The sequence below is a fragment of the Somniosus microcephalus genome, chromosome 5 (assembly GCF_052327205.1).
Source record: "Somniosus microcephalus isolate GS21.2 chromosome 5, FLI_Smic_1.0, whole genome shotgun sequence".
Taxonomy (NCBI): Eukaryota; Metazoa; Chordata; class Chondrichthyes; order Squaliformes; family Somniosidae; genus Somniosus; species Somniosus microcephalus.
Window position 1 is genome coordinate 64511232 of NC_140991.1, and position 72089 is coordinate 64583320.

At 48.2% G+C, this 72089-nt stretch overlaps 1 long non-coding RNA gene across 1 annotated transcript; it reads left to right on the forward strand.

Annotated features, from left to right (window-relative positions):
• The first annotated feature begins 13236 nt into the window (after positions 1-13236).
• LOC147117075 (uncharacterized) lies at positions 13237-55926 on the forward strand. Its single transcript, XR_015078276.1, has 2 exons — positions 13237-13363; positions 55334-55926. It is a non-coding gene; the product is annotated as an uncharacterized LOC147117075 (long non-coding RNA).
• Positions 55927-72089: the final 16163 nt, after the last annotated feature.

Here is a 72089-nt window from a genome sequence, read left to right on the forward strand (position 1 = left end):
CGTGCGTGGTGCTGTTGCACGTAGTGCCGCGATATTCAATGGGAGCACCCCAAGAGGGAGGGGGAGCGCTTCCATTCAATTTCGGGCGCGGGGGCGCTAACTTTTTCGGCAAAGTTAGCACCCCTATTTTTCCCCCTTTGTTCCAGGAGGCAGTCACACCCTTTAAGATAAATACTTCAAATTTGGGCCGTGGTCAGGGACAGGAGGGTGTGACTACGAGTGAGGCAGGTATGGGGACCCAGAAGGTAGCATTGGAGGAGCCTCAGCCCTTGCACTTGTCCAACAGGTACAAGGTTCTTGCAGCCTGTGTGGACGAGAGCAGGGACTGCCGGGAGGATGAGAAAACTGACCACAGCACCGTGGTACAGAGGGCCATTCAAGTTGGGGGAGTAAAAAGGAATGTAGTAGTGGTAGGGGACAGTATAGTTAGGTGGATAGATACTATTCTCTGCAGCCGAGAGCGTGAGTCCCGAAGAATGTGTTGCCTGTGGTGCCAGGGTTAAGGACATCTCCTTGGGGGTGGAGAGGAACTTGAAGTTGGAAGGAGAGGATCCAGTTGTTGTGGTCCACAAAGTTACCAATGACATAGGTAAGACTAAGAAAGAGATTCTGTTGAGGGAGTATGAGCAGCTAGGGGCTTAATTAAAAAGCAGAACCACAAAGGTAATAATCTCTGGATTACTACCTGAGTCACGAGCAAATTGGCATAGGGTCAATAAGATGAGAGAGATGAACGCGTGGCTCAAGGATTGGTGTGGGAGAAATGGGTTTCGATTCATGGGGCACTGGCATCAGTACTGGGGAAAGAAGGAGCTGTTCCATTGGGATGGGCTTCACTTGAACCATGCTGGGACCAGTGTCCCGGAGAATCGAATAACTGGGGCTGCAGATAGGGCTTTAAACTAAATAGTGGCGGGGGGGAGGGTTCAGGTGAGGGGAAATTTAGAAAGTTAAAGAGAAAGGATAAGGCAATAGTGCAGTGTAGCGATAGGGGTAATGATAACCAGAGTGTGACAGGAAGGGACAGAGCGTACAAGCATAAGAGAGCACTAGCAAATAGGGTCAGAATAGGGAAAAATGCTAAAAAGACAAAATTAAAGGCTCTTTATCTGAATGCATGCAGCATTCATAACAAGATAGATGAATTGATGGCACAAATAGAAATAAATGGGTAAGTTCTGATAGGCATTACAGAGATGTGGTTGCAAGGTGACCAAGGCTGGGAACTGAATATTCAGGGGTATTTGACATTTCCGAAGGATAGGCAGAAAGGAAAAGTTGGTGGGGTAGCTTTGTTAATAAAGGATAAGATCAGTACAGTAGTGAAAAATGATCTTGGCTCAGAAGATCAAGATGTAGAATCAGTTTGGGTGGAGATAAGAAATAGTAAGGGAAATAAGTCGCTGGTGGGAGTAGTCTATAGGCCCCTTAACAGCAGCTACACTGTAGGACATGGTATAAATCAAGAAATAATGGGGGCTTGTAAGAAAAGTACTGCAATAATCGTGGGCGATTTAATCTTCATATAGATTGGGCAAATCAAATTGGCAAAGGTAACCTTGAGGATGAGTTCATAGAGTGTATTCTTAGAACAATACGTTGTGGAACCAACCAGGGAACAGGCTATTTTAGATCTGGTAATGTGTAATGAGACAGGATTAATTAATGATCCCATAGTAAAGGATCCTCTAGAGAAGAGTGATTACAGCATGATAGAATTTCACATTCAGTTTGAGGGTGAGAAACTTGGGTCTAAAACTAAATAAAGGGAATTACAAGGGTGTGAAGACAGAGTTGGCTAAAGTGGACTGGGCAATAGATTAAAAGGTAAGATGGTAGATAAGCAGTGGCAGACATTTAAGGAGATATTTCATAACTCTCAACAAAGATATATTCCAGTGAGAAAGAAAGATTCTACAAGAAGGATGAACTATCCATGGAAGTTAAGGATGGTATCAAATTGAAATAAAAGGCATACAATGTTTTGAAGATTAGTGGTAGACCAGAAGATTGGGAAATTTTTAGAAACCAGCAAAGGATGACTAAAAAAATAATAGAGGGAGAAAATGGATTGAGAGTAAACTAGCAAGAAATTTAAAAACACACAGTAACAGCTTCTACAAGTATATATAAAAAGGAAGAAAGTAGCTAAAGTAAACGTTGGTCCCTTAGAGGATGAGACTGGGGAATTAATAATAGGAAACAAGGAAATAGCAGAGACTTTGAACAAATATTTTGGGCTGGATTTTGATACTGGAGGCGTGTAGGAGGCGGGACTACAACTTTTGGGGTTGTAGTCCCACCTCCATCGAGTTGTAGCCAACCCACTCGATTTTCACTTGATTGACCTTGTTGAGCCCGCCCAGCGGGCTCAGCAGGCCAATTAAGGGCTGCCCGGCAACAGGTGATGTCACAGATTGACATTTCATCTGTCAAGAGCTTTTGACAGATGAAATATCAGCGTTTGACAGCTCTTTGAAGCTGTCAAACACTGACAATCTGTACACTAAGTTAATTCCTTCCTCTCAGGCTGATTTAGAGATCTTTCCAGAACAGAAAGCTGACTACTGCAACTTTTGACAGCTTGCGGCCATTCTGCTTTCTGTGCCAATGAGATGAGGGACTCCCGAGACCTGAAGGAAGGAAGGCTGTAAAGGTAAGTAAAGGTAATTAAACTTCTTTAAACACGTTACACACACCAAACACACTTACCTCTGCACTCATGCACCCATCCCTCACCTGAGCACCGGACATCTCGAACCCTCCAAGCCCTTCAGCCCGATGGTCTGCCTCGCTAACTTGGCGTGGTTTGGAGCCGTTGGGAATCCCACACTTCAGGAATAAAAATAGGGATTAGGCTAAAAACTGCCTGTTAACTCCTTTGAAACTGGCATGGAGGCGGGTTGGGGGCGGGATGGGTTTGTGCCCCCCGATTTCGCGATTTTAACCCCCCACATGCCTCCAATCCCGCCTCCACGGCCCAATGAAAATCCTGCCCTTTGTATCTGTCTTCATGGTAGAAGACACTAAAAGCATCCTGTTATGTCTTCTAGCGCTCATAGTGCTTTGTAAAGACGACTCTGGACTCGGTAGTTTGTAATTATAACTACTGTTTTATTTGTGTTGTAATGGCTGCCTGCCGCATGGTCCGGGGTGATATTTTCAAGTCCTGTGCGGCGCCTGCGCACTACTTTCCCAGCATCGTAGTGCTGCTACACTTGATTTGAGTGTTAGTACACTTGTAAAATGTAGTCCCTGATACGCTTATCAATTACTTCATAAAAGGTGATGAGTCGAAGAAGAGATGATGAGTCGAAAGAAGAGATGAATAAGGCTTTTATTAGCTAAGAAGAGACCATGCTTCTTCGTGAGTGACTGAACAAGTCTGAACGAAACCCACACAGTGGTGGGTGGAGTCAGCTGAGGCATGCCTCCATACACAGCGCCACCCAGAGGTGGCAATATACAATACAGTGGTTTACCACATTCACCCCTTGTTTAATGTGAAGTCCGGCGGGGTGAAGGGTACTACAAGTTAAGTCTATCAGGAGGCCTTGTCTGACGTCCTGATCGTCGTGGTGGCGGCGGTGGTGTTGCAGCATCCGACGTCGGGTCTGGTGTCTGGGTGGTTGGCGAAGATTCCTGGGGCTTTGGCATGCCGTCTGCAGGGGTTGGGTTGGGAGGGGTGGTGGGGGATAACAGTGGTAAGGGGGATAACGGTGGTAAGGGGGATAACGGTGGTAATTCAGGGGTACCCGAGGGTGCGAGATCTCGTATGGAGACCGTGTCCTCCCGCCCGTCTGGGTATGTCACCCAGGCATACTGGGGGTTGGCGTGTAGGAGGTGCACCCGCTCGACCAGGGGGTCCGTTTTATGCGTCCTCACGTGCCTCCGCAGTAGGACGGGCCCAGGAGAAGTCAACCATGCCGGTAGCGAGGTTCCCGATGTAGACTTCCGGGGGAAAACGAACATTTTCTCATGAGGGGTCGCATTAGTGGCAGTACAAAGCAGTGACCGAATGGAGTGAAGCGCTGCAGGGAGGACCTCCTGCCAGCAGGAGGTCGGAAGGCCCTTAGATTTTAGTGCTAAGAGGACTGCCTTCCAAACCGTCGCGTTCTCCCTTTCCACCTGGCCGTTCCCCCGGGGGTTGTAACTGGTGGTCCTGCTCGTGGCGATACCTCTTGTTAGCAGGTACTGCCGAAGTTCGTCGCTCATGAACGATGAGCCCCTGTCGCTATGTATATAGCTGGGGAACCCGAACAGAGCGAAGATGTCATTCAGACACTTGATGACCGTGGTACTGGTCATGTCTGGGCAAGGGATGGCAAAGGGGAAACGGGAGTACTCATCAACTATGTTGAGGAAGTACACATTGCGGTCAGCGGAGGGGAGGGGCCCTTTAAAATCGACGCTCAGGCGTTCGAAGGGGCGGGTGGCCTTGATCAGGCTTGCTCTGTCCGGCCTATAGAAGTGCGGTTTGCACTCGGCGCAGATTTGGCAGCTCTTGGTCATGGTCCTGACCTCCTCGATGGAGTAGGGCAGGTTACGGGATTTGATAAAATGGAAAAACCTGGTGACCCCCGGGTGGCAGAGGTCATTGTGGAGGGACTGCAGCCTATCACTCTGCGCGTTGGCGCATGTACCACGTGATAGGGCATCTGGGGGCTCATTGAGTTTCCCTGGCCGATACAAGATATCATAATTGTAGGTGGAGAGTTCGATTCTCCACCTCAAGATCTTGTCGTTCTTGATTTTACCCCTCTGCTTATTATTAAACATAAAAGCTACTGAACGCTGGTCAGTGAGCAGGGTAAATCGTTTCCCGGCCAGGTAATGCCTCCAGTGACGCACCGCTTCTACAATAGCCTGGGCCTCCTTTTCGACGGAGGAGTGTCTCGTCTCGGGGCCCTGGAGGGTCCTTGAGAAAAAGGCCACGGGTCTGCCCGCCTGGTTAAGGGTCGCGGCTAGGGCGAAGTCGGAGGCATCGCTCTCCACTTGGAAGGGGATGGACTCATCCACCGCGTGCATTGCGGCCTTCGCGATATCGTTCTTGATAAGAGTGAAGGCTGCACACGCCTCTGGTGTCAGGGGGAAGGAGGTGGCTTTGATGAGGGGCCTGGCTTTGTCTGCATAGAGGGGCACCCACTGGGCGTAGTAGGAGAAAAACCCCAGGCATCTCTTCAGTGCTTTTTGGCAGTGGGGAAGGGGTAGCTCCATTAGGGGGCGCATTCTGTCGGGGTCGGGCCCGATGACTCCGTTCTCCACCACGCAGCCGAGGATGGCCAGGCGCTTGGTGTGAAACATACATTTTTCCTTATTGTACGTTAGGTTCAGCCGTTGGGCCGTACGGAGGAAATTTGCTAGATTAACGTCGTGGTCCTGCTGGTCGTGGCCGCAGATGGTGACGTTATCCAAATAGGGGAAGGTTGCCCGCAGCGCGTTCTGGTCAACCATTCGGTCCATCTCCCTTTGGAAGACCGAAACCCCGTTGGTGACGCCGAAGGGGACCCTAAGGAAGTGGTAGAGGCGGCCGTTTGCCTCGAAGGCAGTATACTGGCGGTCCTCATGGCGGATGGGCAGCTGGTGGTACGCTGACTTAAGGTCGATGGTGGAGAATACTTTGTATTGCGCAATCTGATTGACCATATCAGATATGCGAGGGAGGGGGTACGCGTCCAGCTGGGTGTACCGGTTTATGGTTTGGCTGTAGTCGATTACCATGCGGCGTTTTGCAGTGGTTTTAACGACTACAACCTGGGCTCGCCAGGGGCTAGTGCTACCTTCGATAATGCCCTCCTTCAAGAGCCGCTCCACCTCAGAGCTGATAAAAGCTCTGTCCCCGGCACTGTACCGCCTGCTTTTGGTAGCGATGGGTTTACAGTCGCGGGTGAGGTTAGCGAACAGGGGAGGGGGGGGGACTTTTAATGTGGAAAGGCTGCAGGTGGTTTGCAGCGGGCGATTTAAAAGTTGTTGGTTGCAGACTGTGAGTGGGGGGAGGGGTCCACCGTATGCTAGTGTGACACTCTTAAGGTGGCACTGAAAATCCAACCCTAGCAGGACGGCAGCGCAAAGACGGGGCAGGACTAGCAGTTTAAATTTTTGATATTCAGTGCCCCCTACTGACAGGGTCACCACACAGTAGCCGCTGATGTCCATTGACTGGGACTTGGACGCCATAGAAATGCGATGGTGCGTTGGCAGAATCGTGAGGGAGTGGCTACGTACCGTGTTGGGGTGGACGAAACTCTCTGTGCTCCCGCTGTCGATCAGGCAACTGGTGGCGCGGCCGTTTACCGCGATATCCATCATGGAGCTGGATAGATGGTGAGGGTGGCCTTGATCCAGCGTCACGGAGGCCAGTATGTGGCTTAGTGAGTCACTATAGTCATCCGCCGAGACGGTGGTCGGTTCCGGTGACGAAATGGCGGTTGAGTGCGTTGGATACGATGGCGGCGGATGCCATGCGGCCGGGGGTACACAAAATGGCGGATAAGATGGCTGCTCCCACGGCCCGCACGCTGCGCTGCTGGCTGGCTTCCCCTTGCAGGCGTTAGCGTAATGGCCTTTCTTCCCGCAGCCCGAGCAGGTAGCTGTCTTAGCTGGGCAGTGCGCTCTGGGATGTTTTAACTGGCCACAGAAATAGCATTTTTGGGCCTGGTTACTGGGCATCGAAGCAGTTCTTACCGGAGGCTGCTGTCTCGGTTGGGTCGCTGCAGCGGTTGGTGCCGGGGGCGGCGGTCCCGTGTCCCACGGTTTCGATTGCCATGTCTCGGCGCCGTTACGGGGGTATGCCTCGAGGTTTCGGTGGGCCTCCTCTAACGAGAGCGCAAGGGCAATGGCCGTCTTCAGGTCGGGTTCCTTGCTTTCTAGCAGTCTCTGCCGGGTGTGGTCTGACTGGAGGCCCCTGACGAAGGCATCACAGGCGAGTCCCTGCGCGTGCTCCACAGCCGTTACCGCTTTACAATCGCAGTCTCTGCAGAGTGCCAGTAGCGCCCGTGCAAATGCCCCTACCGATTCTCCCGGTTGCTGCCTGCGGGATCCCAAGAGGTGTCGGGCGTAAATTGTGTTCACTGGGCGCGTATATTGCCCTTTTAGTAGCTCGAGGGCCGCCACGTACGTATTAGAGTCCCGGATTAGCATATATACTTGATGGCTCACCTGGGCGGTCAAAATTTTCAGTTTGTGATCCTCCTCTGTAACCTGTGAGATTGCGAGGAAGGATTCAAAGCAGCTCAGCCAGTGTTCAAACTTGGCTGATGCACCCACATCTTGAGGGTCGAGGTCCAGGCGTGGTGGTCTGAGGGCTCTCAGCAATGTCTGCTGTATCCGTTGCTGTTGTTGCTCCTCAGGTGTCGCCATTTAACTTTTAGCTAATAAAATTGATACGCTTATCAATTACTTCATAAAAGGTGATGAGTCGAAGAAGAGATGATGAGTCGAAAGAAGAGATGAATAAGGCTTTTATTAGCTAAGAAGAGACCATGCTTCTTCGTGAGTGACTGAACAAGTCTGAACGAAACCCACACAGTGGTGGGTGGAGTCAGCTGAGGCATGCCTCCATACACAGCGCCACCCAGAGGTGGCAATATACAATACAGTGGTTTACCACAGTCCCAACATAACTATGTAACATCCCTCTTTCCCAACTGTAATGAAATCTGTTTCTCTTGATCCTGTATTCGTTTTGCACTCATCTATATTACCCTCCCCCACTGTGTATAGTTTCACTTCCTCTTTCCCGACTAACCTGGGAGGTTCCAGGTCTTGGCTCTTGGCTCCACCCCTGACTTCTCTTACATAAAGATCCCAGGATCTGTATGACTCATTCCTGTGAACCAGTCGGCGTGTTGAGATGTTAGCCCTGATCTTAGTAATTAAAAGCCAACTTGTTTAAGTCTATAACTTCTAGTTTTGTGGTTATTGAAGGCCCATCAATTTTAATCACTAAAGAATACTAGGATGGATCGACTCCTAAAACCAGAGCGTCTGGACTTGGATCCACATTCTGCTGAAGCATCAAATCAATTTGGACACTGGCTCAAATGCTTCGAACTCTTCGCGGGGGCCTCATCCGGGACGCCACCTCTTACACGGAGGCCATCACTATCCTGAAGGCCCAATACTAGAGGCCGGTAAACGAAGTGTACACCAGACATCTGCTGGCTACATGCAGGCAGCGACCAGAGGAATCAATGGACGATTTCTTACAGGGCCTAAAGGACCTGGTCCAGGACTGTAACTGCAAGGCCGTGACGGCCAATGCATACTCTGACGAATTGGTCCGCGATTCCTTCATCACGGGCCTCAAATCGAATTATATCCGGCAGAGACTGCTGGAGAAGGAGGTCCTGGACTTAAAAAAGGCAGTGGCCACTGCGTGATCGCTGGACGTGGCCCAGAAAAACTCTGACTCTTATTCTTCCGGCCATGCGGCCCTCACCGCCTCGTGCGCGCCGAGGGGGCCGCCATCTTGGAATCAGCCATCTTCCCCATCCAGGTCTCAGACCAGCTCTACGCCGCCGGAGTCCCCACACAGAAGTTCACCCAGGAGTCCTACTACAGCGGCAATGTCTCGAGGCCCGAAATGCTACTTCTGCGGCCAGGCCAAGCACCCCAGACAACGATGCCCAGCGAAGGACGCTACATGCTTCAAATGTAAGAAAAAGGGGCATTTTAGCAAAGTCTGCAGGGGGAATCTGATTTCCAACTCCGTCACCGCTTCGTGCGTGCCGTGCGGGCCGCCATCTTGGGATCTGCCATCTTTTCCCGACTCAACGGCCGCCCAGGGCCCAACAGTGGCTTCGATCACGGATCAATCCAGGCCACACCCGTTGACAAAATCCATGATGGACATACAGGTAAACGGGAATTTAATGAAATGTTTAATTGACTGTGGGAGTACCGAGAGTTTTATCCACCCTAGCCTGGTACGGCGGCACTCATTAACGGTAACCCCTACACGGAGCAGAATTGCTATGGCTGCTAAGCCCCACACTTCGGACATTTTGGGCTATTGTGTGGTAACACTGACTGTAAAAGGCACGGACTACAAGGATTTTAAACTCCTCGTGATGCCAGAACTCTGTGTTAATGTAATCTTGGGCCTGGACTTCCAGTGCCACCACGAAAGTGTCACGCTAGCATATGGCGGGTCCCAGCCGCCACTCACAGTCTGTGGCCTATCAACCTTAAAAATCAGCCCGCCCTCTTTATTCGCTAATCTCGCTCTGAACTGTAGGCCCATAGCGACCAAAAGTAGACGGTACAGCCTGGAAGACAGACACTTTATCAAGGCGGAAGTGGACAGACTCCTGCGGGAAGGCATTATTGAATGCAGTACCAGCCCGTGGCGTGCCCAAGTAGTCATAGTTAAAAATAGAAAAAAGAAACGGATGGTAATTGACTACAGCCAGACTGTTAATATTTATACCCAGCTGGACGCCTACCCTTTACCCCGCATATCAGAAATGGTCAACCAGATTGCGCAATAACGATTCTTCTCGACTATCGACCTCAAATCCGCGTATCACCAGCTCCCCATTAGAATGGAGGACCGCCCATACACCGCCTTCGAGGCGAACGAGCGCCTCTACCATTTTCTCAGAGTGCCCTTCGGGGTAACAAATGGGGTCTCGGTCTTCCAACGTGAGATGGACCGCATGGTTGACGAGAATAAACTACAAGCTACCTACCCCTATCTGGACAATGTCACTATCTGCGGGCACAACCAGCAAGACCACGATCTAAATCTTGCGAGATTTTTAAAAACTGCCCTAAAGCTGAATCTAACCTACAACGAAGACAAATGTGTCTTCAACACAACCCGTCTCTGTATCCTCGGCTGTGTGGTGGAAGATGGGGTAATTGGACCGGACCCTGACCGATTACGCCCCCTAAAGGAACTGCCCCTGCCACACAACCCCAAAGCTTTAAAAAGGTGCCTGGGATTTTTTTCGTATTATGCCCAATGGGTGCCCAATTACTCTGATAAGGCCCGACCCCTCATTAAATCGACGTCCTTCCCACTATCAGCTGAAGCTCGGGAGGCTTTCACCAGTATTAAACAGGACATTGAAAGGGCTGCAGTGTGTGCAGTGGATGAATGCATTCCCTTTCAAGTCGAAAGCGATGCGTCAGACTTTGCCTTAGCTGCGACCCTCAATCAGGCTGGGAGACCTGTGGCCTTCTTCTCCCGAACCCTTCAGGGACCTGAAATCAGGCACTCTTCTGTCGAGAAGGAGGCACGGGCTATAGTGGAGGCAGTGCGGCACTGGAGACACTACCTAGCCAGCAAACGTTTCACCCTGCTCACCGACCAGCGGTCGGTGGCTTTCATGTTTAATAACAAACAAAGGGGGAAAATCAAGAATGACAAAATACTCAGGTGGAGGATCGAACTATCCACGTTCGACTATGATATTATGTACAGGCTGGGAGCCCTTAATGAACCCCCAGACGCCCTATCGCGGGGAATGTGTGCCAGCATTCATACGGACAAATTACAGGGTCTCCACAACGACCTCTGTCACCCAGGGGTCACCCAACTATACCATTTTATAAAGTCCCGCAATCTGCCCCACTCCATCGAGGAGGTCAGGGCAATGACCAGAGCCTGCCGCATCTGTGCGGAATGCAAGCCTCGTTTCTACAGGCCTGACCGTGCACACCTTATCAAATCCACACGGCCATTCGAGCGCCTAAGTCTGGACTTCAAGGGACCCCTTCCCTCTGCCGACCGTAACGTATACTTCCTCAATATCATTGATGAATATTCCCGCTTCCCCTTCGCCATTCCCTGCCCAGACATGACCAGTGCCACGGTCATCAAGTGTCTCTGTAATCTATTCTGCATGTTTGGCATGCCGAACTACATACACAGCGATAGGGGGACGTCATTCATGAGTGGCGAGCTGCGCCAGTTCTTGCTCTCGAAGGGGATAGCCACTAGCAGAACCACTAGCTACAACCCCCGGGGTAATGGGCAAGTGGAAAGGGAGAATGCTACTGTTTGGAAGGCTGTCACGTTGGCCTTAAAGTCAAAAGGCCTTCCGACCTCCCGCTGGCAGGAAGTCCTCCCAGACGTGCTCCACTCCATAAGGTCTCTGTTATGTACTGCCACTAATGCTACCCCTCACGAAAAGATGTTCGTTTTCCCCCGGAAATCCACCTCGGGCATATCTCTACCCGCGTGGCTGACGTCTCCGGGGACAGTACTATTGCGGAAGCATGTGAGAGGCCATAAAATGGACCCCCTTGTGGAAAAGGTACAGCTCCTCCATGCAAACCCTCAGTACGCCTATATCGAATACTCTGACGGGCTAGAGGACACTGTTTCCATAAAAGACCTCGCTCCCTCGGGGAGCGGAGAGAACGATGGGAGACTACCCGATGAAGACCTACACTACAAAGAGACAGGACGCCCAGAGGTATCAATACCCAACTTTAACCTGGAGGACACTGCAGATAACCTGGAAGACACTGCAGAGGCCCGGACAGCGGAGGAACCAGAATCCACTCCCCTAGAGGCACCCCAACCGGCTTTGCGCCAATCACTGAGAACTGCAAAACCTCCTGACAGACTCACTTATACCAACTTTTAAGAAACATCACCCCGATGGACTAAATCTATAGAAGGGGTGAATGTAATGAAATCTGTTTGTCTTGATCCTGTGTTCATTTTGCACTCATGTATATTACCCTCCCCCACTGTGTATAGTTTCACTTCCTCTTTCCCGACTAACCTGGGAGCTTCCAGGTCTTGGCTCTTGGCTCCGCCCCTGACTTCTCTTACATAAAGATCCCAGGATCTGTATGACTCATTCCTGTGAACCAGTCGGCGTGTTGAGATGTTAGCTCTGATCTTAGTGATTAAAAGCCAACTTGTTTAAGTCTATAACTTCTAGTTTTGTGGTTATTGAAGGCCCATCACCAACGAAACTAATTACATCAATTTTCTATTTTACAATGTTTCCAGTTGAATAACGTTAACAAAATACAGAACGTGAGCTTTATTTGCTCAATTTATATACAGATATTTGTCCATGTTGTTTTACTGTTCTGTGCGAATTATAATTGTCTTTATAATTATTCGCGATACCGCTCAGGTGGTTGTATGTTACTCCTCCATCTTGTGGACTTGGCTGTAACTATTCTTTTCTGCGGTGTTTTGGTGTGTTCTTTTCTTGTTGCCGCTGCTGTCGTGTTTGGCTCTGGAGAGTGCATGTTTGTAGTTGTTGTATTTGAGGTGTTTGTTTCTGGCGTTATATTGTTTTCCGTGTCTGGTACCCTAACTGCTGTTAATGTTGTCTGCTGTTTGACAGCTTCAGGTGAGGGTCTGATATGGATCCTGTTTCGCCTGTATTGGTTTCCAGGTTCTGTCTCTACCAAGTAAGATCTTGGAGATCAGCTTTTCCAATAACCTTGGCTGGACTCCATGTTCTCAACAACGGATCTTGTATATGCACTGATTGCCCATTTAGCAGCTCCGGTAGTGGTTTGGCATGCTTGTTATAGTGTGTACTCCCCGTAGCTTGTGTTTCCATCAGCTTCTGCCGAACATCCTCTTGGTCCTCGGGAGGATATACCTTTGCTGGTAGAGTTGTTTTGTATTTTCTACCGTTTAGTAGTTCTGCTGGTGATTTCGAGTCTGCTCTCAAAGGTGTCGATCTGATTGCCAAAAGGGCGAAGTCTTGGTCTTCTCCCATCTCCTTGCTTTTAATGAGAGCTCTTTTGACTGTTTGGATCTGTCTTTCAATAAATCCGTGTCCCCTTGGGTAATGTGGGGATGAGGTAATTATTTTAAATCCGTATTTTCCAGCCAGTGCTCTGAATTCGCTGGAGGTGAATTGTGTCCCATTGTCGCAGATGACCTTCTCTGGGATGCCCTGTTCTGCGAATAAGTTTTTCGCAATTTTTGTGATTGTTGTGGCTCTCATGTCGTTTATCCTTTTGACAAAGGGAAATTTTGAGTAGTAGTCTGCTACTATGATGTACCACTCCTGGTTGCACAGGAACAGATCTGTTCCGACCGTGTGCCATGGTCTCGGGGGTACTTCCATTTGAATCATCTCCTCCTTCTGCTGTGTGTTTCGGTATTTCTGGCATATGCAGCATGTGGAGACCATTTGTTCTATGCTTTTGTACATGCCTATCCAGTACACAGCTGACCTGGCTCTTAGTTTATGTAGCCAAGTGGGAAAATGCAGTGAATATTTAAGTCCACTAGATGGCGCGGTTCATTTTCCCCTTTAGAATTTGAGAAAAGGGTTATGGGTAAGGCCATGTGATGCCAAAGGAACCTCCCCTTTCTTCACAGCCTCCATTTTCTAGATCCAGCGTGGGGGGTGTGCTCAGGAGAGTTGGGGTGAATATGACTTTTTAAATGAACTTAGTCTGCGTAAAGTACAACTAAAACAGCATTTAGTGCAGCCAGACATAGTTTTAAAGTGATATTGTTTCCCAAATCACTCGATATCACGGGGATGCTTGTAGATTGTCCCACCATGTGCTGGTGTTAACCTTTGTTAAAATTGTTGTTGAGCCCTTGGGGCTACGTTTCGAACGAGTTTAATACTTTCTGTTTGCTTGTAAGAGGTGACAAGTGATAACGGGACATACGAATGTATGGTATGATATGTTTTGTTTTGTATAATGATTGTTAGTTAATTAACTGCCTTCACCTGTGGTTTGCCTCATGTTCTGTTTTGCAGCAAGCCACTGCCGTATTTTGTCGACTGTATTTTATGTATTTACAATTTCATCCTAAACCTAGACCCAAGTTATTAATACAGAATAAAAAAAACCCAAAAACGAAAGTTCGTGTCCTGTGCTGCTCCATTTCGCCAGGCTACATTTACATTTCTCAATCCCCATATGGCCTTGGTGTATTAAGCGGAGAAGTTCTGTTTGCATCGTTTTTGGTATTATGATTCTTGAGCCAGCAAGGATAACACCGTCCTCCACTGAGATGTCGCCTCTGATTGTCCAGTACTGTCGGATTTGGTTTTGGACCTGCTGGATCTTCTCCAGCCACCCCTGTATTACCTGTTGCATGAGTAGTAGCAACTCCTCTTCTTTACCAGTCTCCTCTTGAATTTGGCTAAGCTTTGTGGGAGTAACATTTACGAGGTGGTGTATTTTTACTGTCAGGCTCTTCATCTCGTGTTTTTCGTGTGGTGACAATCGAGACAATGCGTCTGCCAGTGCCATTTCTTTCCCTGGCCGGTATTTTAATTCGAAGTCGTAACTTTGGAGTCTTAACAGTAACCTTTGCAGTCTTGCTGGGGCCTTGCTTAGGTTTTTCTTGTAAATTTGTTCGAGTGGACGATGGTCACTCTCTACCTCGAATTTTCTTCCATATAAGTAGGTGTGGAACTTTTCACATCCGTATACTGCTGCCAATAGCTCTCTTTCGATGTTTGCGTATCTTGTCTCTGCTGATGTCAATGCCTTCGATGCGAAAGCTATTGGTTTTCCTTCCTGCACGAGGGCTGCCCCTAGCCCCCTGGTAGAGGCATCTACCTGTAGGGTGACAGGTTTTTTTCTATCGTAATAAGACAGGCTGGTTTTTTTACATAATAATTCCTTTAGGTGTTTGAAGTTCCTCTCATGAGATTCTGACCATTGGTATTCGGTGTCTTCTTTTAGTAATTCTCTTAGGTTCGCTGTGTAGTCTGACATGTTCGGGATGAAAGAGCTCATATACTGGACCAAGCCGAGGTAGCTTCTCAGCTCCTTCTTGTCGTTTGGAGGTTTCATCTCTGCTATCGCCTCGACCTTTTCGGGATTAGGCTTGACACCCTCCGGTGTGTAGATCATGCCACAAAATTTGCATTTCGTACTTTTAACGATGCACTTCTCGGCGTTCAGCTTGATGCCAGCCGTTCTGGTGCGCTCCATGGCCTTGTGCAAGTGCACGTCGTGGTCTCTTTCATTTGATCCATAAACTTGGATGTCATCAGCGATTCCAATGGCTCCTTCACAGCCTTTGTATGTTTCATCTATCTTTTGTTGGAAGATGTCTTGGCTGACTTTCAACCCGAATGGCAGCCGCAGGAATTTATAACACCCCAATGGTGTATTAAAAGTCGTCAGGTTAGTTGATTCTTCATCCAGTTTTACGTTCCAGTAGCCGTTTCTGGCATCCAGTTTGGAGAAGACTTTGGCTCCTGCCAGTGCTGGTGTGATTCCTCTAATGTTGGTGTGGGGTAGTGGTCCTGCTTTATTGCCTGGTTTAAGTCTTTGGGGTCCAGACAGATTCTGAGCCGCCCGTTCGGCTTTTCCCGTACCACAATCGAGTTTACCCAGTCTGTGGGTTCAGTGACCTTTGCGATTATTTCTTTCTCTTCCATTTCTTTTAGTTCGGTGTATAATTTTTCTTTTAGCTTGATGGGTATTTTTCTTGGAGCGTGAATGACGGGTTTTACCTCTGCATCTATTGTTATATGGTACTTGAACTCCCCGAAGCATCCTACAGTGTCATCAAAACATTCTGGATACATGTCCATCAAATGTTTCGTGTCCATGATTTGTGGACGATTCTCCAGTGGGGTGTTGCTGTCGACTTTCAGTGATGTTTTTGTTAGTTCGTGGTTTACCGAGATTAACCCCAGCTTCTCGCAGCTGTTTAATCCCAGGATCGCCGGTCCCTCGGAGTCGGTCACATAGAACATGCAGTTGATGTTTCTGCTTTTGTGTGTTCCTTTTATATAAGTTGTTCCGAGTTGTCTGATCTCGCTCCCCCCATACGCTGTCAGCGTGACGTTGTTTGCTTTTAAACATCCTCTTTTCGGGTATCTATCTTCACCCAAGTTTTCGGGGAAGATCCTCTGGTATAGCCCCAGTGGAAGGATGTTGCACTGAGTTCCTGTGTCCAACTTTACTTTTAGATTGACGGTTGTGGGCTGTCCTTCGATCCTCTTTTTAATCTGGATGATAGTGTGCCATTCTTTCTTTGGGGTGCTTTCCGCTCTGGACGTTTCGTGTAAGAGAACCTTTATGGTTTCAATGTTCAGAGCTTTGTCGTACCCGCAGTCTTCGTCATCTTGCTCACCCATGGTATGGATTTTGTTTCTCTTTTGTTGGTTCTGCTGCCCACCTCTGCTTTTGGTGTGTAGCCCCTCTCTTTTAGCTCTGCACATCTTTTGCCAGTGGTTTGCTTTACCACACGTGTTGCAGCTTGTTCCATACGCTGGGCATTTTCTTCTGTCTGTGTAGTCGTGTTTTCTTCCGCAGTTTCTACACGTATTCTTCCCGCTGTCATATACTTGTTTTTGTGTGCTGTGCTTTTCGCGCACTGCATCTACTCTGTGATCCGGTTCGGGAGTTGTCCGCACGTCAGCTGTATGAGTATTCAACGTTTTCATCTGTTGTTTTGTGGCTTCGTGAGCCCTCGCTGTATCTATGGCTTCTGATATTCCGAGCTTTTCTTTTCCTATTAGTTCTTTTTGCACTTCTGTATGTGCTGATCCCCATATTAATTGGTCTACCAGCCTTTCTTCTAGTTCAGTAAACTTGCATTTGCTGGCTTCGTTTTTTAATCTCATCAGGAAATTGTCAGCCGCTTCACCAGGTTCCTGTCTTAAGCTTTGGAATTTATACCTGTTTATGCGATGGTTTGATTTAGGCTCGAGATGGTTACTGAACTTTTCATAAATCTCCGTAGGGTTCGTTTTATCCTCTTCAGATAAACTCCAGCTGTTATAGAGATCTAAGCCTTTTTCTCCCACCCACAGTAGAATGTAGCTGACTTTTTCCTCGGAGGAGGAGCCTTTCAGGAAACTTTTAAATGTAAGCTCGCATTTTTGCTTAAATTTCCGGAAAGCTTCCACAATATCGTCGGCTTCCCAGTTCATGATGGGGAGCATATTCGCGGTCAGTGCATTGGACGCCGCCATTTTAGCTGCCCGTACGATTCGCAGTTACAACGCTGCAGAGTTTACTTTTAAATTTCTTTCTTCAATCTGATATCGTTTTTATTTGCGTAAGTTTTACTCACTTATACCGCTGCCACCATGTTATGTCTTCTAGCGCTTGTAGTGCTTTGTAAAGACGACTCTGGACTCGGTAGTTTGTAATTATAACTACTGTTTTATTTGTGTTGTAATGGCTGCGCACTACTTTCCCAGCATCGTAGTGCTGCTACACTTGATTTGAGTGTTAGTACACTTGTACAATGTAGTCCCAACATAACTATGTAACACATCCCAATAATAGTAGATAATCAAGGGGCAAAAGGGAGGGAGGAATTTAAAACAATCACTATCACTGGAGAAAAAGTACTAGACAAACTAATGGGACTAAAGGCTGACACGTCCCCTGGACCTGATGGCCTGCATCCTAGGGTCTTAAATGAAGTGACTGCAGAGATATTGGATGCATTGGTTGTAACCTTCCAAAATTCCCTAGATTCTGGAAAGGTCCCAGCGGATTGTAAAACCGCAAATGTAACGATCCTATTCGAGAAAGGAGGGAGACAGAAAGCAGGAAACTATAGACCAGTTAGCCTAACATCTGAATATTGGGAAAATGCTGGAATCCATTATTAAGAGAGTAGTAGCAGGACATTTAGAAAATCATAATACAATCAAGCAGAGTCAATATGGTTTTCTGAAAGGGAAATCGTGTTTGACAAATTTATTAGAGTTCTTTGAGGATATAATGAGCAGGGTGGATCAAGGGGAACCAGTTGATGTAGTGTATTTGGATTTCCAAAAGGCATTCGATAAGGTGCCACATAAAAGGTTACTGCACAAGGTAAGAGCTCATGGTGTTGGGGGTAATATATTAGCATGGATAGAGGATTGGAACAGAAAACAGAGTCGGGATAAATGGGTCATTTTCAGTTGGCAAACTGTAACTAGTGGGGTGCCACAGGGATCAGTGCTGGGGCCTCAACTATTTACAATCTATATTAATGGCTTGGACGAAGGGACCGAGTGTACGGTAGCCAAATTTGCTGACGATACAAAGGTAGGTGGGAAAGCAAGTTGTGAGGAGGACACTTAAAGCCGCGATGTTGCCGACGCTCAGAGGGCGGGTTTAGAGGCGGGTCAGAGGCTAAAGTCATTTTGATTGATGGCGGGTTCCACACCTGCCGTCATCCCGCCTCCACACAAACTTCCCAAGTGTCGGGTCCCTGATTTGCGAATGGACTCGATACCTAGCAGCGGGAAATGGATAAAAGGCCTATTTACAGATACTTGTGAGCAGTTTTCAGGGTCTTTTTCGATTTTCCAGCATTTGGGTCGGGTTTTACAATGCCCGGACAACACGCCAGTTAAGTGTGGCGTGTTATGAGTCTGGTCTGATGTTTGTGAAAAGATGACAGCTGCAGAAGTGGTATCAAGGATGCAATGTTGCACATGGTGAGTTTCAGAGCAAAGAAAACATTGGTTACTGCATTTTTAATACATATACAGATTTCTTTAGCTTACAAGTTTTTAAATCCAACTGTATGCCCAGTGCCACTTCATTGGGAGAACCTCTCTCACCATTGACAGATCGCTTCTGTCATCTCACCTGCAACTGCCATCTATTCCAGCAACATCGGAGCCAATGAAACAATCAGACCTTGGTCCCCCGAATCCTCCCACAATTATCCCCAACACCAACATTGTTGTATCCGTGTGTTAATGGAGACACGGAATGCAGGAGTTGGTTTAACAGGTGTTTACTGAACAAAGTCTGGAGGTGAACTAAAAGATACAAGACACTATACAGGCTTATATACCCGAGTGGGCACTACCGGCATTACAGTACACAGGGGCTCTTAAAGGTACATACACTACAATTCCTCCCCTTTTAGATAATTAGTACATAACATTTCAAGTAATCATTAATTAACATGTTTGCAAGAACAATAATCTACACATTTGCTGCAGTTAATCAATTATAAGTCAGTCTCTCTGAAGGCTTCCTGACTCGGTCCGGATAACGCCTCGGTGGTGTAGTAGTTTTCGGTGGTGTAGTAGGTTCTTTTGGCAAGGTCGATTCGGCTTGAATGCCAGTGTCGGGTTCATCTGGTTCTAGTATCACCGGATCGGAGGTAGATACTATGGGTATCTCTGCTTCATCATTAGGCGTATAGAGTTGTGGTGTAGGTTGTCCCTTTTCGGATGACTCTATGATCTGGTCAGCATGGCGCCTTATTATGCTTTCTCCAATGGCCACGGTATACATCAGCGGTCCTAGTCGTGTGCAAATAGTTCCAGGCTGCCATTTCTCGGTACGGTAGTCCCGGGCCAAAACTTGTTGACCTATCTGGAAGGTTCTAGTTGGCCTTTCATTCATGCCTTGAAATTGTCGGTTCTCTACGTCCCTTCTGATGTTTGGCTTGATCAAATCCAGCCGGCATCTTAGTGTTCTATTGAAAAACATCATGGCGGGAGTTTGGTTTGTAACCACATGTGTTGCATTCCTGTATGCAAATAAGAAGTTATCTACCTTATGCTGTAGATTTATGTCTTCATTACTCATGGCCTTTATGGCCTTCTTGAAGGTCTGGACAAACCTTTCAGCTAATCCATTGGTGGCGGGATGGTATGGGGCGGACGTGTAGTGCTTAACCCCATTGTTTTTTAAGAGCTTCCTGAATTCTTCGGACACAAATTGTGGTCCATTATCAGAACAGATCTGTTCAGGCAGCCCATTCCTGGCAAATATGGTCCTTAATACTGTGATGGTTTTTTCCGTGGTGGTGGAGGACATCTTTATTACCACTGGCCACTTGGAGTGTGCATCAACCGCGATTAAGAACATTGAGTCCATAAATGGACCAGCAAAGCCGATATGTACCCTTTGCCATGGAGATTAGGGCCACTCCCATGGATGTAGAGGGGCTTGTGGTGGGGCGTTTTGGACCTTCTGGCATCCTAGACAGCTCTTGGTCATTTCTTCGATGTCTCCATCGATACCTGGCCACCACACAAACGCTCTGGCTAGGTTCTTCATTTTCACTCCACCCAGATGCCCCTCGTGAAGCTCCTTTAGCACTTTATCCTGGAGTTTGGGTGGAATCACCACTCTGGATCCACACATCAAGGTTCCTCGGCACACTGACAGCTGTTCTCTTCTTTGCGAGAATGCTGGCAACAGTGGTTCGCCATGTGCTGGCCATCCCTTCACCGTTAAATCGTAGACTCGTGAGAGAGTCGGGTAATTTCTCCTTTCCTTTTCAATGGTAGAATTTGTTACTGGTAGACATTCCACTATGGTTGAGTGGAACATCTCCACTGGGTCCACTGTAGGTCCCTCTTCTACCGTTGGCAACGGTAGGCGTGATAAACCATCAGCATTCCCATGCTGTTTTGATCCTTTGTATTCTATGTCATATTGGTGTGCCCCTAGGAAAAGGGACCACCTCTGTAGCCTTTGCGCTGTCATAATGGGAACGCCCTTTTTAGGGTTGAATATGGAGACGAGGGGTTGATGGTCAGTCAACAAGGTAAATTTTTGTCCGTGTAGGTAATGGTTGAATTTCTTCACTCCCCACACCAGGCTGAGTGCTTCCCTGTCGATCTGGGCGTAGTTACGCTCAGCTGAGTTCAATGAGCGTGACGCAAAAGCTATCGGCCGCTTCGAGCCATCAGGGAATCTATGTGATAATACCGCTCCTACGCCGTAAGGGGATGCATCGCACGCCAGTCTGATTGGCAGTGATGGGTTGTAATGAGCCAACACTTCCTTGGACGTGCTCAAGCCTTTGCATTTATGGAAGGCACGTTTACAGTCTTTGCTCCATTTCCAAATTACACCCGTTTGTAGCAGTGCATTAAGAGGGTGCAGAACAGTTGACAGGTTCGGTAAAAATTTATGATAGTAATTAATCAATCCCAGGAACGACCTTAATTGTGAGACATTTTCAGGTGCTGGGGCTTTTATGACCGCTTCAATTTTTTCAGGTGACTTATGCAACCCTTCTTCGTTAATTATATGGGCACAATATGATATTTGTTTCTGGAAAAATTCGCACTTGGGGCGATTTGCTCGTAGGCCCCGTTCTCTCAGTCTAGTGAGCACCTGCTCCAAATTGGCAAGGTGCTCGTTGTCATTTTCTCCTGTTACAAGGATGTCGTCTAGGTAGCATTGAGTCCCCGGAATCCCTTGGAGGACTTGCTCCATAGCTCTTTGCCAGATAGCTGGAGCTGATGCTACTCCGAAAACCAGTCGATTGTACTGGTACAGGCCTTTGTGTGTGTTTATCATGAGATACATTTTAGAGGCCTCCTCAACCTCCATCTGTAGATATGCCTGTGCCAAGTCAATTTTGGTGAAACGTTTCCCTCCGGATAGTGAGGCGAAAATATCTTCTATCCTCGGGAGAGGATACTGTACCGTGTGAAGGACCGGGTTTACAGTCACCTTGAAGTTCCCACAGAAGCAAATTTTTCTCTGTTCTTCAGATTTATCATTATTCAACGTTTTCTTCATGACTGGGACGATGGGTGTTGCCCACTCGCTCCAATCTACCTTGGATAACACGCCTGCTGTTTCCAAATTCTCCAGCTCTGCCTCGACTGCTGGACGAATTGCGAATGGCACCGGCCTTGCCTTAAAAAACTTGGGAATTGCCGCATCTTCCACTTTTATTGAGGCGGTGACGCCTTTCAAGGTTCCTAGTTCCTGTTGAAACACTTCTTTGGCGTTGGCCAAGATGTCTTTTAATCGTTCAGGTATGACGTCATCATCATTTTTTTCCTTACTGGTCACCGTCAGTGCCTGAATGGAGTGCCAATCTAAACGTATCTTCCTGATCCATTCACGTCCCAACAGCGGTGGACCACCATCTTGCAGAATGTATAAATACAACTTCTGTATTTCCTTGCTGTTGTATACAACAGGCACCCTTATTTTCCCTCTGGGGTATACTTTCTGCCCCGTATATGTCTTCAAGATAATGGATGTGTCTTTCAAAGGTATATGCGGAAATAGCCGCTCGTAATCCCGTCGACTTATGACGGTCAGAGCTGATCCTGTATCTAGCTCCATTTTAACTGGGGACCCCGCTATCGTGAGGGTAACCCAAATGGTCTGGTAATCTTCTTTGGCAATTACATTATGTAATTTGAGACAGCTTAGTCTCTTGTTTCCGGAGTCGCTATCGCTCTTCTGGTCTTCGGAGCTACTGTCCGTCATAATTTGTACCTTTCTGTACTTTTCCTTACAGATTTTTTTTCTGTCAGTGGATTTTTTGTTTCCAGATCGGCATACACGTGCAATGTGTCCCATCTTTCCGCATTGCCTGCATGCTTTGTCCTTGAACCAGCAGTCCCTCTGATCACGGGTGGATCTGCCACAGCGATAACATCTCTTGAAACCCCGTGTCATTTCATGGGTGCCGAAGTCCTGTGGCTTTTGCTGTATCTCTGCAGCTCCTCTTGCTGCTGCTTCGTATGATGCAGCCACACTGAAAGCCTTGTCCAGTGTCAAATCTTTCTCAGAAAGTAGCCTTTTCTGTGTTCCTTCACTTAGGAGGCCGCAGACAAATTTGTCTCGTAGAGAATCTACCAGTCCTGACCCGAATTGGCAGTGCTTTGACAGCTTCCTTAATTCGGTGAGGTAATCAGCGTTACTTTCATTCTTGTGCTGATTCCTCCTGAAGAATTTGAATCATTCCACTATCAGCAGCGGTGTTGGGTTTAAGTGCTCCTGTAGGGTATCAACAATCTCCTTAAAATTCTTGTCCATCGGTTTGGCTGGAGTGATTAAGTTTCATAACAGCCCGTATGTCCTTGCGCCCATCAGATTTAGAAGTACCGATGCCTTTTTATCATCCTCTACTTCATTCGCTGTGCAATATACCTCCACTCTTTCCACATATGTGGTCCAATCCTCTATATTACTATCGAAAGCAGTAATATTGCCAGTCTTAGGCATCCTGAAAATCAAAAATGGCGCCTCCCGCGCTTTCCTTTCTTGCCTGCCGAGAAAAAAATGGCACCTCCCGCGCTTTCCCGCCGCTGCCGCTGCTGATAACGCTGTTCTCCACGTTTTTTATTTGCACAGATATTTTTAATAGTTGGAGACTCGTTCCCGCCGGACTCTCTGGGACTTTTCCCTCCGTCTGCTTGGTCCGAACGCCGACCTGCTTTGCAGCGCCGGCCGTCTCCCGAGTGCTCCACCCTCCGTCTCTGTTTGCCTCCACCTTCCGACTCGCTGCTCGGCCCCGCTGCAGAGCCACCCGATCAAGCCCCAGCCCGCCGCCCAGGAAGGATTAGTGCAGTACCTGCCACCAGCCCGGCTAGCTGGTGAAACCACAGGTTTTTTTTTTTCTTCGACCTTCGTCTGAGGAATCGATCTCCTTGAGGTGCTGCCGAATTGCAGGTAAGTCCGTTTCGAATTCGTCGCCACTGTTGTATCCGTGTGTTAATGGAGACACGGAATGCAGGAGTTGGTTTAACAGGTGTTTACTGAACAAAGTCTGGAGGTGAACTAAAAGATACAAGACACTATACAGGCTTATATACCCGAGTGGTCACTACCAATATTACAGTAAACAGGGGCTCTTAAAGGTACATACACTACAAACATCACCAACCTCATCACCAACCGTCGCTGCCATCACCTGATGCTGCACTGGACACAGGGCATTAGCCCTTGATAAAATTGCTGGCCGGGAGGTCAGCGATGGCATCACCATGGCCAGACTTTCTTCACTTGATGCTGTAAACCCTGGTTGCCACATGATGCGCCAGGTTGACACCATCCCACACCAGCACCGTGAAGCATTCCTTTAATGTCCAAGCAATTCCATGCACACACATCACTATAGTGGGGCGGGGTGGGTGGGGGGGAGTTATGATTGAACAATCACTGGAACTCAGTAAGACACTTCTCAATGTGTGCTCAGATCTGTCCAATAAGGGACACCTTTTGAAATAGCGATTTCACTGTATGACAACACATTACCAGAAACTTCACATGGTCATTGGCTAAACCTCTCAAGTGCCCACCCTTGTGTGTTGTTAGTTGGTATTTTTGCAGTAGAATGAAGGTGAGTGTGAGGGGTGGCTAGTGAGATAGGGAAGTGATAAAGTAGATAGAGAGGTTTGGGTGAAGGTGCAAGGTAAGTTGGTGTCCTGGGGAGGTCTCTTCTGCCCTTGGGAGGGACGAGAACCTCCCTGCGTACTGTGACTTCCTCCATAAGCATATGAAGGAGTCATTGGAGAGCCTGGGTGCAAGAGTTCACCTTTGTGCAGCGATTGTCAGTGTTTTCAGCACCTCAATGCTGTCAAACACTGAAAAATCAACAGTCAAAATAAAATTGTGCATTGTCCCTTTAAGGAAACCGGCAGATGACGTGTCATCAAATGACGTCATCAGACCCGCTTCCTGTTAATTGGCCGGTAAGCCCACATGGCGGGCTCAACAAGGCCAATCAAGGAAAAATCACGTCTGCAGAGCGGAGGCTGCTCAGGGTGGAACCGGAACCCGGAAACCAGCTGACCCGCCCCATCCCGACACCAATGAGAAAATCGCGGCCAAAGAGTCTGCAAAGGGATATAGATAGGTTAAGTGAGTGGGCAAAAATTTGGCAGATGGAGTATAATGTGGGAAAATGTAAGGTTATCCACTTTGGTAGAAAGAATAGAAAAGCAAAGTATTATTTAAATGGGGAGAGACTACAGAATGCTGCGGTACAGAAGGATCTGGGTGTCCTCGTATATGAAACAGAAAATGTTAGCATGCAGGTGCAGCAAATAATTAGGAAGACAAATGGAATGCTGGCCTTTATTGCCAGGGGGGTAGAGTATAAAAGTAGGGAGGTCTTGCTACAACTGTACAGGGCGTTGGTGAGATCACACCTGGAGTACTGCACACAGTTTTGGTCTCCTTATTTAAGGAGGGATATACTTGCATTGGAGGCAGTTCAGAGAAAGTTCTCCAGGTTATTTCCTGAGATGAAAGGGTTGTCTTATGAGGAAAGGTTGAGCAGGTTGGGCCTATACTTATTGGAGTTTAGAAGAATGAGAGATGATCTTATTGAAACATATAAGATTCTGAGGGGGCTTGACAGTGTAGACGCTGAGACGATGTTTCCCCTAGTGGGTGAATCTAGAACTAGGGGGCATATTTTCAGGATAAGGGGTCGCCCATTTAAAACGGAGATGAGGAGGAATTTCTTCTGAGGGTTGTGAATCTTTGGAATTCTCTACCCCAGAGAGCTGTGGAGGCGGAGTCAGTGAATATATTCAAGGCGGAGATAGACAGATATATGAGCTACAGGGGAGTCAAGGGTCAAGGGTTATGGGGAACAGGCATAAAAGTGGAGTTGAGGCCAAGATCAGATCAGCCATGATCTTATTGACTGGCGTAGCAGGTTCGAGGGGCCGAATGACCTACTCCTGCTCCTATTTCTTATGTTCTTCAAAATAGTGCCATGGGATCTTTTACGTCCATCTGAGAGGGCAGACCTTGCCACGGTTTAATGTCACATCCAAAAGACGGCACCTCCAACAATGCAGCACTCCATCAGTGCTGCGCTGGAGTGTCAGTATCTTGAAGATGGTCACAATTATGGCATCTCTGAGATCCCCTGACATGCTCTCCTCCTTCCATATAAGAGAAATGAGTTCATGAATTTGCGCCAGTAGTGCTTCTCCACCATGCTTTAGTGCCTCGGCGGGCTTGTTGTTCTTCAGTTGTTGGATGGCCTTTTCAACCTCATGCCGGGCTGGGGTTGTGCTGAGATGGCGGCGGGTAGCATGCTGCGGGATGGAGTTGAGGACACTCGTGTCAAGGGCAGAGTCACGGTTAAGGAGATCTTCGAAATGCTGCTTCCAGTGGGCACTGACTGCCTCTCTGTCCTTGATGAGTACCTCTCCATTCTTGGGCCGCAGTGGGGTAGGGCCTTGGGTGCTTGGGCCGTAGATGGTCTTGACTGCGCTAAAGAATCCACACACGTCGTGGTTGTCAGCTAGCTGCTGGATCTCCTGCGCTTTCTCCACCCACCATCTGTTCTTTAGGTCGCAAGTTTTTTGTTGGACCTCGGCCTTCAGGCGTCTGTAGAGCTGCTTTCTTGCTCTCGAGTTCTGTTGCTGTTTCCAGATCAGGAATGCCTTGCGCTTGCGGATTATTAGCTCCTGGATCTCAGAGGAGTTTCCCTGCTGTCTGCCACAGGGAAAGTCATCGCAAGAATCCTCCTCAATCGCCTTCTCCCAGTGGCCAAAGAGCTCCTCCCAGAGTCGCAATGCGGATTCTGCCCACTAAGGGGCAAAATGGACATGAACTTTACTACACATCAATTACAAGAGAAATGCAGGGAACAGCACCAACCGCTGTACATGGCCTCCTTTAATCTCACAAAGGCCTTCGACACTGTCAACCGTGCGGGATTATGGAGTGTCCTCCTCAAATTTGGCTGCTCTCAAAAGTTTGTCACCATCCTCTGCCTGCTTCATGACGACATGCAAGCCGTGATCCTGACCATCGGTTCCACCACAGACCCATTTCACGTACGAACTGGGGTCAAGCAAGGCTGTGTCATCGCACCAATGCTCTTCTCTGTTGTATCCGTGTGTTAATAGAGACACTGAAGACAGGAGTTGGTTTCACAGGTGTTTACTGAACAAAGTCTGGAGGGGAACTAACAGATACAAGACACTATACAGGCTTATATAGCCCGAGTGGCCATTACCGGCATTACAGTACACAGGGGGCTCTTAAAGGCACATACACCACAATTCCTCCTCTTTTAGACAACCAGTACATAACATTTTAAGTAATCATTAATTAACATGTTACAAGAACAATAATCTACACATTTGCTACAGTTAATCAATTATAAGTCAGTCTCTCTGGAGGCTTCCTGACTCGGTCCGGATAACGCCTCGGTGGTGTAGTAGTTTCTGGTGGTGTAGTAGGTTCTTTTGGCAAGGCCGATTCAGCTTGAATGCCAGTGTCGGGTTCATCTGGTTCCAGTATCACCGGATCAGAGGTAGACACTATGGGTATCTCTGCTTCATCATTAGGCGTATAGAGTTGTGGTGTAGGTTGTCCCTTTTCGGATGACTCTATGATCTGGTCAGCATGGCGCCTTATTATGCTTTCTCTAATGTCCACGGTATACATCAACGGTCCTAGTCGTGTGCAAATAGTTCCAGGCTGCCATTTCTCGGTACGGTAGTCCCGGGCCAAAAGAACATCATGGCGGGAGTTTGGTTTGTAACCACATGTGTTGCATTCCTGTATGCAAACAAGAAGTTATCTACCTTATGCTGTAGATTTATGTCTTCATTACTCATGGCCTTTATGGCCTTCTTGAAGGTCTGGACAAACCTTTCAGCCAATCCATTGGTGGCGGGATGGTATGGGGCTGACGTGTAGTGCTTAACCCCATTGTTTTTTAAGAACTTTCTGAATTCTTCGGACACAAATTGTGGTCCATTATCAGAACAGATCTGTTCAGGCAGCCCATTCCTGGCAAATATGGTCCTTAATACTGTGATGGTTTTTTCTGTGGTGGTGGAGGACATCTTTATTACCTCCGGCCACTTGGAGTGTGCATCAACCGCGATTAAGAACATTGAGTCCATAAATGGACCAGCAAAGTCGATGTGTACCCTTTGCCATGGAGATGAGGGCCACTCCCATGGATGCAGAGCGGCTTGTGGTGGGGCGTTTTGGACCTTCTGGCATCCTAGGCAGCTCTTGGTCATTTCTTCAATGTCTCCATCGATACCTGGCCACCACACGAACGCTCTGGCTAGGTTCTTCATTTTCACTCCACCCAGATGCCCCTCGTGAAGCTCTTTTAGCACCTTATCCTGGAGTTTGAGTGGAATCACCACTCTGGATCCACACATCAAGGTTCCTCGGCACACTGACAGCTGTTCTCTTCTTTGCGAGAATGCTGGCAACAGTGGTTCGCCATGTGCTGGCCATCCCTTCACCGTTAAATCGTAGACTCGTGAGAGAGTCGGGTAATTTCTCCTTTCCTTTTCAATGGCAGAATTTGTTACTGGTAGACATTCCACTATGGTTGAGTGGAACATCTCCACTGGGTCCACTGTAGGTGCCTCTTCTAGCGTTGGCAACGGTAGGTGCGATAAACCATCAGCATTCCCATGCTGTTTTGATCCTTTGTATTCTATGTCATATTGGTGTGCCCCTAGGAAAAGGGACCACCTCTGTAGCCTTTGCGCTGTCATAATGGGAACGCCCTTTTTAGGGTTGAATATGGAGACGAGGGGTTGATGGTCAGTCAACAAGGTAAATTTTTGTCCGTGTAGGTAACGGTTGAATTTCTTTACTCCCCATACCAGGCTGAGTGCTTCCCTGTTGATCTGGGCATAATTACGCTCAGCTGAGTTCAGTGAGCGTGACGCAAAAGCTGTCGGCCGCTCCGAGCCATCAGGGAATCTATGCGATAATACCGCTCCTACACCATAAGGGGATGCATCGCACGCCAGTCTGATTGGCAGTGATGGGTTGTAATGAGCCAAAACTTCCTTGGACGTGATCAAGCCTTTGCATTTATGGAAGGCACGTTTAAAGTCTTCGCTCCATTTCCAAATTACTCCCGTTTGTAGCAGTTCGTTAAGAGGGTGCAGAACAGTTGACAGGTTCGGTAAAAATTTATGATAGTAATTAATCAATCCCAGGAACGACCTTAATTGTGAGACATTTTCAGGTGCTGGGGCTTTTATGACCGCTTCAATTTTTTCAGGTGACTTATGCAACCCTTCCTCGTTAATTATGTGGCCACAATATGATATTTGTTTCTGGAAAAATTCGCACTTGGGGCGATTTGCTCGTAGGCCCCGTTCTCTCAGTCTAGTGAGCACCTGCTCCAAATTGGCAAGGTGCTCGTTGTCATTTTCTCCTGTTACAAGGATGTCGTCTAGGTAGCATTGAGTCCCCGGAATCCCTTGGAGGACCTGCTCCATAGCTCTTTGCCAGATAGCTGGAGCTGATGCTACTCCGAAAACCAGTCGATTGTACTGGTACAGGCCTTTGTGTGTGTTTATCATGAGATACATTTTAGAGGCCTCCTCAACCTCCATCTGTAGATATGCCTGTGCCAAGTCAATTTTGGTGAAACGTTTCCCTCCGGATAGTGAGGCGAAAATATCTTCTATCCTCGGGAGAGGATACTGTACCGTGTGAAGGACCGGGTTTACAGTCACCTTGAAGTTCCCACAGAAGCAAATTTTTCTCTGTTCTTCAGATTTATCATTATTCAACGTTTTCTTCATGACTGGGACGATGGGTGTTGCCCACTCGCTCCAATCTACCTTGGATAACACGCCTGCTGTTTCCAAATTCTCCAGCTCTGCCTCGACTGCTGGACGAATTGCGAATGGCACCGGCCTTGCCTTAAAAAACTTGGGAATTGCCGCATCTTCCACTTTTATTGAGGCGGTGACGCCTTTCAAGGTTCCTAGTTCCTGTTGAAACACTTCTTTGGCGTTGGCCAAGATGTCTTTTAATCGCTCAGGTATGACGTCATCATCATTTTTTTTCTTACTGGTCACCGTCAGTGCCTGAATGGAGTGCCAATCTAAACGTATCTTCCTGATCCATTCACGTCCCAACAGCGGTGGACCACCATCTTGCAGAATGTATAAATACAACTTCTGTATTTCCTTGCTGTTGTATACAACAGGCACCCTTATTTTCCCTCTGGGGTATACTTTCTGCCCCGTATATGTCTTCAAGATAATGGATGTGTCTTTCAAAGGTATATGCGGAAATAGCCGCTCGTAATCCCGTCGACTTATGACGGTCAGAGCTGATCCTGTATCTAGCTCCATTTTAACTGGGGACCCCGCTATCGTGAGGGTAACCCAAATGGTCTGGTAATCTTCTTTGGCAATTACATTATGTAATTTGAGACAGCTTAGTCTCTTGTTTCCGGAGTCGCTATCGCTCTTCTGGTCTTCGGAGCTACTGTCCGTCATCATTTGTACCTTTCTGTACTTTTCCTTACAGATTTTTTTTCTGTCAGTGGATTTTTTGTTTCCAGATCGGCATACACGTGCAATGTGTCCCATCTTTCCGCATTGCCTGCATGCTTTGTCCTTGAACCAGCAGTCCCTCTGATCACGGGTGGATCTGCCACAGCGATAACATCTCTTGAAACCCCGTGTCATTTCATGGGTGCCGAAGTCCTGTGGCTTTTGCTGTATCTCTGCAGCTCCTCTTGCTGCTGCTTCGTATGATACAGCCACACTGAAAGCCTTGTCCAGTGTCAAATCTTTCTCAGAAAGTAGCCTTTTCTGTGTTCCTTCACTTAGGAGGCCGCAGACAAATTTGTCTCGTAGAGAATCTACCAGTCCTGACCCGAATTGGCAGTGCTTTGACAGCTTCCTTAATTCGGTGAGGTAATCAGCGTTACTTTCATTCTTGTGCTGATTCCTCCTGAAGAATTTGAATCATTCCACTATCAGCAGCGGTGTTGGGTTTAAGTGCTCCTGTAGGGTATCAACAATCTCCTTAAAATTCTTGTCCATCGGTTTGGCTGGAGTGATTAAGTTTCATAACAGCCCGTATGTCCTTGCGCCCATCAGATTTAGAAGTACCGATGCCTTTTTATCAGCCTCTACTTCATTCGCTGTGCAATATACCTCCACTCTTTCCACATATGTGGTCCAATCCTCTATATTACTATCGAAAGCAGTAATATTGCCAGTCTTAGGCATCCTGAAAATCAAAAATGGCGCCTCCCGCGCTTTCCTTTCTTGCCTGCCGAGAAAAAAATGGCACCTCCCGCGCTTTCCCGCCGCTGCCGCTGCTGATAACGCTGTTCTCCACGTTTTTTATTTGCACAGATATTTTTAATAGTTGGAGACTCGTTCCCGCCGGACTCTCTGGGACTTTTCCCTCCGTCTGCTTGGTCCGAACGCCGACCTGCTTTGCAGCGCCGGCCGTCTCCCGAGTGCTCCACCCTCCGTCTCTGTTTGCCTCCACCTTCCGACTCGCTGCTCGGCCCCGCTGCAGAGCCACCCGATCAAGCCCCAGCCCGCCGCCCAGGAAGGATTAGTGCAGTACCTGCCACCAGCCCGGCTAGCTGGTGAAACCACAGGTTTTTTTTTTTCTTCGACCTTCGTCTGAGGAATCGATCTCCTTGAGGTGCTGCCGAATTGCAGGTAAGTCCGTTTCGAATTCGTCGCCACTGTTGTATCCGTGTGTTAATGGAGACACGGAATGCAGGAGTTGGTTTAACAGGTGTTTACTGAACAAAGTCTGGAGGTGAACTAAAAGATACAAGACACTATACAGGCTTATATACCCGAGTGGTCACTACCAATATTACAGTAAACAGGGGCTCTTAAAGGTACATACACTACAAACATCACCAACCTCATCACCAACCGTCGCTGCCATCACCTGATGCTGCACTGGACACAGGGCATTAGCCCTTGATAAAATTGCTGGCCGGGAGGTCAGCGATGGCATCACCATGGCCAGACTTTCTTCACTTGATGCTGTAAACCCTGGTTGCCACATGATGCGCCAGGTTGACACCATCCCACACCAGCACCGTGAAGCATTCCTTTAATGTCCAAGCAATTCCATGCACACACATCACTATAGTGGGGCGGGGTGGGTGGGGGGGAGTTATGATTGAACAATCACTGGAACTCAGTAAGACACTTCTCAATGTGTGCTCAGATCTGTCCAATAAGGGACACCTTTTGAAATAGCGATTTCACTGTATGACAACACATTACCAGAAACTTCACATGGTCATTGGCTAAACCTCTCAAGTGCCCACCCTTGTGTGTTGTTAGTTGGTATTTTTGCAGTAGAATGAAGGTGAGTGTGAGGGGTGGCTAGTGAGATAGGGAAGTGATAAAGTAGATAGAGAGGTTTGGGTGAAGGTGCAAGGTAAGTTGGTGTCCTGGGGAGGTCTCTTCTGCCCTTGGGAGGGACGAGAACCTCCCTGCGTACTGTGACTTCCTCCATAAGCATATGAAGGAGTCATTGGAGAGCCTGGGTGCAAGAGTTCACCTTTGTGCAGCGATTGTCAGTGTTTTCAGCACCTCAATGCTGTCAAACACTGAAAAATCAACAGTCAAAATAAAATTGTGCATTGTCCCTTTAAGGAAACCGGCAGATGACGTGTCATCAAATGACGTCATCAGACCCGCTTCCTGTTAATTGGCCGGTAAGCCCACATGGCGGGCTCAACAAGGCCAATCAAGGAAAAATCACGTCTGCAGAGCGGAGGCTGCTCAGGGTGGAACCGGAACCCGGAAACCAGCTGACCCGCCCCATCCCGACACCAATGAGAAAATCACGGCCAAAGAGTCTGCAAAGGGATATAGATAGGTTAAGTGAGTGGGCAAAAATTTGGCAGATGGAGTATAATGTGGGAAAATGTAAGGTTATCCACTTTGGTAGAAAGAATAGAAAAGCAAAGTATTATTTAAATGGGGAGAGACTACAGAATGCTGCGGTACAGAAGGATCTGGGTGTCCTCGTATATGAAACAGAAAATGTTAGCATGCAGGTGCAGCAAATAATTAGGAAGACAAATGGAATGCTGGCCTTTATTGCCAGGGGGGTAGAGTATAAAAGTAGGGAGGTCTTGCTACAACTGTACAGGGCGTTGGTGAGATCACACCTGGAGTACTGCACACAGTTTTGGTCTCCTTATTTAAGGAGGGATATACTTGCATTGGAGGCAGTTCAGAGAAAGTTCTCCAGGTTATTTCCTGAGATGAAAGGGTTGTCTTATGAGGAAAGGTTGAGCAGGTTGGGCCTATACTTATTGGAGTTTAGAAGAATGAGAGATGATCTTATTGAAACATATAAGATTCTGAGGGGGCTTGACAGTGTAGACGCTGAGACGATGTTTCCCCTAGTGGGTGAATCTAGAACTAGGGGGCATATTTTCAGGATAAGGGGTCGCCCATTTAAAACGGAGATGAGGAGGAATTTCTTCTGAGGGTTGTGAATCTTTGGAATTCTCTACCCCAGAGAGCTGTGGAGGCGGAGTCAGTGAATATATTCAAGGCGGAGATAGACAGATATATGAGCTACAGGGGAGTCAAGGGTCAAGGGTTATGGGGAACAGGCATAAAAGTGGAGTTGAGGCCAAGATCAGATCAGCCATGATCTTATTGACTGGCGTAGCAGGTTCGAGGGGCCGAATGACCTACTCCTGCTCCTATTTCTTATGTTCTTCAAAATAGTGCCATGGGATCTTTTACGTCCATCTGAGAGGGCAGACCTTGCCACGGTTTAATGTCACATCCAAAAGACGGCACCTCCAACAATGCAGCACTCCATCAGTGCTGCGCTGGAGTGTCAGTATCTTGAAGATGGTCACAATTATGGCATCTCTGAGATCCCCTGACATGCTCTCCTCCTTCCATATAAGAGAAATGAGTTCATGAATTTGCGCCAGTAGTGCTTCTCCACCATGCTTTAGTGCCTCGGCGGGCTTGTTGTTCTTCAGTTGTTGGATGGCCTTTTCAACCTCATGCCGGGCTGGGGTTGTGCTGAGATGGCGGCGGGTAGCATGCTGCGGGATGGAGTTGAGGACACTCGTGTCAAGGGCAGAGTCACGGTTAAGGAGATCTTCGAAATGCTGCTTCCAGTGGGCACTGACTGCCTCTCTGTCCTTGATGAGTACCTCTCCATTCTTGGGCCGCAGTGGGGTAGGGCCTTGGGTGCTTGGGCCGTAGATGGTCTTGACTGCGCTAAAGAATCCACACACGTCGTGGTTGTCAGCTAGCTGCTGGATCTCCTGCGCTTTCTCCACCCACCATCTGTTCTTTAGGTCGCAAGTTTTTTGTTGGACCTCGGCCTTCAGGCGTCTGTAGAGCTGCTTTCTTGCTCTCGAGTTCTGTTGCTGTTTCCAGATCAGGAATGCCTTGCGCTTGCGGATTATTAGCTCCTGGATCTCAGAGGAGTTTCCCTGCTGTCTGCCACAGGGAAAGTCATCGCAAGAATCCTCCTCAATCGCCTTCTCCCAGTGGCCAAAGAGCTCCTCCCAGAGTCGCAATGCGGATTCTGCCCACTAAGGGGCAAAATGGACATGAACTTTACTACACATCAATTACAAGAGAAATGCAGGGAACAGCACCAACCGCTGTACATGGCCTCCTTTAATCTCACAAAGGCCTTCGACACTGTCAACCGTGCGGGATTATGGAGTGTCCTCCTCAAATTTGGCTGCTCTCAAAAGTTTGTCACCATCCTCTGCCTGCTTCATGACGACATGCAAGCCGTGATCCTGACCATCGGTTCCACCACAGACCCATTTCACGTACGAACTGGGGTCAAGCAAGGCTGTGTCATCGCACCAATGCTCTTCTCTGTTGTATCCGTGTGTTAATAGAGACACTGAAGACAGGAGTTGGTTTCACAGGTGTTTACTGAACAAAGTCTGGAGGGGAACTAACAGATACAAGACACTATACAGGCTTATATAGCCCGAGTGGCCATTACCGGCATTACAGTACACAGGGGGCTCTTAAAGGCACATACACCACAATTCCTCCTCTTTTAGACAACCAGTACATAACATTTTAAGTAATCATTAATTAACATGTTACAAGAACAATAATCTACACATTTGCTACAGTTAATCAATTATAAGTCAGTCTCTCTGGAGGCTTCCTGACTCGGTCCGGATAACGCCTCGGTGGTGTAGTAGTTTCTGGTGGTGTAGTAGGTTCTTTTGGCAAGGCCGATTCAGCTTGAATGCCAGTGTCGGGTTCATCTGGTTCCAGTATCACCGGATCAGAGGTAGACACTATGGGTATCTCTGCTTCATCATTAGGCGTATAGAGTTGTGGTGTAGGTTGTCCCTTTTCGGATGACTCTATGATCTGGTCAGCATGGCGCCTTATTATGCTTTCTCTAATGTCCACGGTATACATCAACGGTCCTAGTCGTGTGCAAATAGTTCCAGGCTGCCATTTCTCGGTACGGTAGTCCCGGGCCAAAAGAACATCATGGCGGGAGTTTGGTTTGTAACCACATGTGTTGCATTCCTGTATGCAAACAAGAAGTTATCTACCTTATGCTGTAGATTTATGTCTTCATTACTCATGGCCTTTATGGCCTTCTTGAAGGTCTGGACAAACCTTTCAGCCAATCCATTGGTGGCGGGATGGTATGGGGCTGACGTGTAGTGCTTAACCCCATTGTTTTTTAAGAACTTTCTGAATTCTTCGGACACAAATTGTGGTCCATTATCAGAACAGATCTGTTCAGGCAGCCCATTCCTGGCAAATATGGTCCTTAATACTGTGATGGTTTTTTCTGTGGTGGTGGAGGACATCTTTATTACCTCCGGCCACTTGGAGTGTGCATCAACCGCGATTAAGAACATTGAGTCCATAAATGGACCAGCAAAGTCGATGTGTACCCTTTGCCATGGAGATGAGGGCCACTCCCATGGATGCAGAGCGGCTTGTGGTGGGGCGTTTTGGACCTTCTGGCATCCTAGGCAGCTCTTGGTCATTTCTTCAATGTCTCCATCGATACCTGGCCACCACACGAACGCTCTGGCTAGGTTCTTCATTTTCACTCCACCCAGATGCCCCTCGTGAAGCTCTTTTAGCACCTTATCCTGGAGTTTGAGTGGAATCACCACTCTGGATCCACACATCAAGGTTCCTCGGCACACTGACAGCTGTTCTCTTCTTTGCGAGAATGCTGGCAACAGTGGTTCGCCATGTGCTGGCCATCCCTTCACCGTTAAATCGTAGACTCGTGAGAGAGTCGGGTAATTTCTCCTTTCCTTTTCAATGGCAGAATTTGTTACTGGTAGACATTCCACTATGGTTGAGTGGAACATCTCCACTGGGTCCACTGTAGGTGCCTCTTCTAGCGTTGGCAACGGTAGGTGCGATAAACCATCAGCATTCCCATGCTGTTTTGATCCTTTGTATTCTATGTCATATTGGTGTGCCCCTAGGAAAAGGGACCACCTCTGTAGCCTTTGCGCTGTCATAATGGGAACGCCCTTTTTAGGGTTGAATATGGAGACGAGGGGTTGATGGTCAGTCAACAAGGTAAATTTTTGTCCGTGTAGGTAACGGTTGAATTTCTTTACTCCCCATACCAGGCTGAGTGCTTCCCTGTTGATCTGGGCATAATTACGCTCAGCTGAGTTCAGTGAGCGTGACGCAAAAGCTGTCGGCCGCTCCGAGCCATCAGGGAATCTATGCGATAATACCGCTCCTACACCATAAGGGGATGCATCGCACGCCAGTCTGATTGGCAGTGATGGGTTGTAATGAGCCAAAACTTCCTTGGACGTGATCAAGCCTTTGCATTTATGGAAGGCACGTTTAAAGTCTTCGCTCCATTTCCAAATTACTCCCGTTTGTAGCAGTTCGTTAAGAGGGTGCAGAACAGTTGACAGGTTCGGTAAAAATTTATGATAGTAATTAATCAATCCCAGGAACGACCTTAATTGTGAGACATTTTCAGGTGCTGGGGCCTTTATGACCGCTTCAATTTTTTCAGGTGACTTATGCAACCCTTCCTCGTTAATTATGTGGCCACAATATGATATTTGTTTCTGGAAAAATTCGCACTTGGGGCGATTTGCTCGTAGGCCCCGTTCTCTCAGTCTAGTGAGCACCTGCTCCAAATTGGCAAGGTGCTCGTTGTCATTTTCTCCTGTTACAAGGATGTCGTCTAGGTAGCATTGAGTCCCCGGAATCCCTTGGAGGACCTGCTCCATAGCTCTTTGCCAGATAGCTGGAGCTGATGCTACTCCGAAAACCAGTCGATTGTACTGGTACAGGCCTTTGTGTGTGTTTATCATGAGATACATTTTAGAGGCCTCCTCAACCTCCATCTGTAGATATGCCTGTGCCAAGTCAATTTTGGTGAAACGTTTCCCTCCGGATAGTGAGGCGAAAATATCTTCTATCCTCGGGAGAGGATACTGTACCGTGTGAAGGACCGGGTTTACAGTCACCTTGAAGTTCCCACAGAAGCAAATTTTTCTCTGTTCTTCAGATTTATCATTATTCAACGTTTTCTTCATGACTGGGACGATGGGTGTTGCCCACTCGCTCCAATCTACCTTGGATAACACGCCTGCTGTTTCCAAATTCTCCAGCTCTGCCTCGACTGCTGGACGAATTGCGAATGGCACCGGCCTTGCCTTAAAAAACTTGGGAATTGCCGCATCTTCCACTTTTATTGAGGCGGTGACGCCTTTCAAGGTTCCTAGTTCCTGTTGAAACACTTCTTTGGCGTTGGCCAAGATGTCTTTTAATCGCTCAGGTATGACGTCATCATCATTTTTTTTCTTACTGGTCACCGTCAGTGCCTGAATGGAGTGCCAATCTAAACGTATCTTCCTGATCCATTCACGTCCCAACAGCGGTGGACCACCATCTTGCAGAATGTATAAATACAACTTCTGTATTTCCTTGCTGTTGTATACAACAGGCACCCTTATTTTCCCTCTGGGGTATACTTTCTGCCCCGTATATGTCTTCAAGATAATGGATGTGTCTTTCAAAGGTATATGCGGAAATAGCCGCTCGTAATCCCGTCGACTTATGACGGTCAGAGCTGATCCTGTATCTAGCTCCATTTTAACTGGGGACCCCGCTATCGTGAGGGTAACCCAAATGGTCTGGTAATCTTCTTTGGCAATTACATTATGTAATTTGAGACAGCTTAGTCTCTTGTTTCCGGAGTCGCTATCGCTCTTCTGGTCTTCGGAGCTACTGTCCGTCATCATTTGTACCTTTCTGTACTTTTCCTTACAGATTTTTTTTCTGTCAGTGGATTTTTTGTTTCCAGATCGGCATACACGTGCAATGTGTCCCATCTTTCCGCATTGCCTGCATGCTTTGTCCTTGAACCAGCAGTCCCTCTGATCACGGGTGGATCTGCCACAGCGATAACATCTCTTGAAACCCCGTGTCATTTCATGGGTGCCGAAGTCCTGTGGCTTTTGCTGTATCTCTGCAGCTCCTCTTGCTGCTGCTTCGTATGATGCAGCCACACTGAAAGCCTTGTCCAGTGTCAAATCTTTCTCAGAAAGTAGCCTTTTCTGTGTTCCTTCACTTAGGAGGCCGCAGACAAATTTGTCTCGTAGAGAATCTACCAGTCCTGACCCGAATTGGCAGTGCTTTGACAGCTTCCTTAATTCGGTGAGGTAATCAGCGTTACTTTCATTCTTGTGCTGATTCCTCCTGAAGAATTTGAATCATTCCACTATCAGCAGCGGTGTTGGGTTTAAGTGCTCCTGTAGGGTATCAACAATCTCCTTAAAATTCTTGTCCATCGGTTTGGCTGGAGTGATTAAGTTTCATAACAGCCCGTATGTCCTTGCGCCCATCAGATTTAGAAGTACCGATGCCTTTTTATCATCCTCTACTTCATTCGCTGTGCAATATACCTCCACTCTTTCCACATATGTGGTCCAATCCTCTATATTACTATCGAAAGCAGTAATATTGCCAGTCTTAGGCATCCTGAAAATCAAAAATGGCGCCTCCCGCGCTTTCCTTTCTTGCCTGCCGAGAAAAAAATGGCACCTCCCGCGCTTTCCCGCCGCTGCCGCTGCTGATAACGCTGTTCTCCACGTTTTTTATTTGCACAGATATTTTTAATAGTTGGAGACTCGTTCCCGCCGGACTCTCTGGGACTTTTCCCTCCGTCTCCTTGGTCCGAACGCCGACCTGCTTTGCAGCGCCGGCCGTCTCCCGAGTGCTCCACCCTCCGTCTCTGTTTGCCTCCACCTTCCGACTCGCTGCTCGGCCCCGCTGCAGAGCCACCCGATCAAGCCCCAGCCCGCCGCCCAGGAAGGATTAGTGCAGTACCTGCCACCAGCCCGGCTAGCTGGTGAAACCACAGGTTTTTTTTTTTCTTCGACCTTCGTCTGAGGAATCGATCTCCTTGAGGTGCTGCCGAATTGCAGGTAAGTCCGTTTCGAATTCGTCGCCACTGTTGTATCCGTGTGTTAATGGAGACACGGAATGCAGGAGTTGGTTTAACAGGTGTTTACTGAACAAAGTCTGGAGGTGAACTAAAAGATACAAGACACTATACAGGCTTATATACCCGAGTGGTCACTACCAATATTACAGTAAACAGGGGCTCTTAAAGGTACATACACTACAAACATCACCAACCTCATCACCTGATGCTGCACTGGACACAGGGCATTAGCCCTTGATAAAATTGCTGGCCGGGAGGTCAGCGATGGCATCACCATGGCCAGACTTTCTTCACTTGATGCTGTAAACCCTGGTTGCCACATGATGCGCCAGGTTGACACCATCCCACACCAGCACCGTGAAGCATTCCTTTAATGTCCAAGCAATTCCATGCACACACATCACTATAGTGGGGCGGGGTGGGTGGGGGGGAGTTATGATTGAACAATCACTGGAACTCAGTAAGACACTTCTCAATGTGTGCTCAGATCTGTCCAATAAGGGACACCTTTTGAAATAGCGATTTCACTGTATGACAACACATTACCAGAAACTTCACATGGTCATTGGCTAAACCTCTCAAGTGCCCACCCTTGTGTGTTGTTAGTTGGTATTTTTGCAGTAGAATGAAGGTGAGTGTGAGGGGTGGCTAGTGAGATAGGGAAGTGATAAAGTAGATAGAGAGGTTTGGGTGAAGGTGCAAGGTAAGTTGGTGTCCTGGGGAGGTCTCTTCTGCCCTTGGGAGGGACGAGAACCTCCCTGCGTACTGTGACTTCCTCCATAAGCATATGAAGGAGTCATTGGAGAGCCTGGGTGCAAGAGTTCACCTTTGTGCAGCGATTGTCAGTGTTTTCAGCACCTCAATGCTGTCAAACACTGAAAAATCAACAGTCAAAATAAAATTGTGCATTGTCCCTTTAAGGAAACCGGCAGATGACGTGTCATCAAATGACGTCATCAGACCCGCTTCCTGTTAATTGGCCGGTAAGCCCACATGGCGGGCTCAACAAGGCCAATCAAGGAAAAATCACGTCTGCAGAGCGGAGGCTGCTCAGGGTGGAACCGGAACCCGGAAACCAGCTGACCCGCCCCATCCCGACACCAATGAGAAAATCGCGGCCAAAGAGTCTGCAAAGGGATATAGATAGGTTAAGTGAGTGGGCAAAAATTTGGCAGATGGAGTATAATGTGGGAAAATGTAAGGTTATCCACTTTGGTAGAAAGAATAGAAAAGCAAAGTATTATTTAAATGGGGAGAGACTACAGAATGCTGCGGTACAGAAGGATCTGGGTGTCCTCGTATATGAAACAGAAAATGTTAGCATGCAGGTGCAGCAAATAATTAGGAAGACAAATGGAATGCTGGCCTTTATTGCCAGGGGGGTAGAGTATAAAAGTAGGGAGGTCTTGCTACAACTGTACAGGGCGTTGGTGAGATCACACCTGGAGTACTGCACACAGTTTTGGTCTCCTTATTTAAGGAGGGATATACTTGCATTGGAGGCAGTTCAGAGAAAGTTCTCCAGGTTATTTCCTGAGATGAAAGGGTTGTCTTATGAGGAAAGGTTGAGCAGGTTGGGCCTATACTTATTGGAGTTTAGAAGAATGAGAGATGATCTTATTGAAACATATAAGATTCTGAGGGGGCTTGACAGTGTAGACGCTGAGACGATGTTTCCCCTAGTGGGTGAATCTAGAACTAGGGGGCATATTTTCAGGATAAGGGGTCGCCCATTTAAAACGGAGATGAGGAGGAATTTCTTCTGAGGGTTGTGAATCTTTGGAATTCTCTACCCCAGAGAGCTGTGGAGGCGGAGTCAGTGAATATATTCAAGGCGGAGATAGACAGATATATGAGCTACAGGGGAGTCAAGGGTCAAGGGTTATGGGGAACAGGCATAAAAGTGGAGTTGAGGCCAAGATCAGATCAGCCATGATCTTATTGACTGGCGTAGCAGGTTCGAGGGGCCGAATGACCTACTCCTGCTCCTATTTCTTATGTTCTTCAAAATAGTGCCATGGGATCTTTTACGTCCATCTGAGAGGGCAGACCTTGCCACGGTTTAATGTCACATCCAAAAGACGGCACCTCCAACAATGCAGCACTCCATCAGTGCTGCGCTGGAGTGTCAGTATCTTGAAGATGGTCACAATTATGGCATCTCTGAGATCCCCTGACATGCTCTCCTCCTTCCATATAAGAGAAATGAGTTCATGAATTTGTGCCAGTAGTGCTTCTCCACCATGCTTTAGTGCCTCGGCGGGCTTGTTGTTCTTCAGTTGTTGGATGGCCTTTTCAACCTCATGCCGGGCTGGGGTTGTGCTGAGATGGCGGCGGGTAGCATGCTGCGGGATGGAGTTGAGGACACTCGTGTCAAAGGCAGAGTCACGGTTAAGGAGATCTTCGAAATGCTGCTTCCAGTGGGCACTGACTGCCTCTCTGTCCTTGATGAGTACCTCTCCATTCTTGGGCCGCAGTGGGGTAGGGCCTTGGGTGCTTGGGCCGTAGATGGTCTTGACTGCGCTAAAGAATCCACACACGTCGTGGTTGTCAGCTAGCTGCTGGATCTCCTGCGCTTTCTCCACCCACCATCTGTTCTTTAGGTCGCAAGTTTTTTGTTGGACCTCGGCCTTCAGGCGTCTGTAGAGCTGCTTTCTTGCTCTCGAGTTCTGTTGCTGTTTCCAGATCAGGAATGCCTTGCGCTTGCGGATTATTAGCTCCTGGATCTCAGAGGAGTTTCCCTGCTGTCTGCCACAGGGAAAGTCATCGCAAGAATCCTCCTCAATCGCCTTCTCCCAGTGGCCAAAGAGCTCCTCCCAGAGTCGCAATGCGGATTCTGCCCACTAAGGGGCAAAATGGACATGAACTTTACTACACATCAATTACAAGAGAAATGCAGGGAACAGCACCAACCGCTGTACATGGCCTCCTTTAATCTCACAAAGGCCTTCGACACTGTCAACCGTGCGGGATTATGGAGTGTCCTCCTCAAATTTGGCTGCTCTCAAAAGTTTGTCACCATCCTCTGCCTGCTTCATGACGACATGCAAGCTGTGATCCTGACCATCGGTTCCACCACAGACCCATTTCACGTACGAACTGGGGTCAAGCAAGGCTGTGTCATCGCACCAATGCTCTTCTCTGTTGTATCCGTGTGTTAATAGAGACACTGAAGACAGGAGTTGGTTTCACAGGTGTTTACTGAACAAAGTCTGGAGGGGAACTAACAGATACAAGACACTATACAGGCTTATATAGCCCGAGTGGCCATTACCGGCATTACAGTACACAGGGGGCTCTTAAAGGCACATACAGCACAATTCCTCCTCTTTTAGACAACCAGTACATAACATTTTAAGTAATCATTAATTAACATGTTACAAGAACAATAATCTACACATTTGCTACAGTTAATCAATTATAAGTCAGTCTCTCTGGAGGCTTCCTGACTCGGTCCGGATAACGCCTCGGTGGTGTAGTAGTTTCTGGTGGTGTAGTAGGTTCTTTTGGCAAGGCCGATTCAGCTTGAATGCCAGTGTCGGGTTCATCTGGTTCCAGTATCACCGGATCAGAGGTAGACACTATGGGTATCTCTGCTTCATCATTAGGCGTATAGAGTTGTGGTGTAGGTTGTCCCTTTTCGGATGACTCTATGATCTGGTCAGCATGGCGCCTTATTATGCTTTCTCTAATGTCCACGGTATACATCAACGGTCCTAGTCGTGTGCAAATAGTTCCAGGCTGCCATTTCTCGGTACGGTAGTCCCGGGCCAAAAGAACATCATGGCGGGAGTTTGGTTTGTAACCACATGTGTTGCATTCCTGTATGCAAACAAGAAGTTATCTACCTTATGCTGTAGATTTATGTCTTCATTACTCATGGCCTTTATGGCCTTCTTGAAGGTCTGGACAAACCTTTCAGCCAATCCATTGGTGGCGGGATGGTATGGGGCTGACGTGTAGTGCTTAACCCCATTGTTTTTTAAGAACTTTCTGAGTTCTTCGGACACAAATTGTGGTCCATTATCAGAACAGATCTGTTCAGGCAGCCCATTCCTGGCAAATATGGTCCTTAATACTGTGATGGTTTTTTCTGTGGTGGTGGAGGACATCTTTATTACCTCCGGCCACTTGGAGTGTGCATCAACCGCGATTAAGAACATTGAGTCCATAAATGGACCAGCAAAGTCGATGTGTACCCTTTGCCATGGAGATGAGGGCCACTCCCATGGATGCAGAGGGGCTTGTGGTGGGGCGTTTTGGACCTTCTGGCATCCTAGGCAGCTCTTGGTCATTTCTTCAATGTCTCCATCGATACCTGGCCACCACACGAACGCTCTGGCTAGGTTCTTCATTTTCACTCCACCCAGATGCCCCTCGTGAAGCTCTTTTAGCACCTTATCCTGGAGTTTGAGTGGAATCACCACTCTGGATCCACACATCAAGGTTCCTCGGCACACTGACAGCTGTTCTCTTCTTTGCGAGAATGCTGGCAACAGTGGTTCGCCATGTGCTGGCCATCCCTTCACCGTTAAATCGTAGACTCGTGAGAGAGTCGGGTAATTTCTCCTTTCCTTTTCAATGGCAGAATTTGTTACTGGTAGACATTCCACTATGGTTGAGTGGAACATCTCCACTGGGTCCACTGTAGGTGCCTCTTCTAGCGTTGGCAACGGTAGGTGCGATAAACCATCAGCATTCCCATGCTGTTTTGATCCTTTGTATTCTATGTCATATTGGTGTGCCCCTAGGAAAAGGGACCACCTCTGTAGCCTTTGCGCTGTCATAATGGGAACGCCCTTTTTAGGGTTGAATATGGAGACGAGGGGTTGATGGTCAGTCAACAAGGTAAATTTTTGTCCGTGTAGGTAATGGTTGAATTTCTTTACTCCCCATACCAGGCTGAGTGCTTCCCTGTTGATCTGGGCATAATTACGCTCAGCTGAGTTCAGTGAGCGTGACGCAAAAGCTGTCGGCCGCTCCGAGCCATCAGGGAATCTATGCGATAATACCGCTCCTACACCATAAGGGGATGCATCGCACGCCAGTCTGATTGGCAGTGATGGGTTGTAATGAGCCAAAACTTCCTTGGACGTGATCAAGCCTTTGCATTTATGGAAGGCACGTTTAAAGTCTTCGCTCCATTTCCAAATTACTCCCGTTTGTAGCAGTTCGTTAAGAGGGTGCAGAACAGTTGACAGGTTCGGTAAAAATTTATGATAGTAATTAATCAATCCCAGGAACGACCTTAATTGTGAGACATTTTCAGGTGCTGGGGCCTTTATGACCGCTTCAATTTTTTCAGGTGACTTATGCAACCCTTCCTCGTTAATTATGTGGCCACAATATGATATTTGTTTCTGGAAAAATTCGCACTTGGGGCGATTTGCTCGTAGGCCCCGTTCTCTCAGTCTAGTGAGCACCTGCTCCAAATTGGCAAGGTGCTCGTTGTCATTTTCTCCTGTTACAAGGATGTCGTCTAGGTAGCATTGAGTCCCCGGAATCCCTTGGAGGACTTGCTCCATAGCTCTTTGCCAGATAGCTGGAGCTGATGCTACTCCGAAAACCAGTCGATTGTACTTGTACAGGTCTTTGTGTGTATTTATCGTGAGATACTTTTTTAGAGGCCTCTTCAACCTCCATCTGTAGATATGCTTGTGCCAAGTCAATTTTGGTGAAACGTTTCCCTCCGGATAGTGAGGCGAAAATATCTTCTATCCTCGGTGTACCGTGTGAAGGACCAGGTTTACAGTCACCTTGAAGTCTCCACAGATGCGAATTTTTCTCTGTTCTTCAGATTTATCATTATTCAACGTTTTCTTCATGACCGGGACGATGGGTGTTGCCCACTCGCTCCAATCTATCTTGGATAATACGCCTGCCTTTTCCAAATTCTCCAGCTCTGCCTCGACTGCTGGACGAATTGCGTATGGCACCGGCCTTGCCTTAAAAAACTTGGGAATTGCCGCATCTTCCACTTTTATTGAGGCGGTGACGCCTTTCAAGGTTCCTAGTTCCTGTTGAAACACTTCTTTGGCGTTGGCCAAGATGTCTTTTAATCGTTCAGGTATGACGTCATCATCATTTTTTTTCTTACTGGTCACCGTCAGTGCCTGAATGGAGTGCCAGTCTAAACGTATCTTCCTGATCCATTCACGTCCCAACAGCGGTGGACCACCATCTTGCAGAAGGTATAAATACAACTTCTGTATTTCCTTGCCATTGTATACAACAGGCACCCTTATTTTCCCTTTGGGGTATACTTTCTGCCCCGTATATGTTTTCAAGATAATGGATGTGTCTTTCAAAGGTATATGCGGAAATAGCCGCTCGTAATCCCGTCGACTTATGACGGTCAGAGCTGATCCTGTATCTAGCTCCATTTTAACTGGGGACCCCGCTATCGTGCAGGTAACCCAAATGGTGTGGTAATCTTCTTTGGCAATTACATTATGTAATTTGAGACAGCTTAGTCTCTTGTTTCCGGAGTCATTATCGCTCTTCTGGTCTTCGGAGCTACTGTCCGTCATCATTTGTACATTTCTGTACTTTTCCTTATTGATTTTTTTCCTGTCCGTGGATTTTTGTTTTCCAGATCGGCATACACGCGCAATGTGTCCAATCTTTCCGCATTGCCTGCATGCTTTGTCCTTGAACCAGCAGTCCCTCTGGTCATGGGTGGATCTGCCGCAGCGATAACATCTCTCGAAACCCTGTGTCATTTCATGGGTGCCGAAGTCCTGTGACTTTTGCTGTATCTCTGCAGCTCCTCTTGTGGCTGCTTCGTATGATACAGCCACATTGAAAGCCTTGTCCAGTGTCAAATCTTTCTCAGAAAGTAGCCTTTTCTGTGTTCCTTCACTTAGGAGACCGCAGACGAATTTGTCTCGAAGAGAATCTGCCAGTCCTGCCCTGAATTGGCAGTGCTTTGACAGCTTCCTTAATTCGGTGAGGTAATCAGCGTTACTTTCATTCTTGTGCTGATTCCTCCTGAAGAATTTGAATCGTTCCGCTATCAGCAGCGGTGTTGGGTTTAAGTGCTCCTGTAGGGTATCAACAATCTCCTTAAAATTCTTGTCCCTCGGTTTGGCTGGTGTGATTAAGTTTCGTAACAGCCCGTATGTCCTTGCGCCCATTAGATTTAGAAGTACTGATGCCTTTTTATTATCCTCTATTTCATTTGCTGTGCAATATACCTCCACTCTTTCCACATATGTGGTCCAATCCTCTATATCGCTATCGAAAGCAATAATATTGCCAGTCTTAGGCATCCTGGAAAAAAAATGGCGCCTCCCTCGCTTTCCTTTCTTCTCCGCAGAAAAAAAATGGCGCCTCCCGCGCTTTCCCGCCGCTGCCGCTGCTGACAACGCTGTTCTCCGCGGTTTTTATTTACATAGGTATTTTTAATAGGTGGAGACTCGTTCCCGCCGGACTCTCTGGGACTTTTCCCTCCCTCTGCTTGGTCCGAACGCCGACCTGTTTTGCAGCGCTGGCCGTCTTCCGAGTGCTCCACCATCTGTCTCTGTTTGCCTCCGCCTTCGCTTCTCGGCCCCGCTGCAGAGCCAGCCGATGGAGCCCCAGCCCGCCGCCCAGGAAGGATTATTGCAGTACCTGCCACCAGCTCGGCTAGCTGGTGAAACCACAGTTTTTTTTTTTCTTTCTTGTTTTTCTTCGACTTTTGTCTGAGGAATCGATCTCCTTGAGGTGCTGCCGAATTGCAGGTAAGTCCGTTTCCAATTCGTCGCCACTGTTGTATCCGTGTGTTAATGGAGACACGGAATGCAGGAGTTGGTTTCACAGGTGTTTACTGAACAAAGTCTGGAGGTGAACTAACAGATACAAGACACTATACAGGCTTATATAGCCCGAGTGGCCATTACCGGCATTACAGTACACAGGGGGCTCTTAAAGGCACATACACCACTTTCTCGATCTTCCTTGCTGCAATGCTCCATCTCACCCTCAGTAAGCACCCTGCTGGAGTGAAGCTAATTTACAGAACAAACGGGAAACTGTTCAACCTCCGTTGCCTCCAGTCCAGATCCAAGGTCTTCCCATCCTCTGTCGTCGAATTACAGTATGCAGACGATGCTTGCGTCTGCGCTCACTCGGAGGTCGAACTCCAAACCATCGTCAACACCTTAACCGAAGCGTACGAGAGCATGGGTCTTACACTAAACATCCGTAAGACAAAGGTCCCCAAATCCACGACAAGGCCTTGGACAACGTGGACCACTTTCCATACCTCGGGAGCCTACTGTCAACAAGGGCAGACGTCGACGATGAAGTCCAACATCGCCTTCAGTGTGCCAGTCTAGCCTTCGGTCGCCTGAGGAAGAGAGTGTTTGAAGACCAGGACCTCAAACCCGGCACTAAGCTCATGGTCTACAGAGCAGCAGTGATACCCGCCCTGCTGTATGCCTCAGAGACATGGACCATGTACAGCAGGCACCTCAAAGCACTGGAGAGGTACCACCAACGCTGTCTCCGCATGATCCTGCAAATTCATTGGCAGGATAGGTGCACCAACGTCCGTGTTCTTGCTCAGGCCAACATCCCAAGCATCGAAGCTTTGACCACACTCGATCAGCTCCGATGGACGGGCCACATCGTCCGCATGCCCGATACGAGATTCATAGAAACATAGAAACATAGAAGATAGGAGCAGGAGTAGGTCATTCGGCCCCTCGAGCCTGCTCCGCCATTCAATGAGATCATGGCTGATCATCCAAATTCAGTACCCTGTTCCTGCCTTCTCTCCATATCCCTTGATCCCTTTAGCCTTAAGAAATATATCTAACTCCTTCTTGAATATATTTAATGAATTGGCCTCTCCTGCCTTCTTTGGTAGAGAATTCCACAGGTTCACCGCTCTCTGGGTGAAGAAATTCCTCCTCATCTCTGTCCTAAATGGCTTACCCCTTATCCTTAGACTGTGACCCGTGGTTCTGGACTTTCCGACCATCGGGAACATCCTTCCTGCATCTAGTCTGTCTAGTCCTGTTAGAATTTTATAAGTTTCAATGAGATCCCCTCTCATTCTTCTAAACTCCAGCGAGTATAAGCCCAATCGCCCCAATCTCTCCTCATACATCATTCCTGCCATCCTAGGTATCAGCCTGGTGAATCTTCGCTGCACTCCTTCTATGGCATGAACATCCTGTGGTAAACCACTTTTATCGTTCACTATCGTTACACTATAGTTATCACTGTTGTATTGTTCTCACTGTTCTCACTGTTGTATCACTATACGAGGTCGCCTCTTGTCGCGCTGTTATACCTGGGCTGACCACCTCCGACTCCGCCCATGGCTCCACCTACCTGCCCAGGTATAAAGGTAGTCGACTGGCTGGTATTCCTCCTTGTTGGACCCGATCACCCACGAGGGTGGGCTCTGTTATTTAGTCAATAAAAACCTTTAGTTACGTTCCTAACTCGTCGCTTTTTATTGGACGAATTGATAGGTATATCAATTTTATTGACTAAATTTTAAAGATGTCTACTACTGGCCAGCCAGAAGCCCTCCCAGAAGCACAGCCACAGCAGCTTTCAGACACCGGGCTACACCAGCCACACCAGCCGGCTTGGCTGCAAGCCCTCAAACCACCGTACCTGGATCTAAACCCACAGGCAGCAAACTCAGCCCTCGACTTCAAACACTGGCTGGGCTGCTTCGAATCCTACCTGGAAGAATCCGGCGTCCCTCAGAGATCCAAACTAAGAGTTCTGAACGCCCAAGCGAGCCCAAGAGTATACGCACTCATCCAGGACACGACTACATACGAGGCCGCTATCAACCTACTGAAACAGCAGTACCGGAGCCCGGTAAATTACATGTACACCAGGCACCTCCTAAGATCCCGCCCGCAACAGCCAGGAGAGTCTGTAGCTGAATTTTTACGGGCGCTAAGAGCACTCGGCAGGAACTGTGACTTTAAAGCGGTGACGGCTGTTGAAAATACGGAAGATAATATCCGCGATGCCTTTGTGAAAGGCCTACGGTCCGACTACTCACGGCAAAGACTGCTTGAAGCTAAAGACCTCGACCTGGACAAAGCTGAAGCCCTCGCTCTCTCCCTAGAGGTGGCCCATCAGGACCAGGAGGCGTTTTCCAGGTACTGCTCGCGACCCTGGGACTCGGGCCCGACCCCTACCGCAATACCCTTCACAGCGCCGCCCCCGGGACCTACCTCAGCGTCGGCGTCCCGGACCCGACCGGGACCGCCACCCCCGGTACCGGCTCCGACATCGGGCACCCGCGATCGGGCCGCCGGCTGCTTCTTTTGCGGCCAGGAGAAGCACCCGAGGTCGCGCTGCCCAGCCAGGAACTCTACCTGCTCAACCTGCAGGAAGAAAGGCCACTTCTCTAAGGCCTGCAGGAGCGGATCTTCAGAGGCCAGCAGTGCCTCATGCGAACTGTGGGGGCGGCCATCTTCTTTCAAGGCAACTGAGGCCAGCATCCCCACACGTGAGTCATGGGGGCGGCCATCTTTGATCAAGGCAACCGACCCCAATAGTGCCTCATGTGAGTTATGGGAGCAGCCATCTTCTCCGCCATTTTGTCCTACCTCGTGGGAGACGCCATTTTACCCACCACGCCCGACTGCCACCGGGCCTCCGGACCCGACGACCGCCTCGCCCGCAGACGACAACGACTCGCTTACCTACACACTAGCCTCCGTCACTCTGGATCAAGCCCGCCCACACCACCTGTCCAAGTCGATGATGGACATCAAAGTAAACGGCCACGCCACGACCTGCCTGTTCGACAGCGGAAGCACGGAGAGCTTCATCCACCCAGACACGGTGAGCCACTACTCCCTCCCTGTCCTGCCAACGTGCCACCGAATCTCGATGGCATCGAGGTCCCACGCCACGGACATTAGCGGCTACTGTGTTGTGACCTTGTCGGTTAAGGGTACGGAGTATAAAATTTTTAAACTCCTCGTCCTCCCCCAGCTCTGCGCTGCCGTCCTACTAGGGCTGGACTTCCAATCCCACCTCCAAAGTGTAACCCTAGCATACGGTGGACCCCTCCCCCCACTCACAGTCGACAACCAGCGAATGTTAAACCGCCCACCGCGTAACACCTGCAGCCTATCCACCCTCAAGGTGCCGCCACCTTCCCTGTTCGCTAACCTCACCCCCGACTGCAAACCCGTCGCTACCAAGAGCAGGCGGTACAGCGCTGGGGACAGAGCCTTCATTAGCTCTGAGGTGCGGCGCCTCCTGAAAGAGGGCATTATCGAGGGGAGCAACAGCCCCTGGCGTGCCCAGGTCGTGGTCGTTAAGACCGGCGATAAAAATCGCCTGGTCATCGACTACAGCCAGACCATAAACAGATACACCCAGCTGGACGCATACCCCCTTCCCCGCATATCTGACATGGTCAATCAGATTGCACAATACCGCGTATTCTCGACCATCGACCTTAAGTCGGCCTACCACCAACTCCCTATCCACCCTGAGGACCGCCAGTACACCGCCTTCGAGGCGAATGGGCGCCTATACCTCTTCCTTAGGGTCCCCTTCGGTGTCACCAACGGGGTCTCGGTCTTCCAAAGGGAGATGGACCGGATGGTTGACCAGAACGGACTGCAGGCCACATTCCCCTATCTAGATAACGTCACCATCTGCGGCCGCGACCGGCAGGACCATGACGTGAACCTGGAGAAATTCCTCCGTACGGCCCAACGGCTGAACCTCACCTACAATAAGGAGAAATGTGTGTTTAACACCTCGCGCCTTGCCATCCTTGGCTGTGTAGTAGAGAACGGACTCATCGGCCCCGACCCCAAAAGAATGCGCCCCCTCATGGAGCTACCCCTCCCCCACTGCCCTAAGGCACTTAAGAGAACCCTGGGGCTCTTCGCCTACTATGCCCAATGGGTGCCCAATTATGCGGACAAAGCCAGACCCCTCATGAAGTCCACATCCTTCCCCCTCACGGAGGAAGCGTGCGCGGCCTTCTCCCTCATCAAGGGAGACATAGCCAAGGCCACAATGCACGCAGTGGATGAATCCATCCCCTTCCAAGTGGAGAGCGATGCATCCGACTTCGCCCTAGCCGCTACCCTTAACCAGGAGGGGAGGCCGGTGGCCTTCTTCTCAAGGACCCTACAGGGCCCCGAGATCCGACACTCGTCGGTCGAGAAGGAAGCCCAGGCAATTGTGGAGGCGGTACGGCGCTGGAGGCATTACCTGGCAGGCAAACGATTTACCCTCCTCACCGACCAACGTTCGGTTGCTTTCATGTTTAATAACAAGCTGAGGGGCAAAATCAAGAATGACAAGATCTTGAGGTGGAGAATCGAGCTATCCACCTACGATTATGATATCTTGTACCGGCCAGGTAAGCTGAACGAACCCCCTGATGCTCTTTCATGAATTACATGCGCCAGCGCGCATATTGATAGACTTCAGACCCTCCACAACGACCTCTGCCACCCCGGGGTCACCAGACTTTACCATTTCATTAAGGCCCGCAACCTGACCTACTCCATCGAGGAGGTCAGGACCATGACCAGGAACTGCCAGACCTGCGCCGAGTGCAAACCGCACTTCTATAGGCCGGACAGAGCAAGCCTGATCAAGGCCACCCGCCCCTTCAAGTGCCTGAGCATCGACTTTAAGGGGCCTCTACCGTCATCTGACCGCAATGTGTACTTCCTCAACATCGTTGATGAGTACTCCCGTTTCCCTTTTGCCTTCCCCTGCCCAGACATGACCAGTACCACGGTCATCAAGTGCCTGAACGACCTCTTCGCCTTGTTCGGGTTCCCGAACTATATACATAGTGACCGGGGCTCCTCCTTCATGAGCGAGGAACTCCGTCAGTTCCTACTAGCGAGAGGTATTGCAGCAAGTAGGACAACCAGCTACAACCCCCGAGGGAACGGCCAGGTGGAAAGAGAGAACGCGACGGTATGGAAGGCCGTCCTCTTAGCCTTAAAGTCTAAGGGCCTCCCAACCTCCCGCTGGCAGGAAGTCCTCCCGACAGCGCTGCACTCCATCCGGTCACTACTTTGCACTGCCGTTAACGCCACCCCCCATGAACGAATGTTTGTTTTCCCCAGGAAGTCGACTACGGGAACCACTCTACCAACCTGGCTGACCTCTCCGGGGCCCGTCTTGCTGCGAAAGCACGTGAGGGCCCATAAAATGGACCCCCTGGTCGAGAGGGTGAACCTCCTGCATGCCAACCCCCAGTACGCCTACGTGGCTTACCCAGACGGGCGGGAGGACACTGTCTCCTTACGAGACCTCGCACCCTCGGGCACTCCGGAGACACCACCTTTACCCCCCCCCACCACCCCCCCAATTCCAGCCCAGGTAGACGGCATGCCGGAACCCCACGAGCCTTCGCCGACCACGCAGACACCAGCATTAACACCGGATAATGCAGCACCGCCGCTGCGACGATCGGAGAGGCTTACGAGGCCTCCGGACAGACTGACATACCAGAACTGGTAGTACACTTCACCCCGCCGGACTCAAATCTAAACAAGGGGTGAATGTGGTAAACCACTTTTATCGTTCACTATCGTTACACTATAGTTATCACTGTTGTATTGTTCTCACTGTTCTCACTGTTGTATCACTATACGAGGTCGCCTCTTGTCGCGCTGTTATACCTGGGCTGACCACCTCCGACTCCGCCCATGGCTCCACCTACCTGCCCAGGTATAAAGGTAGTTGACTGGCTGGTATTCCTCTTTGTTGGACCCGATCACCCACGAGGGTGGGCTCTGTTATTTAGTCAATAAAAACCTTTAGTTACGTTCCTAACTCGTCGCTTTTTATTGGACGAATTGATAGGTATATCACATCCTTCCTCAGATAAGGCGACCAAAGCTGCACACCATACTCAAGATGTGGTCTCGCCAAGGCCCTGTACAACTGCAGCAAGACATCCTTGTTCCTGTACTCAAACCCTCTCGCTACGAAGGCCAACATACCATTTGCCTTCTTAAACGCCTGCTGCACCTGTACACTTACCTTCAGCGACTGGTGCACAAGGACACCCAGGTCTCGTTGCACTTCCCCTTCTCCCAATCTATTGCCATTCAGATAATAATCTGCCTTCCTGTTTTTGACACCAAAGTGGATAACCTCGCATTTATCCACGTTATATTGCATCTGCCATGCTTCTGCCCAATCACCCAACCTGTCCAAATCATACTGGAGTTTCTCGGCATCCTCCTCACAGCACACACACCCACCCAGCTTTGTGTCGTCTACAAACTTGGAGATATTACATCTAGTTCCCTCGTCCAGATCATTAATATATATTGTGAATAGCTGGGGTCCAAGGACCAATCCTTGCGGTACCCCTCTAGTCACTGCCTGCCACTTGGAAAAAGAGCCATTTATTCCAACCCTTTGCTTTCTGTCTGCCAACCAGTTCTCTATCCAAGTCAATACCTTGCCCCCAATCCCATGTGCCTTAACTTTACATGCTAATCTCTTATGCGGGACCTTATCGAAAGCCTTTTGAAAGTCCAAATACACCACATCCACTGGTTCTCCCTTATCTATTTTAGCAGTTACATCCTCAAAAAAATCCAGTAGTTTAGTCAAGCACGATTTACCTTTTGTAAATCCATGTTGACTTTGTCCCATCTGGTCACTGTTTTCCAAGTGCTCTGCTATTACATCTTTTATAATGGACTCTAGCATTTTCCTCACTACCGATGTCAGGCTTACCGGTCTGTAATTCCCCGTTTTCTCTCTACCACCTTTTTTGAACAGCGGGGTAACATTAGCTACCCTCCAATCCATGCGTACTGTTCCAGAGTCTATAGAATTTTGGAAGATGACCAGCAATGCATCTACTATTTCTAGGGCCACTTCCTTAAGTACCCTAGGATGTAGATTATCAGACCCTGAGGATTTATCGGCCTTCAACCCCATCAATTTCCCTAACACCATTATCCTACAATACTGATTTCTATCAGTTCCTCCCTCTCATTAGACCCTATGTTCCCTGACATCTCTGGGAGGTTATTTGTGTCCTCCTTTGTGAAGACAGGACCAAAGGTCCCCCATTTCTTTGTTCCCCATTATAAATTCCCCTGATTCTGACTGCAAGGGACCTACGCTTGACTTCACCAATCTTTTTCTCTTCACATATCTATAAAAGCTTTTACAGTCACTTTTTATGTTCCCTGAAAGCCTACTCTCATACTCTAGTTTCCCCCTTTTAATTAATCCCTTTGTCCTCCTTTGTTGAATCCTAAACTGCTCCCAATCCTCAGCTTTACTGCTTTTTCTGGCCAATTTATATGCCCTCTCCTTGGATCTTATGTTGGGAGGACTCGTAAAAATCAACATTTCATTGTGCAGTACACACGTCTGCTGCATATATGACAAATAAAATTGAATTGAATTGAATTGAATTGAATTGAATTATGCTATCCCTAATTTCCCTTGTTAGCCACGGTTGAGTCACCTTTTTTGTTTTATTTTTATGCCAAACTGGGATGAATAAATTCTGTAGTTCATCCGTGTGATCTTTGAATGTTTGCCATTGCCTATCCACCGTCAACCCTTTGAGTGACATTCCCCAATCAATCCTACCCAATTCGCGCCTCATACCATCGTAGTTTCCTTTATTTAAATTCAGGACCCTAGTCTCTGAGTCAACTACTTCACTCTCCAGCTTAATGAAGAATTCTATCATATTATGATCGCTCCGACCCAAGGGGCCTCGCACAACAAGATTGCTAATTAATCCTTTCTCATTACATTATACCCAGTTTGAGATGGCCTTATCTCTAGTTGGTTCCTCGACATATTGGCTCAGGAAACCATCCTGTATACACTCCAGGAATTCCTCCTCCACAGTATTGTTACTAATTTGGTTAGCCCAAGCTATATGTAAATTAAAGTCACCCATGATAACTGCTGTGCCCTTATTGCACGCTTCTCTAATTTCCCTTTTAATGCCATCCTGACCTCCGCATTACTGTTTGGAGGTCTATATACCACTCCCACTAACGTTTTCTGCCCCTTGGTATTTCTCAGTTCTACCCATACAGATTCCACATCACCAGAGCTAATATCCTTCCTTACAATTGTGTTAATCCCCTCTTTAACCAGCAATGCTACCCCACCTCCTTTTCCTTTTTGCCTATCTTTCCTGAATATTGAATACCCCTGGATTTTGAGTTCCCAGCCTTGGCCACCCTGGAACCATGTTTCCGTAATCCCAATCATATCATATTCCTTTACCTCTATTTGCGCAGCTAATTCATCCACCTTATTATGAATGCTCCTTGCATTAAGACACAAACCCTTCAGGCTTGTTTTTTTAACGCTCTTAGATCTTTTAGAATTATTATTTACTGTGGCCATGTTTGATTTAAACCCTTGATTTCTCTGTCTGCCATTTTATGTTTTTCTCTTTCCTGTCTTTTGCTTTTATCCTTGTTTCCCTTTCCTCTGTCTCCCCGCTCAGGTTCCCAAATCAAGCGCTCTTCTCGGAGCTCCGGCACGGCAAGAGAGCCCCAGGTGGGCAGAGGAAACGCTTCAAGGCCACCCTAAAAGCCTCCTTGAAAAAGTGTAACATCCCCACCGACACCTGGGAATCCCTGGCCCAAGACCGTGCAAAGTGGAGGAGAAGCATCCGGGAAGGCACCGAACACCTTGAGTCTCTTCACCGGGAGCAATCGGAAGCCAAGCGCAGGCAGCGCAAGGAGCGCACGTCAATCCAAGCACCCCACCCACCCGCCCCTTCAACCACTGTCTGCCCCACCTGTGACAGAGACTGTAGGTCCCGCATTGGACTCATCAGTCACCTGCAAACTCATTTTTAATGTGGAAGCAAGTCATCCTCGGTTCCGAGGGATTGCCTAAGAAGAAGAGAAGAAGAAGAAGGAGAGTCAGTATACATTTTGTACTCAAGTCCCTGGAGTGCGAATTGTACCAGCAATCTTCTGACTCAGAGGTGAGAGTGTGACCACTGAACCACGGATTATGTGTATGTATGGTATGAAATGGTAAGGGAAACTGTAACAGAATTTGAATAAAGGTCCAAGATAAAAAGGAGAATATCATATCTGTTTCTCCCTGTTCCTAAGTTACCTAAATATACAAGCATCATACAAATGGTTGTTGGTGAATTCTTTTATGGGTGTACCCACCATGATAGGTTTACTTAGAATCCGAAATGGATAAGTGTAGGTTGGGTTATGATAGCGTAAGATAGGCCAAAAGGTTCTCGAATGATGAGGTGTCCCATATGAGGATTCAGCTGTTGAAGATGAAAGTGTGTGTTTATGGTCATACCATCCTGCAGCACTAGAAAGAGTTACAGTAGGAGACACTAACCATGGTAAACTTCAATGAGTTAAACATTTTGCATATCCTCAGCAACAACTTGCTGACCACAGACACTATGCTTGACCTACTGCACTCCTTTTCTCCTGCAGCTGCCTTCTGAGGAAGGTACCCATTCCAACCCAAAGATTGCAACCCTCCTTTGCATTAATTCTCAGGGTTCTCTCTGAAAAGCAGTCCTCCTTCCCCTCTTGAGCCTTTGTCGTCTCCTGTGACATCCTCAGAGCTCGAGCGAAAAACAAGTGGCAAACAGTGAGCTTTACCATTGCATGAAGTACAGGAGCCTCTGTAAGAAGTGTGTGTGTGAGAATATGCACGGGAAATAAATTATATAAATTTCACACCTAACGTGTGAGGTTTGGCAGGTGTAATATTAACGTAAATTGCACTGCTGCGGCAGACTGATTTTTCTCACAATGAAGTCCAAACTAACATGTACATAGAATCCACCAGAGGGCAGAAGTGCATCAGCACAATAATTAAGGACCTTTAAAGACAATATTTAATAATATTTCAAAAACATGTTTATTTCATTGCTTAATGATCTCATTGAATGGCGGAGCAGGCTCGAAGGGCCGAATGGCCTACTCCTGTTCCTATCTCTATGTTTCTATGTTTCTATGTTTAATGTAAAACATGAGAGAAAATCAGCGAGAAAAGCTGGATCAGAACAAACTCTGGTAAATGTGGAGAAAGTCAGTTAAAGCCAGTTTTTATCTTCAATGTTGGAAAACTCAAGAAAACAAGCAAGAGATTCAAAACAAGTTACCGTTAAGGTAAATGACGACATATAATTATTTACACACCTCACTGACACCACTTTTATGGGTCCCACCATCTCTCACTTAACCCCTCTAGAAAACTAAAGAACTGGGGTTTGAAATTCCACGGCCTCTTTTGACAGACCCTCAGTGCAACTCTAGCAGGAGGGTGGCCGAAGGTCCCGAAAACAGCCTGAGACTCAGTTACACCAGGCCTCCACCAATGCTGCCCAGTATCCATCGGGCCTTTCAAAGGGTGGGACCCAAGTCTGCCCCTTGCAAATGTAGGATTCGCAAAATTTCCACATTTCCCCAAAGTTATTAATAAAAGGGACCCTGCATGGACATTTTAAAAAGGGTACCCAAAAGATGGCGTCCGCACCTCGTGACCAAAAGCCTGCAAGATTTTAAAAGCAGCACAAGCAGCTTGTGGGGAAATCGAAACCTAAAATGCAGTTTCTGTGAAAAGGACTTTGTGTTTTGGAAAAGCAGACAGCAAACATTGAATATGCATTAAGCCAGATCGTAGACAGATCAGAACTAGTTAGGCCTATACTTGAGGCCATCAAGTTGTCTGCATAAATAATCGGAAACAGCTTAAGGAAGCCATCGAGGCTGGACAGGCCAATTAGAATGCATTAATAACAATACTGCTCGGACATCAAGCCATTAGGTGCGATAAACGGCCATCTAAAGACAGTTAGCTTAGATTGCTATAATTATTTAAAACAGCCCGCCAAAATTGGAACAATGAACTAACCTGATTTGGCACGCAGATAAGGGGGCTTCGAAAGGAGTATAACTGCAGGCCCCGGGTAGCAATCGCTCTCTTGTCTCTCTGCTCTCTCTTGCGCTTGGCCCTCGCTCTTGGTTCCGGGCTCACTCGTGCCCTGGCCTCGTAGCGGGTCTCTCCTCGCTCCCCGCGGTGAGTTTTCAGCAGTAAAGTACACCATACCAACAGCCAGGGAGCGGAACGAGACCCGAGTCCCTAGTCATCTGGGACGCCCAGGCCGCAAAAAGGGGCGAGACGAAGTTGAGCAGGGAGCCCAGGACTTGTATGGTAGTCCGGCGAGACGAGACGAGTAGAGACGAAGAAGTCGATAAAACTCGATAAGGGCAGAGCAGGACAGCGGAAAACGTATCGATAAAGACCAAGCGCCTAGTTATAAGCTGGCGCTTGGGAAGACGAACATCTTGTTGAACACTGCGATAATGCAGGTGTCTACGCCACAACGAATATACTGGCGTTTGATGCATGGGTAGGAAAATCTAAACGACAAAGACTGTTAACTGTCCGACAAACATAACGTTACCGCCGACAACCGCCCGAGGGAGAAGAAGAGGAGAACCCATCGAGACGAGACAACGACGGTAGCGGAGGAGAAGAGGGTGTGTCGCAGTAGCAGCTCCAGCACTGCGCCCCTGAAGACCACATGGCGACGGGGCACCTAAGAGGGCAAAAGACCAAACCTCAAAATCGGCATTTCGTTAACAGTTGGCTTTGCTTTGGATTGGTGAGCATGAATTCTGGCCCCTCATAGCTTAATCTAGCTAGGTATAGGGGTGGGATAGGGATAAGGGGATTGTTAATATAGTTTGTTTTCCCTCGATGTGCCGTGTGTTCCCCATTCCCTGTATAAGTATAATAGTTATTTTGTATTTGCCTGTATCTTATGCTAGTAATTTCCCATAAGACTGTGTTATTCTCTGTTTTAATAAAATCTTGGTTTTCTTACATCCAAACCACCTGTCTACTCGAGTCTTTTCTGTATCGCCGCCTGTACCTAAGTCTGTTGTCTAGAACCCAAGGGGCGTGGGAGCGATTCGAACCGCTCATAAACAGTCAGGGGCATAACTGACTGGGCGCACGCGCCACACCACACCACCCCCCTTACACAAAGGGGGACCTGCATCACTGGGGGGGCAAGGACTCCCTGTGCTGGGAAGAACATCATTCCCAACTTCACAGGGAACCCGTATAAATTTGGAGGCTCGTACACCGAGTGAGAAGCAGCGCTCCGGCCTCTGCAATCACACAAACGGGGATCACCATCGGGGTTGAGGCCCAATCCCCCTGCAAAATTAAAAGTAAGTTCATTTTATTTTTGTGTCAAGGGGAAACGACTTCCAGGGTCAGCAAATTTAAATATTGCTGGGCAGGACAAAGGCGCATAATCTGCCAGCAAGTGACTACTTAAACCGGGAGGTCCGGAAAATTTGTGGTGGGTGGGAAGCCCCGGTGAAGGTAGAAGTATTCTATTTAAAGCTGGACAGCTCTTAAAGCTGTACCAATATGCAGCAATTTCAAACTATGGATCTAAAGGAAACCAGGAAGAAGAGAGTCTGAAACTCCTCAGAGAGTGGAATTTGGTTGTAAGAGACCTTCCAATACAACAGCCAGGACCAAGTGACACAAGTAATGAGCAGCAACTGACCAAAGTTCCACCCTTAACTAATTCAAAAAAAACCCCACAAAGATCAATTAGTCGTTGACCTCATTGCTATTTCTGGGGAGCTGCTGGTACAGAATATATTTTTCCATTACAGCAGTTATTGCATTCCATAAAGAAATTCATTGTGTAAATCGCTTTAATACATTTTGACGTCATGAGGTTCTGTATACGTGCAAGCCTACTATTACACTCAGCTGCATTCACTAAATTGATTTATCAAATAGATTTCAAAAAAATTGTGTCCAATTTTTCTCACTTTAGAACCCAAGGAAATACTATTCTGGTCTCCATCCATTATATGTAGGCCTAGGCTTTCCATAGTTTCCCCAGGGGCCAGAGTGTAGGTGTAAGCACCATGTTTTCATGTAAATGAGGCAGGAGGGGGTGTTCCTCATTTTCCTGTAGTTTCACCGGCGGAGATCCCATCCAAATGGACCTCTAGAAGAAGCAGTCCTTAAGATCTTGTCCCCAGCCCCTCACCGACTGGAGGTTCAGAGAGGGATAGACAGTTAACCTATAGGTAAGTCCCAGCATTAAAAGAGACAAGTCATCCAGGCCCTCATGCAAATGGTGGAGGAAGCCTTGCACATTGTGGTGTGTTGCCTCCCTGGTGCCAGGGTAAAGGACATCATTGAGAGAGTGCAGAATATTTTGCATGGGGAAGGGGAACAGCCAGAAGTTGTGGTCCAAGTTGGAACCAATGATGTCGGTAGGAAAAGGGTTGAAGTCCTACAGACAGAGTTTCAGGAGCTAGGGAGGAAGTTAAAGAGCAGGTCCTCAAAGGTAGTAATCTCTGGATTACTCTCAGTGTCGCATGCTAGTGCGTATAAGAGCAGTAAAATAAGACAGTTTAATGGAGAAATGGTGCAGGAGGGATGGCTTCAGATCCCTGGGGCATTGGGACAAGTTCTGAGGCAGGGGGACCTATACAAGATGGATGGGTTGCATCTGAACAGGCTGAGACCAATGTCCTTGCAAGGAGGTTAACTAGTGCTGTGGGGGGAGGGTTTATACTAATTTGGCAGGGAGAGGAGCCCCAGGATTAAGCATCAGAGAGGACAAGTTGCACAGAGGACTGGGAAGACAAACAGCACTATAATAAAGAGTAGTTCAGACATAGGAGAAATCAGATCGGGGGAAAGAGGCAGACTAAGATGGGTTTAGAGTGCATGTGCGTAAGTGCCTGGAGCATGGTAAATAAAATTGGCGAGCTGCAGGCACAAGTAGCCACATGGGATTATGATACAATGACAATAGCAGAGACCTGGCTCAAACAAGGGGTGGAATGGCCCCTTAATATTCATAGCTACAATGTATTCAGGGAAGATAGGGAAGGAAAGAAAGGAGGGGGGTGGGTGACAGTATTGATCAAAGATACAGCACTAGAAAGGGATGATGTACTTGAGGGTTCAAAGACAGACTCTATTTGATTAGAATTAAGGAACAATAGAGGAGCCATTATGCTGTTGGGTGTATAATATAAGCCATCAAATCGTGGGAAGGAGACAGAAGAGCAAATTTACAGGCACATTACAGAAAGATAGAAGAACTTTAGTGTAGTGATAATGGGGAACTTCAATTATCCTAATATAGACTGGGAAAATGACAGTGTAAAGGACAAAGGGGGAGGAATTCCTGAAATGTGTACAAGAGAACTTTCTTGATTCGTATGTCTCCTTCCTTTCTTTCCTTCCCTATCTTTCCTGAATACATTGTAGCTATGAATATTAAGGGGCCATTCCACCCCTTGTTCTGGGGAATGAGGTGGGGAAAGCGGAATATGTTTCAGTAGGAGAGCATTTGGGAAACAGTGATCACTATATCATTAGGTTTAGAGTAGTTATATAAAAGGACAAGGAAAAATCAAAGGTGAAAATACTCAACTGGCTAATTTCAGTGAGTTGAAAAGGGATCTGGCCCAGATGGATTGGAATCAAAGATTGGCAGGTAAAACAGTAAATGAGCAATGGGAGGCCTTCAAAGATGAGATAATTTGGGTACAGACTAGACACATTCCCATGCTAGAGCTCCCTGGATGACTAAAATGAAACAGATCAAGGAAGCTTATGATAAATGTTGAGTTCATAATTCAGTAGAGAACCAAACTAAATACAAAAAGTACAGAGGAGAACTGAAAAAAGAAATAAGAGGGGCAAAGAGAGTGTATGAGAATAGATTAGTGGATAACATAAAAGGGAACACAAAAGTCTTTTATAAACATATAAATAGTAAAAGGGTAGTCAAAGAAAGGGTGGGGCCGATTAGGGACTAAAAAGGAGACAGAGGGCATGGCTGAAGTACTAAATGAATACTTTGCATCTGTCTTCACTAAAGACGAGGATGCTGCCAATGTCACAGTAAAGGGTGAGGTAGTAGAGAAATTGGATAGGATAAAAATAGATAAAGAGGAGATACTTAAATGGTTGGCAGTGCTCAAAGTAGAAAAGTCACCCGGTCCAGATGGGATGCCTCCTAGGTTGCTGAGGGAAGTAAGGGTGAAAATTGTTGAGGCTCTGGCCACAATCTTCCAATCCTCCTTAGATGTGTGAGTGATACCAGAGGACAGGATGGTTAGCCTGTATAAAATATTAATAAGACCTCAGTTAGAGTGTAGTATTGGGCTGCACACAATAGGGATGCTATTGAGGTTTTAGAGAGGATATAACACAGAATCACTGGGATGCTGCCTGATATGAGAAAATAGAAATAGAAAGAAAGACTTGAAAAATTGGTTATTTCTCCATTAGAACTGTGCAGATTCTGGAGCAATATGACAGTACTGTTTAAAGTTATGAAAGAATGGGATAGGGTGGTTAGAAGCTGACTGTTGCCAGTAGTTGAGGGGTCAAGAACGAGGAACCATAGATAGAATCATAGACTCATAGGGGGAAAAATTTGGTGGCGCCCTGAAAAAGTTAGCGCCCCTGTGCCGTAAATTCAGTAGTGGTGCTCCAAGCAGGAGGTGTGGCACTACTGGAAAGTGCTTCCCCTTCTTCTTGGGGCATTATCAGTGAATTTTGTTGCGTTACGTGCAACAGCGTCACACGCGGTGGTACGTAGCACCACGTCATCGCAGGCCTCCTCCCCCGATTAAAGGGGAGGGGCCTAGCGAAGTGCGCACCAGGGCCCTGCTGGACCACCGGGGAGCGGTTGCTGCCGGCACCCCGCATAAAGAGGTAAGAAGGAGCAGGTGTTGGCAGTCAGCCAAAAGAAAAATGGCCGCCCGGCACCTGCCCTTTAATTTGTGCCGCGGCTGCTGCCAAAACGGCCCCTGATCCGGTCGGACATATCGTTCGGCGATAGGTCAGGGGGCGCAAGGGAAGTTTGCGGCCGGAGCGTAAGCGGAGCGCTGCGCACGGCGATGATGTCATGGCCGGCACCGCAGCACCACGGGGCGCTACCAGCTACCGCCGCCGCTACCGCCGCCGCTACCCTCCCACTAGATTTTGCGGGAGACGTTAGTGGCACCGCGCCCGGGTGCTAGGTGCTTTGCGCCCCATTAGCGCCACCCGGGGGCGCTAACGGGAGGCACAAAGCAACCCAATTTGTCCCCCATAGAAGCTTACGGCACAGAAGGAGGTCATTCAGCCCATTGTGCCCGGCTCCGGCCGACAAAGAGCTATCCAGCCTAATCCCACTTTCCAGCACTTGGTCCGTAGCCTTGTAGGTTACGGCACTTCAAGTGCATATCCAAGTATTTTTTAAATGCAATGAGGGTTTCTGCCCCTACCACTCTTTCAGGCAGTGAGCTCCAGACCACCACCACCCTCTGGGTGAAAGAAATTCTCCTCAACTCCCCTCTAATCCTTCTACCAATTACTTAAAATTTATGCCCCCTGGTTATTGACCTCTCTGCTAGGAGAAATAGGTCCGTCCTATCCACTCTATCTAGGCCCCTGTAAGAAAGACTGGTATTAGAGATTCTTAGTAGATGGGAATGATATATGTATAAATTCAAGTGTAGCCATAGACCAAATAGTCTTACCCATGATTCTCTGTGAGTATGGAAATGCTAAAGACTGTTCGAATGTAGCCACAAGGCAGTTAAAAAGAAGTTTTGACTAAGCTTAGATAACAAACAGCCACAGGCTGCGAGTGAAGGTTAAATTGTTAAATAACATATTATAGTACTGATAACATATTATATTGCTAAGTAGGAATTAGAGTTTGCTTAACAAAACTAATTGCAAAGATATTTGAAAGATAATTTGTATAAAAGATGTAAAATGAAAGATCTTGGGAGCTAAAGGGCTGGATTTTCATTCAGGTGCGGGTTGGTGTCGTGCAATCTGCAGTTCGTGTTATCCACACGAATCTAATTCAATGTGGGAGATTGATGCAATTTTAACGAAATTGCCCAATTGAGATCCAGCATGTGGGAACCCATGGCAAATGAGTTTCTCCAGTCTGAAAGTCGCCTCCGATGACGCCATCATTGCTGCTGCATTTAAGGTCTGCAACAAGCCTTGCTTCTTCTGCAGACTGCCAACGATTTGGCATTTGCTGATACACTGAGCTGGAAGCAGAATGGCAAGGGAAAGACCGAGGTCTGCACCCCGATTCGACGACGTTGCCCTGCAGGCTTTAGTGGAGGGAGCAAAAGCTCACAAGGAGGTGCTCTTCCCTTCATCAGGGAGGAAAAAGCCTCCCCAGCAGACAAAGGCTGGGTGGCTGCAAGTGGCAGAGGAAGTTGTAATGTATATACCTTTATGGGGGGAACTATCTTTTACAGCTCATGTATACTGCAGTACCGGCGGTGACCACACCTGTATATAGCCCTGAGTAGTAATCTGTACAGATCAGTTCCAGTGTGAGCCACGTTGAGTAAACACCTGTTGTACCGTTCTCCTGCAGTCTGTGTCTTATTATACACAGACACAACATTGGCGACGAGGCAAGTTCGAACCTACCTGCAACTCTGCATCACCTCCTGGGGATTCATTCCTGGAGATCAGTGGATTGGCGGTCAAGGCCAGGGACTCGGGCGTCGACCACGGGCAACCGCCCAGTCATCCAGCAGAGACTCGAGAATTGCGGGGGAGGCTGTCGAGAGCCAGGCTTGGCTTTTCAGTCGAGGTGGTTCAGCGAAACGGGCTGGCAACAGGTAGTGCGCAGACCCTTCCCAGACAGCGGCGGGCTAGAGCCCGACCGAGCGGCACAACAAAGGGCTGAGCAGCGTCGACGGGGGAGAGAGAGAGAGGGCAGAGCACACAGGGCGCAGCCGGTGTTCAGGGGCCGAGCAGCGTCGAAGAGAGGGAGAGAGAGACGCGCAGAAACCCGCGAGGCGCCGCCATTGCCACGAGGACCGCCGAGAGCGGCGTTGGCAGCAGTGCAGGAGAAGCGCGCGAAACCTACAGGGCGCCGCCATTGCCACGAGAACCGCCGGGAGCGGCGTTGGCAGCAGTGGGGGAGGAAGGAAAGCGCGGGAGACGCCATTTTAAGCCATTGGGAGACGCCATTTTAAACCACACCCAAAATGCAGAAGAGTGGCAGTATCACCGTGTTTAACAATGAAGTCGAAGATTGGACTACATATGTCGAACGAATAGAGGTATACTGCAAGGCAAATGAGGTGTCAGATGACAAGAAAGCGTTGGTATTGTTAAATTTAATGGGTGCAAAGACGTATGGTTTATTACGAAATCTAGTAACCCCAACGAAGCCAATGGAAAAGAGTTTTGAAGACATAGTAACGATACTACAGGAACATTTAAACCCCACACCGCTGCTGATAGCAGAAAGATTCAAGTTGCACAAACGGAACCAGCATAAGGATGAAAGCAATGCTGATTATTTAACAGAACTACGCAAACTATCGAAACACTGCCAGTTTGGAGCAGGACTGGCAGATACCTTAAGGGACAAGTTTGTGTGTGGGCTTCAAAGTGAAGGAACCCAGAAACAGCTTTTATCTGAAAAGGACCTTACGCTGGAAAAGGCTTTCAGCATTGCGGTATCATATGAAGCAGCAGCACGGGGCGCTGCAGAGATACAACAGAGACCGCAAGAATATGGCACAAACGAAATGTCATATGGAACAGAGAAGTGCTATCGCTGCAGCAGAACAACACATGACCAGAATGATTGCTGGTTCAAAGACAAAGTGTGCAGACAGTGTGGAAAAGTAGGACACATAGCACGAGTCTGCAGGTCGGGAAAGAAAACGAGCAATAAGAAACCTACCAAAGAAAAATACAAGAAGGTACATAAGATGACGGAGAATAGTTCAGACGAACAAAAGAGTGATAATGACTCCGAAAGCAGGGAACTGAGTTGTCTGAAACTACATAATGTGATCACAACGGAGGATCACCGAAACATTTGGGTCACTCTCAAGATAGCAGGAGTCCAGGTAAAGATGGAATTGGACACAGGATGAGCCCTAACAGTCATAAACCGACGGGACTACGAGCGGCTATTCTCACACATACCCTTGAGAGACACAAAAATTATTTTGAATACGTACACGGGGCAAAAATTCTACCCCAAAGGAAAAATAAGGGTGACCGTTATATATAACGGTAAGGAAACACCAAAACTAGACCTGTATGTATTACAAGATGGAGGACCACCATTACTGGGACGTGAATGGATCCGGAAAATACAACTGGATTGGCATTCCATACAGGCACTGACTGTGGCTGACAAAAAGGATGACGACGTCACACCTGGGCGACTGTCAAAGATCCTAACTGACGCGAAAGAAGTGTTCCAGCAAGGACTCGGAACACTAAAAGGCATGACAGCAATGATTAAAATTGAAGAAAACGCAAGCCCAACATTTTTTAAGGCCACACCGGTACCTTATGCGATCCGCCCATCTGTCGAAGCAGAGCTGGAGAGTCTGGAATGTTCAGGTGTACTGTCCAAGGTAGACTGGAGCGAGTGGGCTACACTCATCGTCCCTGTGATGAAAAAGTCGTTGAGCAGCATGCCTGGGGAACCAAGGAAGGTTCGCATCTGTGGGGACTTTAAGGTAACAGTGAACCCGGTCCTTCACACCGTACAATATCCACTTCCGCGGATTGAAGATATTTTCGCCTCGCTATCTGGAGGGAAACGCTTCACTAAGATTGATCTGGCCCAGGCGTATCTGCAAATGGAGGTAGAAGAAGCATCAAAAAAATACCTCACAATCAACACCCATAAAGGTCTCTACCAATACAACCGGCTGGTATTCGGGGTAGCATCAGCTCCGGCTATTTGGCAGAGGGCAATGGAACAAGTCCTGCAAGGGATCCCAGGGACCCAGTGTTTTTTGGACGACATCCTGGTCACGGGCGAAAATGACAGTGATCACCTTGCCAACCTGGAGCAGGTGCTCACTAGATTGCAGGAATATGGGCTCCGAGCTAACCGCCCCAAATACGAGTTTTTTAGAAAACAGATCTCGTATTGTGGCCACGTTATTGATAAAGAGGGGTTACATAAGTGCCCAGAGAAGATTGAGGCTGTAGTCAAGGCTCCAGCACCGGAAAATGTGTCACAACTGAGGTCGTTCCTCGGGCTGGTAAACTACTACCATAAGTTCTTGCCAAATTTGTCTACAATACTACACCCACTGAACACCCTACTGCAAACTGGGGTGCCATGGAAGTGGAGTGATGAATGTAGACCAGCTTTCCAGAAGAGCAAAACACTAATCACATCGAAAGAGGTATTGGCCCATTACAACCTGGCATTACCAATTCGGTAGGCATGTAATGCGTCACCCTACGGCATTGGAGCGGTGCTGTTGCACAAATTCTCGGACGGCTCAGAGAGGCCAATAGCCTTTGCGTCATGATCACTAACCTCAGCCGAGCATAACTACGCCCAGATTGACAGGGAGGCCCTCAGCCTAGTGTGGGGAGTGAAAAAGTTCAATCACTATCTGCACGGGCAGAAATTCACCTTGCTGACTGATCACCAGCCTCTTGTCTCCATTTTTAATCCGAAGAAGGGCGTTCCGGTGATGACTGCGCAACGACTACAAAGATGGTTACATTTTCTAGGGGCGCACCTCTATGAGATTGAATATAAGGGCACGAAACAGCATGGAAATGCTGATGGGCTATCACGCCTGCCAGTGCCTACTGCAGAGGAAGCACCAGCAGTGGATCCTGTCGAAATATTCCATTCGACTATAGTTGAATACCTACCGGTAACTAACGCTTGTATCGAAAAGGAAACCCGAAATGACCCGACACTGTCTCGGGCATATGATTTGACGGTGAAGGAATGGCCAGCACATGGCGACTCACTGTTGCCAGCATTCTCGACAAGGAGAGAACAGCTGTCAGTGTGCCGGGGGACTTTGATGTGTGGATCCCGAGTGGTAATTCCACCCAAGTTAAGGGATAGAGTGCTCAATGAGCTTCAAGAGGATCATCTGGGAGGGGTAAAAATGAAAAGCCTAGCCAGGGCTTATGTGTGGTGGCCGGGAATCGATAAACAAATCGAGGACCTGACCAAGAGTTGCTCAGGATGCCAGAGAGTCCAAAATGCACCACCACAGACCCCTCTACACCCATGGGAGTGGCCCTCATCTCCATGGCAACGGGTGCATATTGATTTTGCTGGTCCAATGGACTCAATGTTTTTAATAGCCGTGGATGCGCACTCGAAATGGCCTGAGGTCATCAAAATGTCCTCCACCACCACGGAGAAAACTATTGCAGTCCTACGGACCATTTTTGCCAGGAATGGCTTGCCAGAACAGATTTTCTCCGACAACGGACCACAGTTTGTGTCCGAAGAGTTCCGGAAGTTCTTGAAAAAGAATGGGGTAAGGCATTACACATCCGCCCCGTATCATCCAGCCACAAATGGATTGGCTGAGAGGTTCGTACAAACCTTTAAGAAGGCAATAAAGGCTATGTACAATGACAACATTCCGCTGCAGCGCAAGGTGGACAATTTCCTGTTCGCCTACCGGAATGCAACACATGCAGTCACCAACCAGGCCCCAGCCATGATGTTCTTTAACCGAAGGTTAAGATCTCGCCTGGATTTGCTCAGACCAAACGTACGAAGAGATGTTGAGAGTAAGCAATTCCAGCACATCCATGAGAAGCCAACAAGGACCTTCAATGTAGGGCAACCAGTCTTGGCCCGCGACTACCGAACAGAAAAATGGCAGCCAGGAACGATATGCACACGGCAGGGCCCACTAATGTACTCAGTGGACATTGGGGAGAGCATCGTGAGATGCCATGCAGACCAGATCCTAGAGTCACAGGAACAAGTCAACCCCATGCCTCGCCCATACGTACCTGGTGATGAACCCGACGTACAGGTTGCATCTACCCCAGAAACAGTAGCATCGGAAGCTGATGAACCAACCGACGACAGGGGGCCAGAATCGCCTCCGCACCAAGAGCAAGACACTCGGGAAAGGCGCTATCCAGAAAGGATCAGGAAGCCTCCCCAAAGACTGAATATATAAATAGACTATTTTCAGCTAATGTTGCATGTTAAAAGTGTTAATTGTAATTAGTTTGATATTTAATTGTTAAATGAGTGTTATGGTACTGTTAATGTAAAAGGGGAGGAATTGTAATGTATATACCTTTAAGGGGGGAACTATCTTTTACAGCTCATGTATACTGCAGTACCGGCAGTGACCACACCTGTATATAGCCCTGAGTAGTAATCTGTACAGATCAGTTCCAGTGTGAGCCACGTTGAGTAAACACCTGTTGTACCGTTCTCCTGCAGTCTGTGTCTTATTATACACAGACACAACAGAGGTCAACTCCTTGTTTGGCTGCCCGCAGAACCTGGATACAATGCAGGAAGAGATTTCATGACCTTCAGCGCACTGGAAAAATGAGTATGAATTTCCCATCACTCTCAATCTGATCCCCATTGCCTTTCCTCACCAGCACTCAGCTTTAGCAATCTCTTCCTCCACATCCCACTTGACACTGACATCTATGCACCCTTACCCATTCCCTTTCTCTCTATAGTCACATTCACCTAACTATTCGACTATGCAGCCCTCACACTCCCTATCACTCTGATGCTATGAAAACAACTGACAACACACAGGGAGGGCCTTTGGTCTTGCCACCTCACTCCATCTTTGTCTCCTTCTAAGCATCTATGCTATTGAATCTCTACACTCACTCTGTCATTCTCACTCAACCTCCACTTGTCTCCCCCATTGCAGGAAGAGAGAACTCACAATAAAAGAGAATGAGCGAGGACAGGAGGAGGGCCACCATCAGTAGCCCACCTCACCCCTTGGGAGGAGGCGGTCCTGGAGATCGTAGGAGTGGAGGATGACGCGCATGTGGGGGACGGACAGATGGGTGCATCACAGCAAGCTGGTGACAGAACAGTTTTCCATCTCTCTCATTGACATTGCATGAGTCACTGATAATGTTTCGGAAGCTCTAACAGATGGACTAATGATCATCTGCAATATGCAATGTGCATGTAACCTTGGCCTCACATCTCTGACTCTTTCCTTTACTCCCCCACAGGACCATCGAGAGCCCCTGTCCCCGCTCGCCAGGAGGAACAGGCTGAGCCTCCAGACTCCTCAGAGGAAGCTGCAACCTCTGAGGGCGCAGCATCAGCAGAATTCAGCGCACCCAGCACCAGCGCAGATACTCACACCTCGGTGGGACCTTCGGGACATAGAGTAGTGTTGTCACCTGGTGTATCACAGCTCACAAGTGAGCATCAGCAGATTGTGGAGACAGGGACAGCAATGGAGAGTCCTAGTAGGAGGGCGCAGGAATCTGCCAGCTCGGCTCAGCTGCATCTCGACCCTCTGCCTCTGGGTCCATCCATAGTATCAGCAGTGATGGCACTCCAGGAAAAGATGCAGGAGTCTCTGGCAGGTTTTGTCTCCAGGGTCACTGTAATTGTGGAGCGAATGGAGGAGTCTTTCTGGAGTCATTGGCGCATGAACGCATCACCATGGAAAGGATGGCAACCTCCGTGGAAAGGATGGCTACAGTAGACGAGAGGATGGCTACGGCCATGGAGGAGCTAAGTCGCCAGAGTGTTGAAAACATGGTGAGTGTTCAGAATAGACTGACATCTCTGGAGGAGCGATGGTCAGCTATTGAACAGAGAAACCACACCTTCATGGCAGTCCCTCTGAATAGGACTGCCAGTGTAGATATGGGTCCCCATGGCCCCCCTGATGTGCAGCAAGGTGCTCTCAAGCCACTTGCAAGCGCTGAGGGAGACCTGACCCATGAGAGGGAAGTTGGTGGCAGACATCAAGGAAGTGGGGGCTCCCCTCCAAGCGCTCACACTTCCATGCCACTGCAGAGCCCTCAGTCAGAGCCCCACCAGAGTCCACAGCCAACTGAGATCGGCGTCTCAACCCCTGCACAGCCGCAGGAGCAGCAGACTGTTGACGAGCCCTCACAGGTTCGCCACCCCAGAGGACGCCAGCTAAAGGTGTCGAGACAGGAGCAGCAAGAAACTGAGCAAGGGGCCTCCACATCTGCTGAAGCCACAGGGGAAGCACCACGTAGGAGCACGCGTAAGAGAAAGATACTGCACAAATAGTCACAAGGGTAGTCACTTGGGTGAAATTTGATGTTTTATGTGAAAAAGCCATCATATGAATCATGTACATAAAAAATCTGATGGCTACTGCTGTAGTTGTGGCGTGTGTCATTTCGCGAATAGGACTTCCACATTGAGGGCTTAGGATTGCTTGCAATTGTCAGTATGGTGGTCAAAATGCTAGGAATCAGCTGGTTCGTGGCCATTGTCGATGCTCAGGTAAGAGGATGCGAGGCAAAAGTGCTTGTGTGGCTAGGCTAAGCAAATCTGGCCAAGATGAGTGCGTTCCTTGCATCCCGGGCAGCAATGTTCTCGCGTACTGCTGCCGCTGGTTGATGGGCCTCTGCAGGATGTTCATTTTCACTCTCCTCCTCCTCCTCCTCATCTGAGGAGGATATGTGAGGAACCACTTGGTCCTCAGGAATCTGCAAGCCATGACGGTGTGCCATGTTGTGAAGTGCACAGCAAACCACGACGATTCTGGAGACCCTGGCTGCTGAGTACTGCAGGGCTCCACCTGATCTATCCAGGCATCTGAAGCGCATCTTCAGCAAACCGATGGTTTGCTCGATTATGGCTCTGGTAGACATGTGGCTGGAGTTGTAGCTCTCCTCAACTTCATTGGATGGTCTCCTCAACGGCATCATTAGCCACGTCCTCAGGGGATAGCCCTTGTCTCCAAGTAGCCATCCATTAAGTTGGTCTGGCAGACTGAATAGCGGAGGCACACTAGACTGGCGCAGTATGAAGGAGTCATGGCAACTGCCAGAGTACTTGGCACAAACATGCTAAATTTCCTTCTTGTGCTCACATACCAGCTGAACGTTAAGGGAGTGGAAGCCCTTGTGATTGACAAAAATACCTGGATTGCGATGGGTTGCCTTAAGTGCCACATGTGTGCAGTCAACGATGCCCTGCACCTTTGGAAAGTCTGCCAGCTGAGCTAATCCAACTGCACACGCCGTGACACTTGCTCGATCCTTGGTCAAATGGATGTGATTGTGCGTGAGGGCAAAGAGGGCATTGGTTACCTGCGTGATGCAAGTGTGTGCGGCCGTCTGGGAGATGCCGCTGATGTCTGCTGCTGATCCCTGGAATGAGCCTGAGGCAAAAAAGTTGAGTGCGGTGGTGACTTTGATGGCCACTG